Consider the following 72,089-nt stretch of genomic DNA (forward strand, 5'->3'; position numbering starts at 1 on the left):
TGCCACACTCCATCACTACCACCACCACCTCCTGCTGGCACACTCCACCACCATAACCACCACCTGCTGCCACAGTCCACCACCATAACCACCACCTGCTGCCACACTCCATCACTACCACCACCACCTCCTGCTGCCGCACTCCACCACCATAACCACCATCTGCTGCCACACTCAACCATCATAACCACCACCTGCTGCCACACTCCACCACCATAACCACCACCTGCTGCCACACTCCACCACCATAACCACCACCTGCTGCCATACTCCACCACCATTACCACCACCTGCTGCCACACTCCACCACTATAAACACCACCTGCTGCCAGACTCCACCACCATAACCACCACCTGCTGCTAAACTCCACCACCATAACCACCACCTGCTGCCACACTCCACCACCATAACCACCACCTGCTGCCACACACCAACACCACCACCACCGCCTGCTACCACACTCCACCACCATAACCACAACCTGCTGCCACACTCAACCACCATAACCAACACTTGCTGCCACACTCCACCACCACCACCACCTGGTGCCCCACTCCACCACCACCTGCTGCTAAACTCCACCACTATAACCACCACATGCTGCCACACTCCACCACCATAACAACCACATGCTGCCAAACTCCACCACCAAAACTTCCACCTGCTACCACACTCAACCACCATAACCACCACCTGTTGCCGCACTCCACCACCATAACTACCATCTGCTGCCACACTCAACGACCATAACCACCACCTGCTGCCGCACTCCACCACCATAACCACCATCTGCTGCCACACTCAACCATCATAACCACCACCTGCTGCCACACTCCACCACCATAACCACCACGTGCTTTCACACTCCACCACCTGCTGCCACACTCCACCACAATAAAAACCACCTGCTTCCACACTCTATCAACTGCTGCCACACTCCACCACCATAACTACCACCTGCTGCCACACTCCACCACCATAACCACCACCTGCAGCCATACTCCACCACTATAACCACCACCTGCTGCCACACTCCACCACCAAGACCACCACCTGCTGCCTCACTCCACCACCATAACCACCACCTACTGCCACACTCCACCACCATAATCACCACCTGCTGCCACACTCCACCACCATAACCACCACCTGCTGCCACACTCCACCACCATAACCACCACCTGCTGCCACACTCCACCACCATAACCACAACCTGCTGCCACACTCCACCACCATAACCACCACCTGCTGCCACACTCCACCACTATAAACACCACCTGCTGCCGCACTCCACCATAACCATCATCTGCTGCCACACTCAACCATCATAACCACCACCTGCTGCCACACTCCACCACTATAACCACCACCTGCTGCCACACTCCACCACCATAACCACCACCTGCTGCCACACTCCCCTTGTATAAACACCACGTGCTGCCACACTCCACCACCAAAACCACCACCTACTGCCACACTCCACCACCATAACCACCACCTGCTGCCACACTCCACCACTATAACCACCACCTGCTGCAACACTTCACCACCATAACCACCACCTGCTTCCACACTCCACCACCTGCTGCCACACTCCACCACAATAAAAACCACCTGCTTCCACACTCTACCACCTGCTGCTACACTCCACCACCATAACTACCACCTGCTGCCACACTCCACCACCATAACCACCACCTGCAGCCATACTCCACCACTATAACCACCACCTGCTGCCACACTCCACCACCAAAACCACGACCTGCTGCCTCACTCCACCACCATAACCACCACCTGCTGCCACACTCCAGCACCATAACCACCACCTGCTGCCACACTCCACCACCATAACCACCACCTGCTGCCACACTCCACCACCATAACCACCACCTGCTGCCACACTCCACCACCATAACCACCACCTGCTGCCACACTCCACCACCATAACCACCACCTGCTGCCACACTCCACCACTATAAACACCACCTGCTGCCACACTCCACCACCAAAACCACTACCTGCTGCCACACTCCACCACCATAACCACCACCTGATGCTGCACTCCACCATGATAACCACCACCTGCTGCAACATTCCACCACCAAAACCACCACCTGTTTCACACTCCCCCACAATAACCACCACTTGCTGCCACACTCCACCACCATAACCACCACCTGCTTCCACACTCCACCACCATAATTACCACTTGCTGCCACACTCCACCACCGTAACCACCACCTGCTGCCACACTCCACCACCATAACCACCACCTGCTGCCACACTCCACCACCACCACCTGCTGCCACACTCCACCACCATAACCACCACCTGCTGCCACACTCCACCACCATGAACACTACCTACTGCCACTCTCGACCACCATAGCCACAACTTGCAGCCACACTCCACCACCATAACCACCACCTGCTGCTAAACTCCACCACCATAACCACCTCCTGCTGCCACACTCCACCACCATAACCACCACATGCTGCCAAACTCCACCACCAAAACCACTACCTGCTGCCACACTCCATCACTACCACCACCACCTCCTGCTGGCACACTCCACCACCATAACCACCACCTGCTGCCACAGTCCACCACCATAACCACCACCTGCTGCCACACTCCATCACTACCACCACCACCTCCTGCTGCCGCACTCCACCACCATAACCACCATCTGCTGCCACACTCAACCATCATAACCACCACCTGCTGCCACACTCCACCACCATAACCACCACCTGCTGCCACACTCCACCACCATAACCACCACCTGCTGCCATACTCCACCACCATTACCACCACCTGCTGCCACACTCCACCACTATAAACACCACCTGCTGCCACACTCCACCACCAAAACCACCACCTGCCGCCACACTCCACCACCATAACCACCACCTGCTGCCGCACTCCACAATGATAACCACCACCTGCTGCCACATTCCACCACAAAAACCACCACCTGTTTCACACTCCACCACCATAACCACCACTTGCTGCCACACTCCACCACCATAACCACCACCTGCTTCCACACTCCACCACCATAATTACCACTTGCTGCCACACTCCACCACCGTAACCACCACCTGCTGCCACACTCCACCACCATAACCACCACCTGCTGCCACTCTCCACCACCACCACTTGCAGCCACACTCCACTACCATAACCACCACCTGCTGCTAAACTCCACCACCATGACCACCACCTGCTGCCACACTCCACCACCATAACCACCACATGCTGCCAAACTCCACCACCAAAACCACTACCTGCTGACACACTCCACCACTACCACCACCACCTCCTGCTGCCACACTCCACCACCATAACCACCACCTGCTGCTACACTCCACCACCACCACCTGCTGCCACACACCAACACCACCACCACCGCCTGCTACCACACTCCACCACCATAACCACAACCTGCTGCCTCACTCAACCACCATAACCAACACTTGCTGCCACACTCCACCACCACCACCACCTGCTGCCCCACTCCACCACCATAACCACCACCTGCTGCTAAACTCCACCACCAAAACTTCCACCTGCTACCACACTCCACCACCATAACCACCACCTGTTGCCGCACTCCACCACCATAACCACCATCTGCTGCCACACTCAACCACCATAACCACCACCTGCTGCCGCACTCCACCACCATAACCACCATCTGCTGCCACACTGAACCATCATAACCACCACCTGCTGCCACACTCCACCACCATAACCACCACCTGCTGCAACACTCCACCACCATAACCACCACCTGCAGCCACACTCCCCTAGTATAAACACCACCTGCTGCCACACTCCACCACCAAAACCACCACCTGCTGCCACACTCCACCACCATAACTACCACCTGCTGCCACACTCCACCACTATAACCACCACCTGCTGCAACACTTCACCACCATAACCACCACCTGCTTCCACACTCCACCACCTGCTGCCACACTCCACCACAATAAAAACCACTTGCTTCCACACTCTACCACCTGCTGCCACACTCCACCACCATAACTACCACCTGCTGCCACACTCCACCACCATAACCACCACCTGCAGCCATACTCCACCACTATAACCACCACCTGCTGCCACACTCCACCACCATGACCACCACCTGCTGCCTCACTCCACCACCATAACCACCACCTGCAGCCACACTCCACCACCATAACCACCACCTGCTGCCACACTCCACCACCATAACCACCACCTGCTGCCACACTCCACCACCATAACCACCACCTGCTGCCACACTCCACCACCATAACCACAACCTGCTGCCACACTCCACCACCATAACCACCACCTGCTGCCACACTCCACCACTATAAACACCACCTGCTGCCACACTCCACCACCAAAACCACCACCTGCTGCCACACTCCACCACCATAACCACCACCTGATGCTGCACTCCACTATGATAACCACCACCTGCTGCCACATTCCACCACCAAAACCACCACCTGTTTCACACTCCACCACCATAACCACCACTTGCTGCCACACTCCACCATCATAACCACCACCTGCTTCCACACTCCACCACCATAATTACCACTTGCTGCCACACTCCACCACCGTAACCACCACCTGCTGCCACACTCCACCACCATAACCACCACCTGCTGCCACACTCCACCACCACAACCTGCTGCCACACTCCACCACCATAACCACCACCTGCTGCCACACTCCACCACCATTAACACCACCTACTGCCACACTCGACCACCATAGCCACCACTTGCAGCCACACTCCACCACCATAACCACCACCTGCTGGTAAACTCCACCACCAAAACCACCACCTGCTGCCACACTCCACCGCCATAACCACCACATGCTGCCAAACTCCACCACCAAAACCACTACCTGCTGCCACACTCCATCACTACCACCACCACCTCCTGCTGCCACACTCCACCACCATAACCACCACCTGCTGCTACACTCCACCACCACCACCTGCTGCCACACACCAACACCACCACCACCACCTGCTACCACACTCCACCACCATAACCACAAACTGCTGCCACACTCAACCACCATAACCAACACTTGCTGCCACACTCCACCACCACCACCACCTGCTGCCCCACTCCACCACCATAACCACCACCTGCTGCTAAACTCCACCACCATAACCACCACATGCTGCCACACTCCACCACCATAACCACCACATGCTGCCAAACTCCACCACCAAAACTTCCACCTGCTACCACACTCCACCACCATAACCACCACCTGTTGCCGCACTCCACCACCATAACCACCATATGCTGCCACACTCAACCACCATAACCACCACCTGCTGCCGCACTCCACCACCATAACCACCATCTGCTGCCACACTCATCCATCATAACCACCACCTGCTGCCACACTCCACCACCATAACCACCACCTGCTGCAACACTCCACCACCATAAACACCACCTGCTGCCACACTCCCCTAGTATAAACACCATCTGCTGCCACACTCAACCACCATAACCACCACCTGCTGCCGCACTCCACCACCATAACCACCATCTGCTGCCACACTCATCCATCATAACCACCACCTGCTGCCACACTCCACCACCATAACCACCACCTGCTGCAACACTCCACCACCAAAACCACCACCTGCTGCCACACTCCACCACCATAACCACCACCTGCTGCCACACTCCACCACTATAACCACCACCTGCTGCAACACTTCACCACCATAACCACCACCTGCTTCCACACTCCACCACCTGCTGCCACACTCCACCACAATAAAAACCACCTACTTCCACACTCTACCACCTGCTGCCACACTCCACCACAATAACCACCCCCTGCGGCCACACTCCACCACCATAACCACCACCTGCTGCCTCACTCCACCACCATAACTACCACCTGCTGCCACACTCTACCACCATAACCACCACCTGCAGCCATACTCCACCACTATAACCACCACCTGCTGCCACACTCCACCACCAAAACCAACACCTGCTGCCTCACTCCACCACCATAACCACCACCTGCTGCCACACTCCACCACCATAACCACCACCTCTGCCACACTCCACCACCATAACCACCACCTGCTGCCACACTCCACCACTATAAACACCACCTGCTGCCACACTCCACCACCAAAACCACCACCTGCTGCCACACTCCACCACCATAACCACCACCTGATGCTGCACTCCACCATGATAACCACCCCCTGCTGCCACATTCCACCACCAAAACCACCACCTGTTTCACACTCCACCACCATAACCACCACTTGCTGCCACACTCCACCACCCCTAGAACTAGACCCCTAGACCCCTAAAATCTAGTCCAAGTGCAGTGAAAAGCTCTGTACCTCAGGGTACAGTCCTTGCACCACTGCTTTTCCTTATTCTCATATCAGATATAGACAAAAATACAAGTCACAGCTTCGTATCATCCTTTGCAGATGACACAAAAATCAGTATGAAAATTACCTCGGCTGAGGACATTGAAAAACTTAAAGCTGATATTAATAAAGTTTTCGACTGGGCATCAGAAAATAACATGATGTTTAACAGTGATAAATTCCAGGTACTCAGGTACGGTAAAAATGAGGACCTTAAACATAATACAGAGTACAAAACACAATCAAATGTACCCATAGTAGGAAAACAGCATGTAAAGGATTTGGGAATAATAATGTCTGACGACCTAACGTTTAAGGAGCATAACCAAGCAAATATTGCGACAGCCAGAAAAATGATAGGATGGATTGCGAGAACTTTCAAATCCAGGGATCCCATCACAATGGTTGTACTCTTCAAGGCACTTGTGTTGTCCCGTCTTGAGTACTGCTCAGTACTCACTTCCCCCTTCAAAGCAGGAGAGATTGCTGAAATAGAGGGAATACAGAGAACATATACGGCACGCATAGACGCAATAAAGCACCTAAATTATTGGGATCGTCTCAAAGCCCTCCAAATGTACTCACTAGAAAGAAGACGAGAGAGATATCAAATAATATACACCTGGAAGATACTGGAGGGCCAAGTACCAAATCTACACAGTAAAATAACAACGTACTGGAGTGAACGACATGGAAGAAAATGTAGAATAGAACCAATGAAGAGCAGAGGTGCCATAGGCACAATCAGAGAACACTGTATAAACATCAGAGGTCCGCGGTTGTTCAACGTCCTCCCAGCAAGCATAAGAAATATTGCCGGAACAACCGTGGACATTTTCAAGAGGAAACTAGATTTATTCCTCCAAGGAGTGCCGGACCAACCGGGCTGTGGTGGGTATGTGGGCCTGCGGGCCGCTCCAAGCAACAGCCTGGTGGACCAAACTCTCACAAGTCGAGCCTGGCCTCGGGCCGGGCTTGGAGAGTAGACGAACTCCCAGAATCCCATCAACCAGGTATCAACCAGGTAACTCCACCACCATAACCACCACCTGCTTCCATACTCCACCACCATAATTACCACCTGCTGCCACACTCCACCACCGTAACCACCACCTGCTGCCACATTCCACCACCATAACCACCACCTGCTGCCACATTCCACCACCACCACCTGCTGCCACACTCCACCACCATAATTACCACCTGCTGCCACACTCTACCACCATAACCACCACCTGCAGCCATACTCCACCACTATAACCACCACCTGCTGCCACACTCCACCACCAAAACCACCACCTGCTGCCACACTCCACCACCAAAACCACCACCTGCTGCCTCACTCCACCACCATAACCACCACCTGCTGCCACACTCCACCACCATAACCACCACCTGCTGCCACACTCCACCACCATAACCACCACCTGCTGCCACACTCCACCCCCATAACCACCACCTGCTGCCACACACCACCACCATAACCACCACCTGCTGCCACACTCCACCACTATAAACACCACCTGCTACCACACTCCACCACCAAAACCACCACCTGCTGCCACACTCCACCACCATAACCACCACCTGCTGCCGCACTCCACCATGATAACCACCACCTGCTGCCACACTCCACCACTATAAACACCACCTGCTACCACACTCCACCAACCAAAACCACCACCTTCTGCCACATTCCACCACCAAAACCACCACCTGTTTCACAACCCACCACCATAACCCCCACTTGCTGCCACACTCCACCACCATAACCACCACCTGCTTCCACACTCCACCACCATAATTACCACTTGCTGCCACACTTCACCACCGTAACCACCACCTGCTGCCACACTCCACCACCATAACCACCACCTGCTGCCACACTCCACCACCACCACCTGCTGCCACACTCCACCACCACCACCTGCTGCTACACTCCACCACCATAACCACCACCTGCTGCCACACTCCACCACCATAACCACCACCTGCTGCTAAACTCCACCACCATAACCACCACCTGCTGCCACAGTCCACCACCATAACCACCACCTGCTGCCACACACCAACACCACCACCACCGCCTGCTACCACACTCCACCATAACCACAACCTGCTGCCACACTCAACCACCATAACCAACACTTGCTGCCACACTCCACCACCACCACCACCTGCTGCCCCACTCCACCACCATAACCACCACCTGATGCTAAACTCCACCACCATAACCACCACATGCTGCCAAACTCCACCACCATAACCACCACATGCTGCCAAACTCCACCACCAAAACTTCCACCTGCTACCACACTCCACCACCATAACCACCACCTGTTGCCGCACTCCACCACCATAACCACCATCTGCTGCCACACTCAACCTCCATAACCACCACCTGCTGCTGCACTCCACCACCATAACCACCATCTGCTGCCACACTCAACCATCATAACCACCACCTGCTGCCACACTCCACCACCATAACCACCACCTGCTGCCACACTCCACCACCATAACCACCACCTGCTGCCACACTCCACCACCATAACCACCACCTGCTGCCACACTCCCCTAGTATAAACACCACCTGCTGCCACACTCCACCACCATAACCACCACCTGCTGCCACACTCCACCACTATAACCACCACCTGCTGCATCACTTCACCACCAAAACCACTACCTGCTGCCACACTCCATCACTACCACCACCACCTCCTGCTGCCACACTCCACCACCATAACCACCACCTGCTGCTACACTCCACCACCACCACCTGCTGCCACACACCAACACCACCACCACCACCTGCTACCACACTCCACCACCATAACCACAACCTGCTGCCACACTCAACCACCATAACCAACACTTGCTGCCAAACTCCACCACCACCACCACCTGATGCCCCACTCCACCACCATAACCACCACCTGCTGCTAAACTCCACCACCATAACCACCACATGCTGCCACACTCCACTACCATAACCACCACATGCTGCCAAACTCCACCACCAAAACTTCCACCTGCTACCACACTCCACCACCATAACCACCACCTGTTGCCGCACTCCACCACCATAACCACCATCTGCTACCACACTCAACCACCATAAAAACCACCTGCTGCCGCACTCCACCACCATAACCACCATCTGCTGCCACACTCAACCATCATAACCACCACCAGCTGCCACACGCCACCACCATAACCACCACCTGCTGCCACACTCCACCACCATAAACACCACCTGCTGCCACACTCCCCTAGTATAAACACCACCTGCTGCCACACTCCACCACCAAAACCACCACCTGCTGCCACACTCCACCACCATAACCACCACCTGCTGCCACACTCCACCACTATAACCACCACCTGCTGCAACACTTCACCACCATAACCACCACCTGCTTCCACACTCCACCACCTGCTGCCACACTCCACCACAATAAAAACCACCTGCTTCCACACTCTACCACCTGCTGCCACACTCCACCACAATAACCACCCCCTGCGGCCACACTCCACCACCATAACCACCACCTGCTGCCACACTCCACCACCATAACTACCACCTGCTGCCACACTCCACCACCACAACAACCACCTGCAGCCATACTCCACCACTATAACCACCACCTGCTGCCACACTCCACCACCAAAACCACCACCTGCTGCCTCACTCCACCACCATAACCACCACCTGCTGCCTCACTCCACCACCATAACCACCACCTGCTGCCACACTCCACCACCATAACCACCACCTGCTGCCACACTCCACCACCATAACCACCACCTGCTGCCACACTCCACCCCCATAACCACCACCTGCTGCCACACACCACCACCATAACCACCACCTGCTGCCACACTCCACCACTATAAACACCACCTGCTACCACACTCCACCACCAAAACCACCACCTGCTGCCACACTCCACCACCATAACCACCACCTGCTGCCGCACTCCACCATGATAACCACCACCTGCTGCCACACTCCACCACTATAAACACCACCTGCTACCACACTCCACCAACCAAAACCACCACCTTCTGCCACATTCCACCACCAAAACCACCACCTGTTTCACAACCCACCACCATAACCCCCACTTGCTGCCACACTCCACCACCATAACCACCACCTGCTTCCACACTCCACCACCATAATTACCACTTGCTGCCACACTTCACCACCGTAACCACCACCTGCTGCCACACTCCACCACCATAACCACCACCTGCTGCCACACTCCACCACCACCACCTGCTGCCACACTCCCCCACCACCACCTGCTGCTACACTCCACCACCATAACCACCACCTGCTGCCACACTCCACCACCATAACCACCACCTGCTGCTAAACTCCACCACCATAACCACCACCTGCTGCCACAGTCCACCACCATAACCACCACCTGCTGCCACACACCAACACCACCACCACCGCCTGCTACCACACTCCACCATAACCACAACCTGCTGCCACACTCAACCACCATAACCAACACTTGCTGCCACACTCCACCACCACCACCACCTGCTGCCCCACTCCACCACCATAACCACCACCTGATGCTAAACTCCACCACCATAACCACCACATGCTGCCAAACTCCACCACCATAACCACCACATGCTGCCAAACTCCACCACCAAAACTTCCACCTGCTACCACACTCCACCACCATAACCACCACCTGTTGCCGCACTCCACCACCATAACCACCATCTGCTGCCACACTCAACCTCCATAACCACCACCTGCTGCTGCACTCCACCACCATAACCACCATCTGCTGCCACACTCAACCATCATAACCACCACCTGCTGCCACACTCCACAACCATAACCACCACCTGCTGCCACACTCCACCACCATAACCACCACCTGCTGCCACACTCCACCACCATAACCACCACCTGCTGCCACACTCCCCTAGTATAAACACCACCTGCTGCCACACTCCACCACCATAACCACCACCTGCTGCCACACTCCACCACTATAACCACCACCTGCTGCATCACTTCACCACCAAAACCACTACCTGCTGCCACACTCCATCACTACCACCACCACCTCCTGCTGCCACACTCCACCACCATAACCACCACCTGCTGCTACACTCCACCACCACCACCTGCTGCCACACACCAACACCACCACCACCACCTGCTACCACACTCCACCACCATAACCACAACCTGCTGCCACACTCAACCACCATAACCAACACTTGCTGCCAAACTCCACCACCACCACCACCTGATGCCCCACTCCACCACCATAACCACCACCTGCTGCTAAACTCCACCACCATAACCACCACATGCTGCCACACTCCACTACCATAACCACCACATGCTGCCAAACTCCACCACCAAAACTTCCACCTGCTACCACACTCCACCACCATAACCACCACCTGTTGCCGCACTCCACCACCATAACCACCATCTGCTACCACACTCAACCACCATAAAAACCACCTGCTGCCGCACTCCACCACCATAACCACCATCTGCTGCCACACTCAACCATCATAACCACCACCAGCTGCCACACGCCACCACCATAACCACCACCTGCTGCCACACTCCACCACCATAAACACCACCTGCTGCCACACTCCCCTAGTATAAACACCACCTGCTGCCACACTCCACCACCAAAACCACCACCTGCTGCCACACTCCACCACCATAACCACCACCTGCTGCCACACTCCACCACTATAACCACCACCTGCTGCAACACTTCACCACCATAACCACCACCTGCTTCCACACTCCACCACCTGCTGCCACACTCCACCACAATAAAAACCACCTGCTTCCACACTCTACCACCTGCTGCCACACTCCACCACAATAACCACCCCCTGCGGCCACACTCCACCACCATAACCACCACCTGCTGCCACACTCCACCACCATAACTACCACCTGCTGCCACACTCCACCACCACAACAACCACCTGCAGCCATACTCCACCACTATAACCACCACCTGCTGCCACACTCCACCACCAAAACCACCACCTGCTGCCTCACTCCACCACCATAACCACCACCTGCTGCCACAATCCACCACCATAACCACCACCTGCTGCCACACTCCACCACCATAACCACCACCTGCTGCCACACTCCACCACCATAACCACCACCTGCTGCCACACTCCACCACCATAACCACCACCTGCTGCCACATTCCACCACCATAACCACCACCTGCTGCCACACTCCACCACTATAAACACCACCTGCTGCCACACTCCACCACCAAAACCACCACCTGCTGCCACACTCCACGACCATAACCACCACCTGATGCTGCACTCCACCATGATAACCACCACCTGCTGCCACATTCCACCACCAAAACCACCACCTGTTTCACACTCCACCACCATAACCACCACTTGCTGCCACACTCCACCACCATAACCACCACCTGCTTCCACACTCCACCACCATAATTACTACTTGCTGCCACACTCCACCACCATAACCACCACCTGCTGCCACACTCCACCACCACCACCTGCTGCCACACTCCACCACCATAACCACCACCTGCTGCCACACTCCACCACCATGAACACCACCTACTGCCACACTCGACCACCATAGACACCACTTGTAGCCACACTCCACCACCATAACCACCACCTGCTGCTAAACTCCACCACCATAACCACCACATGCTGCCAAACTCCACCACCAAAACCAATACCTGCTGCCACACTCCATCACTACCACCACCACCTCCTGCTGCCACTCTCCACCACCATAACCACCACCTGCTGCTACACTCCACCACCACCACCTGCTGCCACACACCAACACCACCACCACCACCTGCTACTACACTCCACCACCATAACCACAACCTGCTGCCACACTCAAACACCATAACCAACACTTGCTGCCACACTCCACCACCACCACCACCTGCTGCCCCACTCCACCACCATAACCACCACCTGCTGCTAAATTCCACCACCATAACCACCACATGCTGCCACACTCCACCACCATAACCACCACATGCTGCCAAACTCCACCACCAAAACTACCACCTGCTACCACACTCCACCACCTGTTGCCGCACTCCACCACAATAACCACCATCTGCTGCCACACTCAACCAACATAACCATCACCTGCTACCGCACTCCACCACCATAACCACCATCTGCTGCCACACTCAACCATCATAACCACCACCTGCTGCCACACTCCACCACTATAACCACCACCTGCTGCTACACTCCACCACCATAACCACCACCTGCTGCCACACTCCCCTAGTATAAACACCACCTGCTGCCACACTCCACCACCAATACCACCACCTGCTGCTACACTCCACCACCATAACCACCACCTGCTGCCACACTCCACCACCTGCTGCAACACTTCACCACCATAACCACCACCTGCTTCCACACTCCACCACCTGCTGCCACACTCCACCACAATAAAAACACCTGCTTCCACACTCTACCACCTGCTGCCACACTCTACCACAATAACCACCCCCTGCGGCCACACTCCACCACCATAACCACCACCTGCTGCCACACTCCACCACCATAACTACCACCTGCTGCCCCACTCCACCACCATAACCACCACCTGCAGCCATACTCCACCACTATAACCACCACCTGCTGCCACACTTCACCACCTGCTGCCTCACTCCACCACCATAACCACCACCTGCAGCCACACTCCACCACCATAACCACCACCTGCTGCCACACTCCACCACCATAACCACCACCTGCTGCCACACTCCACCACTATACCCACCACCTGCTGCCACACACCACCACCATAACCACCACCTGCTGCCACACTCCACCACTATAAACACCACCTGCTACCACACTCCACCACCAAAACCACCACCTGCTGCCACACTCAACCACCATAACCACCACCTGCTGCCGCACTCCACCATGATAACCACCACCTGCTGCCACACTCCACCACTATAAACACCACCTGCTACCACACTCCACCACCAAAACCACCACCTGCTGCCACATTCCACCACCAAAACCACCACCTGTTTCACAACCCACCACCATAACCACCACTTGCTGCCACACTCCACCACCATAACCACCACCTGCTTCCACACTCCACCACCATAATTACCACATGCTGCCACACTCCACTACCGTAACCACCACCTGCTGCCACACTCCACCACCATAACCACCACCTGCTGCCACACTCCACCACCATAACCACCACCTGCTGCTAAACTCCACCACCATAACCACCACCTGCTGCTACACTCCACAACCATAGCCACCACCTGCTGCCACACTCCACCACCATAACCACCACCTGCTGCTAAACTCCACCACCATAACCACCACCTGCTGCCACACTCCACCACCATAACCACCACCTGCTGCCACACTCCACCACCATAACCACCACATGCTGCCAAACTCCACCACCAAAACTTCCACCTGCTACCACACTCCACCACCATAACCACCACCTGTTGCCGCACTCCACCACCATAACCACCATCTGCTGCCACACTCAACCACCATAACCACCACCTGCTGCCGCACTCCACCACCATAACCACCATCTGCTGCCACACTCAACCATCATAACCACCACCTGCTGCCACACTCCACCACTATAACCACCACCTGCTGCCACACTCCACCACCATAACCACCACCTGCTGCCACACTCCTTTTGTATAAACACCACCTGCTGCCACACTCCATCACCATAACTACCACCTGCTGCCACACTCCACCAACATAACCACCACCTGCAGCCATACTCCACCACTATAACCACCACCTGCTGCATACTCCACCACCAAAACCACGACCTGCTGCCTCACTCCACCACCATAACCACCACCTGCTGCCACACTCCACCACCTGCTGCCACACTCCACCACCATAACCACCACCTGCTGCCACACTCCACCACCATAACCACCACCTGCTGCCAAACTCCACCACCATAACCACCACCTGCTGCCACACTCCACCACCATAACCACCACCTGCTGCCACACTCCACCACTATAAACACCACCTGCTGCCACACTCCTCCACCAAAACCACCACCTGCTGCCACACTCCACCACCATAACCACCACCTGATGCTGCACTCCACCATGATTACCACCACCTGCTGCCACATTCCACCACCAAAACCACCACCTGTTTCACACTCCACCACCATAACCACCACTTGCTGCCACACTCCACCACCATAACCACCACCTGCTTCCACACTCCACCACCATAATTACCACTTGCTGCCACACTCCACCACCGTAACCACCACCTGCTGCCACACTCCACCACCATAACCACCACCTGCTGCCACACTCCACCACCACCACCTGCTGCCACACTCCACCACCATAACCACCACCTGCTGCCACACTCCACCACCATGAACACTACCTACTGCCACACTCGACCACCATAGCTACCACTTGCAGCCACACTCCACCACCATACCCACCACCTGCTGCTAAACTCCACTACCATAACCACCACCTGCTGCCACACTCCACCACCATAACCACCACATGCTGCCAAACTCCACCACCAAAACCACTACCTGCTGCCACACTCCCTCACTACCACCACCACCTCCTGCTGCCACACTCCACCACCATAACCACCACCTGCTGCCACAGTCCACCACCATAACCACCACCTGCTGCCACACTCCATCACTACCACCACCACCTCCTGCTGCCGCACTCCACCACCATAACCACCATCTGCTGCCACACTCAACCATCATAACCACCACCTGCTGCCACACTCCACCACCATAACCACCACCTGCTGCCACACTCCACCACCATAACCACCACCTTCTGCCATACTCCACCACCATTGCCACCACCTGCTGCCACACCCCACCACTATAAACACCACCTGCTGCCACACTCCACCACCAAAACCACCACCTGCCGCCACACTCCACCACCATAACCACCACCTGCTGCCGCACTCCACAATGATATCCACCACCTGCTGCCACATTCCACCACAAAAACCACCACCTGTTTCACACTCCACCACCATAACCACCACTTGCTGCCACACTCCACCACCATAACCACCACCTGCTTCCACACTCCACCACCATAATTACCACTTGCTGCCACACTCCATCACCGTAACCACCACCTGCTGCCACACTCCACCACCATAACCACCACCTGCTGGCACTCTCCACCACCACCACCTGCTGCCACACTCCACCACCATAATCCCCACCTGCTGCCATACTCCACCACCATGAACCACCACCTACTGCCACACTCGACCACCATAGCCACCACTTGCAGCCACACTCCACTACCATAACCACCACCTGCTGCTAAACTCCACCACCATGACCACCACCTGCTGCCACACTCCATCACTACCACCACCACCTCCTGCTGCTACACTCCACCACCACCACCTGCTGCCACACACCAACACCACCACCACCGCCTGCTACCACACTCCACCACCATAACCACAACCTGCTGCCTCACTCAACCACCATAACCAACACTTGCTGCCACACTCCACCACCACCACCACCTGCTGCCCCACTCCACCACCATAACCACCACCTGCTGCTAAACTCCACCACCATAACCACCACATGCTGCCACACTCCACCACCATAACCACCACATGCTGCCAAACTCCACCACCAAAACTTCCACCTGCTACCACACTCCACCACCATAACCACCACCTGTTGCCGCACTCCACCACCATAACCACCATCTGCTGCCACATTCAACCACCATAACCACCACCTGTTGCCGCACTCCACCACTATAACCACCATCTGCTGCCACACTCAACCATCATAACCACCACCTGCTGCCACACTCCACCACCATAACCACCACGTGCTTCCACACTCCACCACCTGCTGCCACACTCCACCACAATAAAAACACCTGCTTCCACACTCTACCACCTGCTGCCACACTCTACCACAATAACCACCCCCTGCGGCCACACTCCACCACCATAACCACCACCTGCTGCCACACTCCACCACCATAACTACCACCTGCTGCCCCACTCCACCACCATAACCACCACCTGCAGCCATACTCCACAACTATAACCACCACCTGCTGCCACACTCCACCACCTGCTGCCTCACTCCACCACCATAACCACCACCTGCAGCCACACTCCACCACCATAACCACCACCTGCTGCCACACTCCACCACCATAACCACCACCTGCTGCCACACTCCACCACTATACCCACCACCTGCTGCCACACACCACCACCATAACCACCACCTGCTGCCACACTCCACTACTATAAACACCACCTGCTACCACACTCCACCACCAAAACCACCACCTGCTGCCACACTCCACCACCATAACCACCACCTGCTGCCGCACTCCACCATGATAACCACCACCTGCTGCCACACTCCACCACTATAAACACCACCTGCTACCACACTCCACCACCAAAACCACCACCTGCTGCCACATTCCACCACCAAAACCACCACCTGTTTCACAACCCACCACCATAACCACCACTTGCTGCCACACTCCACCACCATAACCACCACCTGCTTCCACACTCCACTACCATAATTACCACTTGCTGCCACACTCCACTACCGTAACCACCACCTGCTGCCACACTCCACCACCATAACCACCTCCTGCTGCCACACTCCACCACCATAACCACCACCTGCTGCTAAACTCCACCACCATAACCACCACCTGCTGCTACACTCCACCACCATAACCACCACCTGCTGCCACACTCCACCACCATAACCACCACCTGCTGCTAAACTCCACCACCATAACCACCACCTGCTGCCACACTCCACCACCATAACCACCACCTGCTGCCACACACCAACACCACCACCACCGCCTGCTACCACACTCCACCACCATAACCACAACCTGCTGCCACACTCAACCACCATAACCAACACTTGCTGCCACACTCCACCACCACCACCACCTGCTGCCCCACTCCACCACCATAACCACCACCTGCTGCTAAACTCCACCACTATAACCACCACATGCTGCCACACTCCACCACCATAACCACCACATGCTGCCAAACTCCACCACCAAAACTTCCACCTGCTACCACACTCCACCACCATAACCACCACCTGTTGCCGCACTCCACCACCATAACCAACATCTGCTGCCACACTCAACCACCATAACCACCACCTGCTGCCGCACTCCACCACCATAACCACCACCTGCTGCCACACTCCACCACCATGAACACTACCTAATGCCACTCTCGACCACCATAGCCACCACTTGCAGCCACACTCCACCACCATAACCACCACATGCTGCCAAACTCCACCACCAAAACCACTACCTGCTGCCACACTCCATCACTACCACCACCACCTCCTGCTGGCACACTCCACCACCATAACCACCACCTGCTGCCACAGTCCACCACCATAACCACCACCTGCTGCCACACTCCATCACTACCACCACCACCTCCTGCTGCCGCACTCCACCACCATAACCACCATCTGCTGCCACACTCAACCATCATAACCACCACCTGCTGCCACACTCCACCACCATAACCACCACCTGCTGCCACACTCCACCACCATAACCACCACCTGCTGCCATACTCCACCACCATTACCACCACCTGCTGCCACACTCCACCACTATAAACACCACCTGCTGCCACACTCCACCACCAAAACCACCACCTGCCGCCAAACTCCACCACCATAACCACCACCTGCTGCCGCACTCCACAATGATAACCACCACCTGCTGCCACATTCCACCACAAAAACCACCACCTGTTTCACACTCCACCACCATAACCACCACTTGCTGCCACACTCCACCACCATAACCACCACCTGCTTCCACACTCCACCACCATAATTACCACTTGCTGCCACACTCCACCACCGTAACCACCACCTGCTGCCACACTCCACCACCATAACCACCACCTGCTTCCACTCTCCACCACCACCACTTGCAGCCACACTCCACTACCATAACCACCACCTGCTGCTAAACTCCACCACTATGACCACCACCTGCTGCCACACTCCACCACCATAACCACCACATGCTGCCAAACTCCACCACCAAAACCACTACCTGCTGCCACACTCCACCACTACCACCACCACCTCCTGCTGCCACACTCCACCACCATAACCACCACCTGCTGCTACACTCCACCACCACCACCTGCTGCCACACACCAACACCACCACCACCGCCTGCTACCACACTCCACCACCATAACCACAACCTGCTGCCTCACTCAACCACCATAACCAACACTTGCTGCCACACTCCACCACCACCACCACCTGCTGCCCCACTCCACCACCATAACCACCACCTGCTGCTAAACTCCATCACCAAAACTTCCACCTGCTACCACACTCCACCACCATAACCACCACCTGTTGCCGCACTCCACCACCATAACCACCATCTGCTGCCACACTCAACCACCATAACCACCACCTGCTGCCGCACTCCACCACCATAACCACCATCTGCTGCCACACTGAACCATCATAACCACCACCTGCTGCCACACTCCACCACCATAACCACCACCTGCTGCCACACTCCACCACCATAACCACCACCTGCAGCCACACTCCCCTAGTATAAACACCACCTGCTGCCACACTCCACCACCAAAACCACCACCTGCTGCCACACTCCACCACCATAACCACCACCTGCTGCCACACTCCACCACTATAACCACCACCTGCTGCAACACTTCACCACCATAACCACCACCTGCTTCCACACTCCACCACCTGCTGCCACACTCCACCACAATAAAAACCACTTGCTTCCACACTCTACCACCTGCTGCCACACTCCACCACCATAACTACCACCTGCTGCCACACTCCACCACCATAACCACCACCTGCAGCCATACTCCAACACTATAACCACCACCTGCTGCCACACTCCACCACCAAGACCACCACCTGCTGCCTCACTCCACCACCATAACCACCACCTGCTGCCACACTCCACCACCATAACCACCACCTGCTGCCACACTCCACCACCATAACCACCACCTGCTGCCACACTCCACCACCATAACCACCACCTGCTGCCACACTCCACCACCATAACCACAACCTGCTGCCACACTCCACCACCATAACCACCACCTGCTGCCACACTCCACCACTATAAACACCACCTGCTGCCACACTCCACCACCAAAACCACCACCTGCTGCCACACTCCACCACCATAACCACCACCTGATGCTGCACTCCACCATGATAACCACCACCTGCTGCCACATTCCACCACCAAAACCACCACCTGTTTCACACTCCACCACCATAACCACCACTTGCTGCCACACTCCACCATCATAACCACCACCTGCTTCCACACTCCACCACCATAATTACCACTTGCTGCCACACTCCACCACCGTAACCACCACCTGCTGCCACACTCCACCACCATAACCACCACCTGCTGCCACACTCCACCACCACAACCTGCTGCCACACTCCACCACCATAACCACCACCTGCTGCCACACTCCACCACCATGAACACCACCTACTGCCACACTCGACCACCATAGCCACCACTTGCAGCCACACTCCACCACCATAACCACCACCTGCTGGTAAACTCCACCACCATAACCACCACCTGCTGCCACACTCCACCGCCATAACCACCACATGCTGCCAATCTCCACCACCAAAACCACTACCTGCTGCCACACTCCATCACTACCACCACCACCTCCTGCTGCCACACTCCACCACCATAACCACCACCTGCTGCTACACTCCACCACCACCACCTGCTGCCACACACCAACACCACCACCACCACCTGCTACCACACTCCACCACCATAACCACAAACTGCTGCCACACTCAACCACCATAACCAACACTTGCTGCCACACTCCACCACCACCACCACCTGCTGCCCCACTCCACCACCATAACCACCACCTGCTGCTAAACTCCACCACCATAACCACCACATGCTGCCACACTCCACCACCATAACCACCACATGCTGCCAAACTCCACCACCAAAACTTCCACCTGCTACCACACTCCACCACCATAACCACCACCTGTTGCCGCACTCCACCACCATAACCACCATCTGCTGCCACACTCAACCACCATAACCACCACCTGCTGCCGCACTCCACCACCATAACCACCATCTGCTGCCACACTCATCCATCATAACCACCACCTGCTGCCACACTCCACCACCATAACCACCACCTGCTGCAACACTCCACCACCATAAACACCACCTGCTGCCACACTCCCCTAGTATAAACACCACCTGCTGCCACACTCCACCACCAAAACCACCACCTGCTGCCACACTCCACCACCATAACCACCACCTGCTGCCACACTCCACCACTATAACCACCACCTGCTGCAACACTTCACCACCATAACCACCATCTGCTTCCACACTCCACTACCTGCTGCCACACTCCACCACAATAAAAACCACCTACTTCCACACTCTACCACCTGCTGCCACACTCCACCACAATAACCACCCCCTGCGGCCACACTCCACCACCATAACCACCACCTGCTGCCTCACTCCACCACCATAACTACCACCTGCTGCCACACTCTACCACCATAACCACCACCTGCAGCCATACTCCACCACTATAACCACCACCTGCTGCCACACTCCACCACCAAAACCAACACCTGCTGCCTCACTCCACCACCATAACCACCACCTGCTGCCACACTCCACCACCATAACCACCACCTGCTGCCACACTCCACCACCATAACCACCACCTGCTGCCACACTCCACCACCATAACCACCACCTGCTGCCACACTCCACCACCATAACCACCACCTGCTGCCACACTCCACCACCATAACCACCACCTGCTGCCACACTCCACCACTATAAACACCACCTGCTGCCACACTCCACCACCAAAACCACCACCTGCTGCCACACTCCACCACCATAACCACCACCTGATGCTGCACTCCACCATGATAACCACCCCCTGCTGCCACATTCCACCACCAAAACCACCACCTGTTTCACACTCCACCACCATAACCACCACTTGCTGCCACACTCCACCACCCCTAGAACTAGACCCCTAGACCCCTAAAATCTAGTCCAAGTGCAGTGAAAAGCTCTGTACCTCAGGGTACAGTCCTTGCACCACTGCTTTTCCTTATTCTCATATCAGATATAGACAAAAATACAAGTCACAGCTTCGTATCATCCTTTGCAGATGACACAAAAATCAGTATGAAAATTACCTCGGCTAAGGACATTGAAAAACTTAAAGCTGATATTAATAAAGTTTTCGACTGGGCATCAGAAAATAACATGATGTTTAACAGTGATAAATTCCAGGTACTCAGGTACGGTAAAAATGAGGACCTTAAACATAATACAGAGTACAAAACACAATCAAATGTACCCATAGTAGGAAAACAGCATGTAAAGGATTTGGGAATAATAATGTCTGACGACCTAACGTTTAAGGAGCATAACCAAGCAAATATTGCGACAGCCAGAAAAATGATAGGATGGATTGCGAGAACTTTCAAATCCAGGGATCCCATCACAATGGTTGTACTCTTCAAGGCACTTGTGTTGTCCCGTCTTGAGTTCTGCTCAGTACTCACTTCCCCCTTCAAAGCAGGAGAGATTGCTGAAATAGAGGGAATACAGAGAACATATACGGCACGCATAGACGCAATAAAGCACCTAAATTATTGGGATCGTCTCAAAGCCCTCCAAATGTACTCACTAGAAAGAAGACGAGAGAGATATCAAATAATATACACCTGGAAGATACTGGAGGGCCAAGTACCAAATCTACACAGTAAAATAACAACGTACTGGAGTGAACGACATGGAAGAAAATGTAGAATAGAACCAATGAAGAGCAGAGGTGCCATAGGCACAATCAGAGAACACTGTATAAACATCAGAGGTCCGCGGTTGTTCAACGTCCTCCCAGCAAGCATAAGAAATATTGCCGGAACAACCGTGGACATTTTCAAGAGGAAACTAGATTTATTCCTCCAAGGAGTGCCGGACCAACCGGGCTGTGGTGGGTATGTGGGCCTGCGGGCCGCTCCAAGCAACAGCCTGGTGGACCAAACTCTCACAAGTCGAGCCTGGCCTCGGGCCGGGCTTGGGGAGTAGACGAACTCCCAGAATCCCATCAACCAGGTATCAACCAGGTAACTCCACCACCATAACCACCACCTGCTTCCATACTCCACCACCATAATTACCACCTGCTGCCACACTCCACCACCGTAACCACCACCTGCTGCCACATTCCACCACCATAACCACCACCTGCTGCCACATTCCACCACCACCACCTGCTGCCACACTACACCACCATAACTACCACCTGCTGCCACACTCTACCACCATAACCACCACCTGCAGCCATACTCCACCACTATAACCACCACCTGCTGCCACACTCCACCACCAAAACCACCACCTGCTGCCACACTCCACCACCAAAACCACCACCTGCTGCCTCACTCCACCACCATAACCACCACCTGCTGCCACCCTCCACCACCATAACCACCACCTGCTGCCACACTCCACCACCATAACCACCACCTGCTGCCACACTCCACCCCCATAACCACAACCTGCTGCCACACACCACCACCATAACCACCACCTGCTGCCACACTCCACCACTATAAACACCACCTGCTACCACACTCCACCACCAAAACCACCACCTGCTGCCACACTCCACCACCATAACCACCACCTGCTGCCGCACTCCACCATGATAACCACCACCTGCTGCCACACTCCACCACTATAAACACCACCTGCTACCACACTCCACCAACCAAAACCACCACCTTCTGCCACATTCAAACACCAAAACCACCACCTGTTTCACAACCCACCACCATAACCCCCACTTGCTGCCACACTTCACCACCATAACCACCACCTGCTTCCACACTCCACCACCATAATTACCACTTGCTGCCACACTTCACCACCGTAACCACCACCTGCTGCCACACTCCACCACCATAACCACCACCTGCTGCCACACTCCACCACCACCACCTGCTGCCACACTCCACCACCACCACGTGCTGCTACACTCCACCACCATAACCACCACCTGCTGCTAAACTAAACCACCATAACCAGCACCTGCTGCTACACTCCACCACCATAACCACCACCTGCGGCCACACTCCACCACCATAACCACCACCTGCTGCCACACTCCACCACCATAACCACCACCTGCTGCCACACTCCACCACCATAACCACCACCTGCTGCCTCACTCCCCTAGTATAAACACCACCTGCTGCCACACTCCACCACCATTACCACCACCTGCTGCCACACTCCACCACTATAACCACCACCTGCTGCAACACTTCACCACCATAACCACCACCTGCTTCCACACTCCACCACCTGCTGCCACACTCCACCACAATAAAAACCACCTGCTTCCACACTCTACCACCTGCTGCCACACTCCACCACCATAACTACCACCTGCTGCCACACTTCACCACCATAACCACCACCTGCAGCCATACTCCACCACTATAACCACCACCTGCTGCCACACTCCACCACCAAAACCACCACCTGCTGCCTCACTCCACCACCATAACCACCACCTGCTGCCACACTCCACCACCATAACCACCACCTGCTGCCACACTCCACCACCATAACCACCACCTGCTGCCACACTCCACCACCATAACCACCACATGCTGCCACACTCCACCACCATAACCACCACCTGCTGCCACACTCCACCACCATAACCACCACCTGCTGCCACACTCCACCACTATAAACACCACCTGGTGCCACACTCCACCACCAAAATCACCACCTGCTGCCATACTCCACCACCATTAACCACCACCTGATGCTGCACTCCACCATGATAACCACCACCTGCTGCCACATTCCACCACCAAAACCACCACCTGTTTCACACTCCACCACCATAACCACCACTTGCTGCCACACTCCAACACCATAACCACCACCTGCTTCCACACTCCACCACCATAATTACCACTTGATGCCACACTCCACCACCGTAACCACCACCTGCTGCCACACTCCACCACCATAACCACCACCTGCTGCCACACTCCACCACCACCACCTGCTGCCACACTCCACCACCATAACCACCACCTGCTGCCACACTCCACCACCATGAACACCACCTACTGCCACACTCGACCACCATAGCCACCACTTGCAGCCACACTCCACCACGATAACCACCACCTGCTGCTAAACTCCACCACTATAACCACCACCTGCTGCCACACTCTACCACCGTAACCACCACATGCTGCCAAACTCCACCACCAAAACCACTACCTGCTGCCACACTCCATCACTACCACCACCACCTCCTGCTGCCACATTCCACCACCATAACCACCACCTGCTGCCACAGTCCACCACCATAACCACCACCTGCTGCCACACTCCATCACTACCACCACCACCTCCTGCTGCCGAACTCCACCACCATAACCACCATCTGCTGCCACACTCAACCATCATAACCACCACCTGCTGCCACACTCCACCACAATAACCACCACCTGCTGCCACACTCCACCACCAAAACCACCACCTGCTGCCACACTCCACCACCATAACCACCACCTGCTGCCACACTCCACCACTATAACCACCACCTGCTGCAACACTTCACCACCATAACCACCACCTGCTTCCACACTCCACCACCTGCTGCCACACTCCACCACAATAAAAACCACCTGCTTCCACACTCTACCACCTGCTGCCACACTCCACCACAATAACCACCCCCTGCGGCCACACTCCACCATCATAACCACCACCTGCTGCCACACTCCACCACCATAACTACCACCTGCTGCCACACTCCACCACCATAACCACCACCTGCAGCCATACTCCACCACTATAACCACCACCTGCTGCCACACTCCACCACCAAAACCACCACCTGCTGCCTCACTTCACCACCATAACCACCACCTGCTGCCACACTCCACCACCATAACCACCACCTGCTGCCACACTCCACCACCATAACCACCACCTGCTGCCACACTCCACCACCATAACCACCACCTGCTGCCACGCTCCACCACCATAACCACAACCTGCTGCCACACTCCACCACCATAACCACCACCTGCTGCCACACTCCACCACTATAAACACTACCTGTTGCCACACTCCACCACCAAAACCACCACCTGCTGCCGCACTCCACCACCATAACCACCACCTGATGCTGCACTCCACCATGATAACCACCACCTGCTGCCACATTCCACCACCAAAACCACCACCTGTTTCACACTCCACCACCATAACCACCACTTGCTGCCACACTCCACCACCATAACCACCACCTGCTTCCACCCTCCACCACCATAATTACCACTTGCTGCCACACTCCACCACCGTAACCACCACCTGCTGCCACACTCCACCACCATAACCACCACCTGCTGCCACACTCCACCACCATAACCACCACCTGCTGCCACACTCCACCACCACCACCTGCTGCCACACTCCACCACCATAACCACCACCTGCTGCCACACTCCACCACCATGAACACCACCTACTGCCACACTCGACCACCATAGCCACCACTTGCAGCCACACTCCACCACCATAACCACCACCTGCTGCTAAACTCCACCACCATAACCACCACCTGCTGCCACACTCCACCACCATAACCACCACCTGCTGCTACACTTCACCACCACCACCTGCTGCCACACACCAACACCACCACCACCACCTGCTACCACACTCCTCCACCATAACCACAACCTGCTGCCACACTCATCCACCATAACCAACACTTGCTGCCACACTCCACCACTACCACCACCTGCTGCCCCACCCCACCACCATAACCACCACCTGCTGCTAAACTCCACCACCATAACCACCACATGCTGCCACACTCCACCACCATAACCACCACATGCTGCCAAACTCCACCACCAAAACTTCCACCTGCTACCACACTCCACCACCATAACCACCACCTGTTGCCGCACTCCACCACCATAACCACCATCTGCTGCCACACTCAACCACCATAACCACCACCTGCTGCCGCACTCCACCACCATAACCACCATCTGCTGCCACACTCAACCATCATAACCACCACCTGCTGCCACACTCCACCACCATAACCACCACCTGCTGCCACACTCCACCACCATAAACACCACCTGCTGCCACACTCCCCTAGTATAAACACCACCTGCTGCCACACTCCACCACCAAAACCACCACCTGCTGCCACACTCCACCACCAACACCACCACCTGCTGCCACACTCCACCACTATAACCACCACCTGCTGCAACACTTCACCACCATAACCACCACCTGCTTCCACACTCCACCACCTGCTGCCACACTCCACCACAATAAAAACCACCTGCTTCCACACTCTACCACCTGCTGCCACACTCCACCACAATAACCACCCCCTGCGGCCACACTCCACCACCATAACCACCACCTGCTGCCACACTCCACCACCATAACTACCACCTGCTGCCACACTCCACCACCATAACCACCACCTGCAGCAATACCCCACCACTATAACCACCACCTGCTGCCACACTCCACCACCAAAACCACCACCTGCTGCCTCACTCCACCACCATAACCACCACCTGCTGCCACACTCCACCACCATAACCACCACCTGCTGCCACACTCCACCACCATAACCACCACCTGCTGCCAAACTCCACCACCATAACCACCACCTGCTGCCACACTCCACCACCATAACCACCACCTGCTGCCACACTCCACCACCATAACCACCACCTGCTGCCACACTCCACCACTATAAACACCACCTGCTGCCGCACTCCACCACCAAAACCACCACCTGCTGCCACACTCCACCACCATAACCACCACCTGATGCTGCACTCCACCATGATAACCACCACCTGCTGCCACATTCCACCACCAAAACCACCACCTGTTTCACACTCCACCACCATAACCACCACTTGCTGCCACACTCCACCACCATAACCACCACCAGCTGCCACACTCCACCACCACCACCTGCTGCCACACTCCACCACCATAACCACCACCTGCTGCCACACTCCACCACCATGAACACCACCTACTGCCACACTCGACCACCATAGCCACCACTTGCAGCCACACTCCACCACCATAACCACCACCTGCTGCTAAACTCCACCACCATAACCACCACATGCTGCCAAACTCCACCACTAAAACCACTACCTGCTGCCACACTTTTCACTACCACCACCACCTCCTGCTGCCACACTCCACCACCATAACCACCACCTGCTGTTACACTCCACCACCACCACCTGCTGCCACACACCAACACCACCACCACCACCTGCTACCACACTCCACCACCATAACCACAACCTGCTGCCACACTCAACCACCATAACCAACACTTGCTGCCACACTCCACCACCACCACCACCTGCTGCCCCACTCCACCACCATAACCACCACCTGCTGCTAAACTCCACCACCATAACCACCACATGCTGCCACACTCCACCACCATAACCACCACATGCTGCCAAATCCACCACCAAAACTACCACCTGCTACCACACTCCACCACCTGTTGCCGCACTCCACCACAATAACCACCATCTGCTGCCACACTCAACCACCATAACCATCACCTGCTGCCGCACTCCACCACCATAACCACCATCTGCTGCCACACTCAACCATCATAACCACCACCTGCTGCCACACTCCACCACCAAAACCACCACCTGCTGCCACACTCCACCACCATAACCACCACCTGCTGCCACACTCCTCTAGTATAAACACCACCTGCTGCCACAATCCACCACCAAAACCACCACCTGCTGCCACACTCCACCACCATAACCACCACCTGCTGCCACACTCCACCACCATAACCACCACCTGCTGCAACACTTCACCACCATAACCACCACCTGCTTCCACACTCCACCACCTGCTGCCACACTCCACCACAATAAAAACACCTGCTTCCACACTCTACCACCTGCTGCCACACTCCACCACAATAACGACCCCCTGCGGCCACACTCCACCACCATAACCACCACCTGCTGCCACACTCCACCACCATAACTACCACCTGCTGCCCCACTCCACCACCATAACCACCACCTGCTGCCACACTCCACCACCATAACCACCACCTGCTGCCACACTCCACCACCATAACCACCACCTGCTGCCACACACCACCACCATAACCACCACCTGCTGCCACACTCCACCACTATAAACACCACCTGCTACCACACTCCACCACCAAAACCACCACCTGCTGCCACACTCCACCACCATAACCACCACCTGCTGCCGCTCTCCACCATGATAACCACCACCTGCTGCCACACTCCACCACTATAAACACCACCTGCTACCACACTCCACCACCAAAACCACCACCTGCTGCCACATTCTACCACCAAAACCACCACCTGTTTCACAACCCACCACCATAACCACCACTTGCTGCCACACTCCACCACCATAACCACCACCTGCTTCCACACTCCACCACCATAATTACCACTTGCTGCCACACTCCACCACCGTAACCACCACCTGCTGCCACACTCCACCACCATAACCACCACCTGCTGCCACACTCCACCACCATAACCACCACTTGCTGCCACACTCCACCACCATAACCACCACCTGCTTCCACACTCCACCACCATAATTACCACTTGCTGCCACACTCCACCACCGTAACCACCACCTGCTGCCACACTCCACCACCATAACCACCACCTGCTGCCACACTCCACCACCATAACCACCACCTGCTGCCACACTCCACCACCACCACCTGCTGCCACACTCCACCACCATAACCACCACCTGCTGCCACACTCCACCACCATGAACACCACCTACTGCCACACTCGACCACCATAGCCACCACTTGCAGCCACACTCCACCACCATAACCACCACCTGCTGCTAAACTCCACCACCATAACCACCACCTGCTGCCACACTCCACCACCAAAACCACCACCTGCTGCTACACTTCACCACCACCACCTGCTGCCACACACCAACACCACCACCACCACCTGCTACCACACTCCACCACCATAACCACAACCTGCTGCCACACTCATCCACCATAACCAACACTTGCTGCCACACTCCACCACCACCACCACCTGCTGCCCCACTCCACCACCATAACCACCACCTGCTGCTAAACTCCACCACCATAACCACCACATGCTGCCACACTCCACCACCATAACCACCACATGCTGCCAAACTCCACCACCAAAACTTCCACCTGCTACCACACTCCACCACCATAACCACCACCTGTTGCCGCACTCCACCACCATAACCACCATCTGCTGCCACACTCAACCACCATAACCATCACCTGCTGCCGCACTCCACCACCATAACCACCATCTGCTGCCACACTCAACCATCATAACCACCACCTGCTGCCACACTCCACCACCATAACCACCACCTGCTGCCACACTCCACCACCATAAACACCACCTGCTGCCACACTCCCCTAGTATAAACACCACCTGCTGCCACACTCCACCACCAAAACCACCACCTGCTGCCACACTCCACCACCAACACCACCACCTGCTGCCACACTCCACCACTATAACCACCACCTGCTGCAACACTTCACCACCATAACCACCACCTGCTTCCACACTCCACCACCTGCTGCCACACTCCACCACAATAAAAACCACCTGCTTCCACACTCTACCACCTGCTGCCACACTCCACCACAATAACCACCCCCTGCGGCCACACTCCACCACCATAACCACCACCTGCTGCCACACTCCACCACCATAACTACCACCTGCTGCCACACTCCACCACCATAACCACCACCTGCAGCAATACCCCACCACTATAACCACCACCTGCTGCCACACTCCACCACCAAAACCACCACCTGCTGCCTCACTCCACCACCATAACCACCACCTGCTGCCACACTCCACCACCATAACCACCACCTGCTGCCACACTCCACCACCATAACCACCACCTGCTGCCACACTCCACCACCATAACCACCACCTGCTGCCACACTCCACCACCATAACCACCACCTGCTGCCACACTCCACCACCATAACCACCACCTGCTGCCACACTCCACCACTATAAACACCACCTGCTGCCACACTCCACCACCAAAACCACCACCTGCTGCCACACTCCACCACCATAACCACCACCTGATGCTGCACTCCACCATGATAACCACCACCTGCTGCCACATTCCACCACCAAAACCACCACCTGTTTCACACTCCACCACCATAACCACCACTTGCTGCCACACTCCACCACCATATCCACCACATGCTGCCACACTCCACCACCACCACCTGCTGCCACACTCCACCACCATAACCACCACCTGCTGCCACACTCCACCACCATGAACACCACCTACTGCCACACTCGACCACCATAGCCACCACTTGCAGCCACACTCCACCACCATAACCACCACCTGCTGCTAAACTCCACCACCATAACCACCACATGCTGCCAAACTCCACCACCAAAACCACTACCTGCTGCCACACTCCATCACTACCACCACCACCTCCTGCTGCCACACTCCACCACCATAACCACCACCTGCTGCTACACTCCACCACCACCACCTGCTGCCACACACCAACACCACCACCACCACCTGCTACCACACTCCACCACCATAACCACAACCTGCTGCCACACTCAACCACCATAACCAACACTTGCTGCCACACTCCACCACCACCACCACCTGCTGCCCCACTCCACCACCATAACCACCACCTGCTGCTAAACTCCACCACCATAACCACCACATGCTGCCACACTCCACCACCATAACCACCACATGCTGCCAAATCCACCACCAAAACTACCACCTGCTACCACACTCCACCACCTGTTGCCGCACTCCACCACAATAACCACCATCTGCTGCCACACTCAACCACCATAACCATCACCTGCTGCCGCACTCCACCACCATAACCACCATCTGCTGCCACACTCAACCATCATAACCACCACCTGCTGCCACACTCCACCACCAAAACCACCACCTGCTGCCACACTCCACCACCATAACCACCACCTGCTGCCACACTCCTCTAGTATAAACACCACCTGCTGCCACAATCCACCACCAAAACCACCACCTGCTGCCACACTCCACCACCATAACCACCACCTGCTGCCACACTCCACCACCATAACCACCACCTGCTGCCACACTCCACCACCATAACCACCACCTGCTGCCACACACCACCACCATAACCACCACCTGCTGCCACACTCCACCACTATAAACACCACCTGCTACCACACTCCACCACCAAAACCACCACCTGCTGCCACACTCCACCACCATAACCACCACCTGCTGCCGCTCTCCACCATGATAACCACCACCTGCTGCCACACTCCACCACTATAAACACCACCTGCTACCACACTCCACCACCAAAACCACCACCTGCTGCCACATTCTACCACCAAAACCACCACCTGTTTCACAACCCACCACCATAACCACCACTTGCTGCCACACTCCACCACCATAACCACCACCTGCTTCCACACTCCACCACCATAATTACCACTTGCTGCCACACTCCACCACCGTAACCACCACCTGCTGCCACACTCCACCACCATAACCACCACCTGCTGCCACATTCCACCACCATAACCACCACTTGCTGCCACACTCCACCACCATAACCACCACCTGCTTCCACACTCCACCACCATAATTACCACTTGCTGCCACACTCCACCACCGTAACCACCACCTGCTGCCACACTCCACCACCATAACCACCACCTGCTGCCACACTCCACCACCATAACCACCACCAGCTGCCACACTCCACCACCACCACCTGCTGCCACACTCCACCACCATAACCACCACCTGCTGCCACACTCCACCACCATGAACACCACCTACTGCCACACTCGACCACCATAGCCACCACTTGCAGCCACACTCCACCACCATAACCACCACCTGCTGCTAAACTCCACCACCATAACCACCACCTGCTGCCACACTCCACCACCATAACCACCACCTGCTGCTACACTTCACCACCACCACCTGCTGCCACACACCAACACCACCACCACCACCTGCTACCACACTCCACCACCATAACCACAACCTGCTGCCACACTCATCCACCATAACCAACACTTGCTGCCACACTCCACCACCACCACCACCTGCTGCCCCACTCCACCACCATAACCACCACCTGCTGCTAAACCCAGCAAACACAAATCATCTACACAACGTTCGCCTATCTCTTGCCATAGGTGTGGGAATGATTTGCATTGAGAATGGTGCAGGAAAGCCTTTGAGAAACTTTTACTCAAAAAATCCAAACACAAAGGTTTAATTATAAATTGTTTTTCTACAATTATTTTCTTCCAAATGTAAAACAAATAGTTTTTACATGTTTAAATATAAAATTTATGGTGTTTTTTTGTAAAATTCATTAATAAATTGTGAATGATATATATTGGCTGAGTGAAACCTTTATAATCCATTTAGTTATAATTTGAACAGAAAAAAGTATTTTTCCAAATTTTCTAAAAATTGCTCTTTTTAACACAATTTGACTCCTTATACATTCCACTAAACACTATATCATGTTTAAATATATAATTTATGTATTATTCTCTAAAATAATTTATATAAATTATATAAGTTGTTGGAAAGTGGTGTTAAGGATTCTGAAAACATTTTGTTGTGTTAATATGTTCTTATTAACTATGTCTCAAGTTCACAGTTTATCAAACAAGAATATTAACATTCGTCAACTCTTAAAATCTTATATGTTATCTTGCTGGTGCAAAAAAGGGTGAATCTTTAGGAACAGCTATAGTATCTATATATCACAAATGGTGTTTTCCCTAACTCAAACAATGTAGGGTTTATTATTCTACACATATTTCTAATGACTCTTAGATGTTTACATTCTCTGAAGTATAATTGTGAAGGCTGTGTCCATCACTCTCAACACAGATTCTTAAACTCGTCTCTGCAGGTTCAACTATATAATTAGTTTCCATTTTGAATTTCCATGGACATTTGTATCCAAAATGAAACCAATGTGGTTTCCTTCAGCGCCTTCAGCCAGCACATTTGCTCATTCATTTCCACAGATTCCAACAAGGTAGGGGATTTACAGAAATTTGTATATTCATATTGTTATATATTACAAATATGAATGCAGTTCAATATGATAAGACAAATACATGAGTTTATGATAAATTCGTTTTCTGTGATATACCATTGATATGCTCTTTTTTTCTTTAAACGGCAGACTAAACTAAAGTGCTCACATCAACAGATTTGATGTATAAATGGTCAACGCTCAACAGAGTTAGTATAAATGTATTAGTATAAATCTTACTTGTCTCATTGTTAATTCACATTCAATGTCAACTTGTGGTTTTGATGTGGCACGTTTGGCCAAGACACCCCACCCCATTATGCACCCCATACCCATCTTGTGGGCGGTTGTGGAAAGGGTTACAGAGGCACATAATGGGCTCAGGGACTGAACCCCACAATTCATTTAGCTAAGCAAGTTACAATCTTGATGAGCTAGTTACAAAATTCAATATAAGTCATCACATCAACAATGGGTTCGAGATCGACCTCAAGTACAGGTTCTAAATTAAGCAACTGACATATGTGGAGAGCTAGTATCAAAATTTATATGTTTGTCCTGCACACCGTCCCCCATCCAGTGGGCAGCGGTGGATAGGTTACAATCACTTAGTTGTTATCTACAGTTAGCAAACTGGGGATATTTGGCTAAAATTTCTGGTAGCAGATCATTTTGAATGAAATATTGACACATCGCTGGAACATTGGTTATAGAATTGTCTCTAAATTCATGTATCTTTTCGCACTCCATCACATAGTGACGGAGGGTGTGCGAATAATTTTGTTGACACAGTTTACATTTGGTCAGGTCTACATCAGCAGATAATGAGAATTCCCAGAGATACTTGTAACCGAGTCTAAGCCGAGCAGTAGTAACATCTAGAAGTCTGCTGATTTTATTGGATGATCCATAGATGTGTGGCTCCTCTTGTATGATATGTATGATAGATGGAATTACTAGTTCCAGTTTCTAGGCAGGCGATGAGTACTCACAATAACCTTAATTAAGCGTCAAAACAAAAATGTGTATACTCTTTTTACTCTCCTGACCTTAGTTCTCGAGCTATGTATTTCATTTTGGTACCAACGTGTTCGCAATAACATTCTCTAGAAGAAAATCAGCAAAAACGGTCACCAAAAGTTATATGAATACCAGCACCCAATAAATACCTACGTAGATGACTCGCCGTGAGTGCCCAAGAGCAACAAAATGTTTTTACTCTTGGGATTGTTATCACTTCCACACTTGTCCTACAGCGTTAATTTTGGTATCAATGTACTCGCAATGAAATTCCCAACACGGTGATATGAATATAAACGTAGAATAATGGTCGCTGCCCACCCGCAAGAGTGTGGGAAGTGGCGGAACTGTTACCCAGTATTGGTGACAAGACGACACATGGGCGATACAGTGCTTTGAAAGTTTATAATTATATCACTGTCCTGACATTATTATTGTATGTACGTCATTCATTTTTGTGCCAATGTTTTCGCAATAGAATGTTCTATGAGCCCGTAGGTAAAAAAGAGCAACAAAGCGTAAGATAGAATAGCACCATATATAAAACAACGCTGGTACATATCAGTGAGCGTCAAACACACACGAAATGTGTGTGTTTGATGGTGGTCAAACGATGTTTGATGTGTTTGATCAGGTGATGTCCTGATCCGCATAATTAAAGTATGAATTATGTTGAGAAAAAATAAGAAAAAAGGGAAAAAACAGGGGTGGGAGAAACATGACAGAAAAAGAGTAAAAATACAATTTGGTCAACAAAACAGCATTGTTTAAAATAAAAGATATGGATTGACATTTTGGGGGTTAGGTTGGTAGGTTACATTGAGTTAATTAGGTAGTACTTAGTGTTTATCTGTTATAGATAGGAGCTGCCTGGTATGGGCCAATAGGCCTTCTGCAGTTACCTTTGTTTTTATGTTTTTGCCCTGTAACCTAAATGGTTAGAGAGGCACATATATGGGCTTAGGGACTGAACCCCACACTACATTTAGCTAAGCTGGTTACAATCTTGATGATATAGTTACAAAATTCTGTATAAGTCGTCACATTATCAATGGGTTCGAGATCAACCACAATTTCCTGAATAGATATAACAAAGGGGATATTAATAGGGTATTAAAATTGTCAACACAAGATAGAACACGAAACAATGGGTATAAATTGGATAAGTTTAGATTTAGGAAAGACTTGGGTAAATACAGGGTCAGTAACAGGGTTGTTGATTTGTGGAATTTTTCTTAACTTATAAATTTATCTTTATTTATCTTAAACTGGTTGGGAGAGGTACAGTTTTTAACATAATTGGGAAGGTCATTCCACATTCGAGGTCTCTTGATTTGTAAAGCATTTCTAGTTTGACTAAGTCGTACTCTTGGAATATCAAATAGGTATTTGTTTCTGGTGTGGTGCTCATGGGATCTGTTACAACCTTCTAGGAAGCTTTTAAGGTCAGGATTGACATTACAGTGCAGCGTTTTATATATATAAAATACACATGAGAGTATGTGCAGGGACTTAATATCTAACATATTCAGAGATTTGAGTAAGGGGTCCATATATACTGCCCGGTTGCCTGAAATGCTATAGGCCTACTATAGTGGCTTTAGGTATTGTATGCACTAGCTCTATCTATAAATCCAACATTATGTTTGTAAATCAACTATGTATGTACTTTCCTGAATAAAATTGACTTTACTGTACATTTATATTCTCTGTGGATTTGTTACCCCTATCGTTTGGGAGAAAAAAAATGACTAATACGTTCGGCGAATGACTTTGACTTCAACTTCACTTTGACTTCGTTCATGTCATCGTATTTTCCGTAATATATAAAGGTTATGACAATGCAATTATATTATTGTGTGCAAATAAGTTTGAAATTTCATGTACCCTAAAAATATTAAAATAAAGAATAAGAATAATTAAATAATTGTTGTAGTAAATTGTCACACGTTCATCATACGCAAACGAACACACAGTTTGGAGCGTCAGTACAAGACCGCCGCCATTTTAAAACACGGCTTCGAATGTAAGTAATGTTTTTCTCGTACTAACACTGTGTTATACAATAGATTTGGTCTTGAATTCACAAATTTAGTTGTTACATCTGACAGAGTATGTTAGACGGTGTAATGCTGGTCCATGTTAACGTATTTGTGGGCTTGGTTGGTTTAAATGTGGAGGCGAGGCCTGGCAGTGCTGGTGTATGTGGAGGCGAGGCGAGGCCTGGCAGTGCTGGTGTATGTGGAGGCGAGGCCTGGCTGTGCTGGTGAGTATGTGGAGGCGAGGCCTGGCAGTGCTGGTGTATGTGGAGGCGAGGCCTGGCAGTGCTGGTGTATGTGGAGGCGAGGCCTGGCTGTGCTAGTGTGTATGTGGAGGCGAGGCCTGGCAGTGCTGGTGTATGTGGAGGCGAGGCCTGGCTGTGCTAGTGTGTATGTGGAGGCGAGGCCTGGCTGTGCTAGTGTGTATGTGGAGGCGAGGCATGTACAACACTCCCCAATAGGAAGAAAACCCACTGGGTTCTAGGCTAGGTTAGGCTTATCTGTAATAATTGAATTAAGCCTAGCAAAGCCTAGAACCTAGTTCAGTAATTTAAAAAATGTTGTAACTTGAAAAATGCCATTCAATACATTACACAATTTAAATATTTTCAGGCAATCAACACAACCCTCATGTTGGCTAACCCTCTCTCATGTTGGTCAATAATTTAATTATTTTTTTATGGAGTAATCTTTGCTGTTGAAATGTAGTCTTTTTGAGACTACATTTCAAATGTAGTGTGTGTGGAGGCGTGTATGTTAGGTATTACCTAATATACACGGTGTAATATATCTATCTGTGTGAAATAGATTAAATCCATTTATTTGATATTCAGCTAATAGTTCTGTATTTTCTACATTCATCCATGTTTTGGTAAGTGCAATAATATGTATTGTTTCATTGCAGATTAGAGATTCAAGATAGTTCTAGATTTCCGAAGTACTGAAACGCGCGCCATACAGGCTTGGTGGATCTAGGTGCAAGGTAAAATTATTTACATTTACTTGTTTTGTATTTATGTTTTGTATTTATATGCATATATGCATTTATATGCATTATTCTATAGAATAATAGATCTCGTAATAATTTTGCAAAAATAGTGGCATTTACTATTTTTAAAAGATTATTAAAAAATTTACTGATATGGTGCATTCGGAAGGGCGAAGAGGGAGAACGGCCTGTTGACATAGCTCGGGTGCAGGGGGGGGGGGTTGTGTAAAAGCCTGGTTTGTGCCTCAGAGAGGCTATGGGATCCAGTAAGTTCAGTAGAACTTCGGTTTCAACCCTTTTACCCTGTTGTAGCTCAGTCGATTAAGGCAGTATCTGGGATGCTCCCGGACGCAGGTTCGAATCCTCGTCACGGCCCTTGTGGATTTGTTCATTTGATGCATCACGTTATTGTGATCTGTGTGTGTAATTCTTCACTTGCTACAGCAACAGGAATGTGTGTGTATGTATTTGTGTTGTTGAATATGACCGAAAGTGTAAGATTAATGATTCTAACACAAATCATCTGAATATTTGTTTTTCTTCACTGTCGAGAGTAGTTAAAAAAATTTACTCGAGTTTATTTTCACACTTTATTTATGGTCCTTAAGTCCCTCTCCTTAATGCTGCTGCTGTTTCTCGCATCTTTGCATCGCTTGTATGTTTGGGGGTTTGGCCTCTTGCTATATATTGATTCCATTTGTGTGTGTTTGGGTCTCAGGCCCTCTCGCAATTTCTGTTGAACAAACCCCTTTTCCTAGTTCTGCATCTCTCCTTTGGTACAAATTTTGTTGTGCTTTTATCATATATTTCACAAAACTTGACATACATTTCATTTACTTCATGTCCTATCAGCAAGTGTTTGTCAAATTCTTTAAGGAAAGTTTATCATCCTGATTGCAGATCTCTAGCGATATTATGTCAACTTCTTGTGGATTCGCAATCATTATTTAATTTACCTTTAGGTGTTCTTTCACCAGCACAGCAACACTGTACCTCTCCCAACCAGTTTAAGATAAAAACTAAGTACTAACTAATTAACTCAATGTAACCTACCTTACCCCCAAAATGACAACCCATGTCTTCTATTTTAAACAATGCTGTTTTGTTGACCAAATTGTATTTTTGTTTTTTTCTGCAATGTTTCCCCCCCCCCACCACTCTACCACCACATTGAGTTTAGTAGCTCTGTGCACGTCAGGTGCTGTTTAATATACAGACCTACTCCTCCATTTGACCTAGTTTCTCTATCACATCTATATCACTTTGTGCTTTAGCCCTGGTGGAGCTTGGTCCACCAGGCTGTTGTTTGGAGTGGCCCGCAGATCCACATACAGTCTGCATATGATATACAGTCTGTTGATCAATTAAACTACAGTAGTTAGTTTTTATCATCCGAATGCACCAATATGTGTTCATTCTTCCCAGATGAAGGAACTAGGTAATATTCATCATCTGAATGCACCATCTGATGCTTTAACACACTCATGATACACGAGAGGTTTAAAAAACTTTTAAAACTTTTTGACCTATATATTTAAAAGCAATTCTAAAGTTAAAAAGTGTAGCATAGGCCCCTCGCAGAATGTTCTTAATATGATCCTCAGGTTATAGTTTTCTATCTAAAACCACCCCTAGATCTCTTTCTTGATCAGAATTCTTTATAGATCTCAGTGGCTCGATCATAGAAACTGCTCTAAATCCTTGTTGGCCTGGATTGTGGAGGTCATTGGTCTCTATAAAACTAGTAATCTGACTCCTGATCACTCTCAAATAATTTTATTATGTGGGATGTTAGTGCAACTGGTCTATAATTCTTTGCCAATGCTTGTGTTGTGTTGTGTTGTTTTGGTAGTGATGTGCAATGTGTTGTTTTGGTAGTGATTCGTCCAGTTCTGGTAGTAGTGCGGTTGTTGTGTAGTGTAGTACTTGTGTGCTTGTTAATGACTTGTATTCCAGTCTTGTGGGTATCTCCTTTCCCCTACGGGCCAACTGCTTTGTTCTTACCTAGCATTTTGCTTTGTTTGGGTATGAATGTTTGTGTGCCGTATATTTTGCAAAATTTGCCATATATCTCATTATTTACTCCTCTGCCTAGCAACAAGTCTGTCTAATTATACTCATTAACTGTTTTTCAAAGTTCCCCATAGTGTCCTTTATTGAAATCGAGTTCATGAACCGTTTCAATGTTCTTATTTTCTTCTAGATTATATCTTAAAGTATATTTAAATGTTATTGTTATTATTGTTATTAAATGTTATTGTGACATTGCATTGCAATTGAGCTATGTTGTTTACCATACCGTTCATTTCGTGAGTATAAGTATAGATGCCACACTTGTGACAGGTAAAACCATGCCTTTTTTGAAAAACAGCACCGTCTGTTGCACGTAAGAGCAACCCACACTATATTATGTTGCGATATTATTTCAATATTTCCGATTGTATTGATAATTTGAATTTTCATAGATTTCAATTTATTTTCATTTCGATTTAATAATTTTGTGTGACATTGCATTGAAATTGAGCTGTGTTGTTTACCATACTGTTCATTTCATGAGTATAGTTTATTTTTTTATTTTTTTCATTTCATTTTTTTAGCTGTTCTTATTTTTCAGTGATGGGAATATCAGATCATTTGATGTTCCCAATTTTCTGATGGAAGCATCAGACCATTATAGAATGCATCGGATGAGGTAGTTTGGAATGGTGGGGAGGACGAGAGGGGGGTATGGTGGGGAAGACGAGGGGACAGAGGAGAGGGTAATGGTGGGGAGGACGAGGGGACTGGGGAGTTGGGGATGGTGGGGACAGGGGAATGCTGGGGAGGACAAAGGGACAGGTGAATGGGAGATGGTGGGGGAGGAAGAAGGACAGGGGAGGGGAAAATGGTAAGGAGGACGATGGGACAGGGAAGTGGGAATAGTGGGGATGATGTGGGGACAGGGAAGTGGGAAGGACGAGAGGACTGTGGAATGGGGAATAGCAAAGTGAATTATAATTATATATATTAATTAATTCTTATAAATTTCCAGAAGCCTGTATCAACACCCACACTAATGCAACTGAAAGAGATGTTGAGACAAGTATTGCTGATATGTTGAAGAACGCCCCAAACAAACTCGGTGGAAACAGATACAAGGTAAAGTTTGCCAATTTGCTGTAGTCTAATTCAATTTCTTTTTAGTAATCTTCGAGAACATTTATGCTATGAATAAGATAAAATAATGTAACTGATTTTGATTTATTTACTATTTATTATTTATTTACCGTTATTAGTATAATAGATCTCGTAATAATTTTGCAAAAATAATGGCATTTACTATTTTAAAAAGCTCGGGTGCAGGGGGGGGGGGTTATGTAAAAGCCTGGTTTGTGCCTCGGAGAGGCTATGGGATCCAGTAAGATCGTCCTTCCTTTCCTCCCTAGAATCTGGATGTAGCAGGTGCTCAATTGTCAAAAGTGAAAAATTGGTTTTGTCTTCCGAATGCACCATTTCTGTAAATTTGCTAATAATCTTTTAAAAATAGTAAATGCCATTATTTTTGCAAAATTATTACGAGATCTATTATACTAATAACGGTTTGATAAAATACAGTAGACTGCCTACTGGTTTTACCTGTAATAAGGTTTGATACAGATGATTATGATTATGGTTTTGGCCTCCACCAACCTCTCACCTAACTTGTTCCAACCATGTCTACCACGGTTTTGTCTTCCGAATGCACCATTTCTGTAAATTTGCTAATAATCTTTTAAAAATAGTAAATGCCATTATTTTTGCAAAATTATTACGAGATCTATTATACTAATAACGGTTTGATAAAATACAGTAGACTGCCTACTGGTTTTACCTGTAATAAGGTTTGATACAGATGATTATGATTATGGTTTTGGCCTCCACCACCCTCTCACCTAACTTGTTCCAACCATGTCTACCACGGTTTTGTCTTCCGAATGCACCATTTCTGTAAATTTGCTAATAATCTTTTAAAAATAGTAAATGCCATTATTTTTGCAAAATTATTACGAGATCTATTATACTAATAACGGTTTGATAAAATACAGTAGACTGCCTACTGGTTTTACCTGTAATAAGGTTTGATACAGATGATTATGATTATGGTTTTGGCCTCCACCACCCTCTCACCTAACTTGTTCCAACCATGTCTACCACGGTTTTGTCTTCCGAATGCACCATTTCTGTAAATTTGCTAATAATCTTTTAAAAATAGTAAATGCCATTATTTTTGCAAAATTATTACGAGATCTATTATACTAATAACGGTTTGATAAAATACAGTAGACTGCCTACTGGTTTTACCTGTAATAAGGTTTGATACAGATGATTATGATTATGGTTTTGGCCTCCACCACCCTCTCACCTAACTTGTTCCAACCATGTCTACCACGGTTTTGTCTTCCGAATGCACCATTTCTGTAAATTTGCTAATAATCTTTTAAAAATAGTAAATGCCATTATTTTTGCAAAATTATTACGAGATCTATTATACTAATAACGGTTTGATAAAATACAGTAGACTGCCTACTGGTTTTACCTGTAATAAGGTTTGATACAGATGATTATGATTATGGTTTTGGCCTCCACCACCCTCTCACCTAACTTGTTCCAACCATGTCTACCACGGTTTTGTCTTCCGAATGCACCATTTCTGTAAATTTGCTAATAATCTTTTAAAAATAGTAAATGCCATTATTTTTGCAAAATTATTACGAGATCTATTATACTAATAACGGTTTGATAAAATACAGTAGACTGCCTACTGGTTTTACCTGTAATAAGGTTTGATACAGATGATTATGATTATGGTTTTGGCCTCCACCACCCTCTCACCTAACTTGTTCCAACCATGTCTACCACGGTTTTGTCTTCCGAATGCACCATTTCTGTAAATTTGCTAATAATCTTTTAAAAATAGTAAATGCCAATATTTTTGCAAAATTCCTGAATATTGTCAAAATGACGGAAACCCATATGTCAAAAACACATGGAGATATACCAATCCTGGAAGACATTCTTCCATCCCCACTTGAAACTGTTGAGCAGGTGGAAAGTCTGTCACATGAGCTAAAAGTTAACAGTGAATATAAAAAGAGTATGGTAAGTGTTGCTTAATTCTTTTAGCCTGAGTATGGTAAGTGTTGCTGAATTTTTTTAGCCTTGTACATATGTCTTTTGATTAGTTTTTTTGCAGATGAAGGAAGGTGGGGTGGCACATAATTGATTGTTCAGTGTTATGTTTAAGGTACAAATAAAACAAAAGCAAAAGTTACTCAAATTCGTTGATTTTTGTAATAGTTAAGAAGGAAAATATTTTAATGCTATTTATTTAATACAGTTGGAAATTAGAAAATCTAATGTTGAGATTGAAAGATATATATTATTCTCTATTACCTTACAGCTTATGCATTATTTTAACAGGTCCAGACGCTGTCTCAAATGGGCGGTGCAAGCTGTGGAGACACAGTGAGACGAATGATGAGGAGGATAGGGACCTATGGGGTCTGGTCTCAGTATTCACTCGTTGGGCGCAAGAGGAAACGTGTCTTCAAAACCTTGGATATTTGTAATGTAATAATAAGTACGTAAATTTGACATTTTTTTGGATTATATATATGTCTGCATGTATTATGTATTATACTTGCATGCTTGTTAATGACTTGTATTCTAGTCTTGTGGGTATCTCCTTTCTCCTACGGGCCAAATGCTTTGTTCTTACCTAGCATTTTGCTTTGTTTGGGTATGAATGTTTGTGTACCTTCATTGTATATTTTGCAAAATTTGCCATATATCTCATTACTCCTCTGCCTAGCAACAAGTCTGTCTAATTATACTCAATAACTATTTTTCAAAGTTCCCCATAGTGTCCTTTATTGAAATAGAGTTCATGAACCGTTTCAATATCCTTATTTTCTTCTAGATTATATCTTAAAGTATATTTAAATGTTATTGTGACATTGCATTGCAATTGAGCTGCGTTGTTAACCATTCTGTTCATTTCATGAGTATATTTTATTTTCTATTTTTTCATATCATTTTTTTTATCTGTTTTTATTTTTCAGTGATGGGAATATCAGATCATTTGATGTTCCCATCAGAAAATTGGGAAAGTCAGATCTTTTGATGTTCCCAATTTTCAGATGGAAGCATCAGACCATCATGGAATGCATGGGATGAGGTAGTTTAGAATGGTGGGGAGGACGACAGGGGGGATGGTGGGGAAGACGAGGGAACAGAGGAGAGGGTAATGGTGGGGAGGACGAGGGGACAGGGGAATGGAGAATGCTGGGGAGGACAAAGGGGACGAGGGGACGGAGGAAGACTGGAGAACAGGGGAACACCTAAATAAAAGTCAACAATGTTATTACTCTGTGGCTTCTTGTCTCCTGACAAAAAGAATTATAATTATATATATTAATTAATTCTTATAACTTTCCAGAAGCCTGTATCAACACCCACACTAATGCAACTGAAAGAGATGTTGAGACAAGTATTGCTGATATGTTGAAGAACGCCCCAAACAAACACGGTGGAAACAGATACAAGGTAAAGTTTGCCAATTTGCTGTAGTCTAATTCAATCTCTTTTTAGTAATCTTTGTGAACATTTATGCTATGAATAAGATAAAATAATGTAATTGATTTTGACTAAATATGTAGATATATTTAATTTTCTGAGCACTAATAATGAAAGAAAACCAAAATAAGAGGTGGCTACTATCTCTAATAATGGGCTGGAATAATACAGGATATAATAATATATATATATATATATATATAAATATATATACATATATTTATATATATATATATTTATTTATATAAATATATATATGATATATATATTCTATTCTATTAGTCTATTCTATTCTATAGTTTTATATAGATTCTTGTTTTAGTTTTTTTCTATAATATGGAAAGGGTTTTTAATTAATAAATTAAATATTATATAATAAAATAATGTATTATTGAAAACAATTAGTAACAAACAATATTTCATTACAGGGTGGTGAAGCAAGAATACATGTGCATCACATAGCAGAGTCGGATATGACGAATAATGAAAACAGCGGAGAGCCTGGTGCATGGCATACCGCTGAATCTTCTCTAATGTCTATATAGAAGAATCTTTGTTTCTGTGTGTATATATGTATATATATCATTAATAATATATATATATATATATATATATATATATATATATATATATATATATATATAACCTATATATATATATATATATATATATTTATATATATATTTATATATATATTTATATATATATTTATATATATATATATATTTATATATATATTTATATATATATATATATATTTATATATATATTTATATATATATATATATTTATATATATATTTATATATATATATATTTATATATATATTTATATATATGTATATATATTTATATATATATTTATATATATATATATATATATTGTGACGATAATCTCCTTCAAGAGATTGAGCCTGCTCTTCCCTCCAAAATTACGTCTTCACAACTATATAAAAGACTATGGAAGAAATGTCCAACAACGACAACACCAGCACCAGCAAGGCTTGCCAGGGTGAGCAGAAACGTATGCAACCAGCCACCTGTTCGAACTCCAACCACCAAACTACCCGTTGATCGCTACGGCTCCGCTGATTGGTCGCCGGTCTGGCTGCACCTGCCTCGCCCCCCCCCAATACTACCTGATGTCTGGGGTCGCCCCAACATCAGTCCTGAGAATGTTCCGTGCTTTCGTAGCCAGCACTCCTCCCAGCTAGACGTTAGCGTGTACTGAGAGAGGTGGTGGCTTTAAGCCAATATTCCAGCACCTCCCACTTAACTTTTGTGTTGCACTTCTTATTATTTTGCCTTAACGTAACTTTCATTGTGTCATTTAAGTATTCTTATTATTTTGATTCATTGATTTTATTATAAGAATTTGTTTGTGCATTATTTTCATGTTTTGATTTATTTAACGTAATTAAAATTTCATTGTTAAAGTTTACTTGTGTTTTGTGTGTCTTCTCCTTACCTTACCACAGACGAAGTTCCAGTTTTTCTATTTTTTTTTATAACTATGTGACGAGGCCATACCCCTAGCCTAAACAGCCGAACACCAACGCGTTACCGTCACAAGTTATATGGGGGCCTGTCCGGGAGCCTCACTCAGGTACTGGTGCCAAGTGGTAATTTATGGTAAGCGTATTTAACTTTGTTAACGTAGCTTTACTATTTTTCATTCAATTTCATTTTTTATAAGGTGCGGTGTATTGTGCATTACGAGAGTAACATATAGTGAAGGTGAGACAACTTTGGATTACGTGGTGACTGTAGGCCTCAGTCATACTCTTAATTGGTCATCTCTCCCTCCATGTTATTACTCGTATTTACCATCTATGTCCCTTGAATATTTCTCATTCTGACAGATCATCATATTGGTACCCTGGTACTGTGGTCTGCCCCGGGTCAAGAGTACCCAATCTTCTGCAATCTGACTGTAGGAGGACAAAGAGGGCCATAGTTCCTCTAGCTCGAACTTTAGTTGCTGAATTGGGACCTCAGCAGCAGTTCTCGTCACCAGTTGACACCTCGCACCCCTACACGTCAGTCAGAGATGATGATACATACAACGGTAGGGAATTAGCTTATTTTTTCAGAGCACAAAAGTTCGCTAATTCTGTAAGTATCATATTAAATTCAGTGGGAAAAACTTGCTTTATGTCCTTTAGAGACTTGGCAAGGTATGCCTACATCCTTGGACTACCAATTTTACTTTTGAAGCATTTAACTGTTTCATTTGTTTTCGAAACTTTGTTTCATTTGTTAGTAGGATTTTCTTGCCCTTATTCTCTTACATGAGTACCGGGTACAAGATTTCCTGCGCCCTTGATTTAATTTAATCATTTAATATCTTTCACTTAACGTTAATTGTTAAAGATCACACAGGATAGGTGCCAGTTGCCACGTTGTCCTGTTTCTGACATTTCATTATTGAACATTCGTGTACCTTTATTTGCTAATTTCACCGTGTTTCGTCTCCAAACTTTCCGTGCAAATCCAGCAGGTGAAATAGGGACTTTAAGTCGTGCCAAGAGGACTGAACTACAAACTCTTGCACATGAGTATCAACTAGAAGTTCCCTATCAAGCCAACAAAAATGACCTACACAACCTGTTGATGGATTACTATTTAGAGCAAGGTAAGATAGACTCTGAAACTCATGAAACTTACTATATTGCAGATAAAACTGACTTGGCAACGCTGAAACTTAAACTAGAGCTGGCCAAGATTGAACGTGAGCAGCAAAGAGAAGCAGCTGCCATACGAAGGGAAGAGCACGAACGCGAAGCTGCTTTGAGGAGAGACGAACAAGAACGTGAAGCTGCCTTGAGGAGAGACGAACAAGAACGCGAAGCTGCCTTGAGGAGAGAAGAACACGAACGCGAGGTCGCATTACTCCGTGAACGTGAAAGAGTACAGCTTGAAACCAAACAACGCGAGTTGGAAATACAACGCGAACATGACAAGCAACAAGCGACTCTGGCTCTAGAGTGTCGTCAACGCGAAATCTCCTTGGAAACTTCACACTTCACCCAACGCCAGCAAGCTACTGCCAATCTTCCCGTCAGTTTTAATATATCACATGCAAGTAAGTTAATGCCATCCTTTGTAGAAGCAGAAGTTGATGTTTTTTTCACCACCTTTGAAACCCTTGCTAATCAACTCAGTTGGCCTGTCAACCAATGGGCCACACTTCTCAGAGTCCATCTTACAGGTAGAGCTGCAGTCACACTCAGTACTTTGGCGTCTGAGAATGACTACTACACTCTGAAACAAGCAGTGTTAGACGCCTACCTACTTTCCACCGAAAGTTATAGAAGGAAATTCCGTGACCACCTGAAGGCAAGTACCACTACCTTCCTCGAGTTTGCTAACACGAAACGGAGGTATTTCATGAAATGGCTGGAAGCAGCACATGTCTCTACTTTTACAGAACTCGTCAACCTGATGCTTGTTGAAGAATTCTTGAGACGTGTGCCGCCTCCTGTCCGCCTCTACTTAGCAGATAAAGAAGAAACCGACTACCTGAAGTGTGCTAAGTCGGCTGACACTTACAGCCTCATCCACCGGCTGACACCTGAACCATCCTCCAGTAAGAAGTCGTGGTACAGTTACGAGAAGGTGAGCCCCGATCAAGCTGGTTCACAACTGTACTGCAAGTATTGTAGACTCTATGGACATACCATAGACAAGTGTGGTAAGTCTCAATACAAGGGAACCACTGACCCACAACGACCCAAACCAACTCCTCCTAAGTCCGGTAAGCCTGTGATGAATGTTGGTGTTGATGTTAATGATCTTTCTCTTTTCAGTAACCACCTGTATACTGGAACTGTCTCTGCCAACGGTTCAAATCCGGAGGGACGTTTCAAATTGAAGATCTTGAGGGACACAGCGGCTCTACAATCGATCATCTTGAAGTCGGCTGTGCCCAACATAGTCTACACCGGGGAAACAGTCTTCATCACTGACCTCACTGCTACCACTCCATACCCTCTCGCCAGAGTCCACCTGGATTGTCCCTACGTGAACGGGGAAGTCCAAGTCGCCGTCAGGGAAAAGCCTTTTCCCATGCCTGGAGTGCAACTTCTCCTAGGCAACGACTTGGCAGAAGACCTGCAACCGACCAACCTGATCGTCATGGACAAACCCCAGGTGTGTAACTCTGTGCCAAGTAACCCTATTCTTGAGTATGTTCCAGCAGAGGTTCAAGAGAGTGATGAAGTTTCTCCTCCGGTTCTCGTGACCACCCGTGCACAAGCCGCACGTCCACAGCCAGCTGACTCTACTGCTACCGCTGTCCCTCAAGACCCTCAGAAACTACCCCCGCATCTGACCAAGTTGGAGTTCCGTAAGTTGCAGAGGGAAGATCTTACTTTAACACCATTGTTTTTCCAGGCTGAGACTCAACCCGACAGTATTCCTGGGTTCTTCCTAGAGAACGACTTGCTCTACCGCAGATATAGACCCAGTAAACTGAAGGAGGAGGACGATTGGGCCAACACCGAACAACTTGTGATTCCCACCAGCCTGCGGCCCACTATTCTACACCTGGCCCATGGAGCATTCTCCCACTACGGCTTCAACAAGACTTACCATGGGATTCGTCAAGACTACTACTGGCCAGGTATGGTAAACAACGTCAAACAGTACGTAAAACAGTGTCATACATGTCAGATGGCAGGCAAACCGAACGTCTCCATTCCCAGAGCACCACTGATTCCCATACAGGTGCCTGCGGAACCTTTCCACAGACTCATAATAGACTGTGTTGGTCCTTTACCTCGGACCAGTTCAGGTAACGCCTACATCCTAACCATCCTGTGTCCTACCACCAGATTTCCCATAGCAGTTCCAGTGAAGAACATCACGGCTGCTACGGTTATCAAACATCTATTGAAGATCTTCACTCAATACGGATTTCCCAGGGAGATTCAAAGTGACTGTGGCACCAACTTCACCAGTGATCTCTTCAAAAGGACACGGGAGGAGTTCAACATCAAACAGGTATTGTCCAGCCCCTATCATCCTGCTTCACAGGGTTCTCTTGAACGTAGTCATCAGACCATCAAAGCACTCTTGAAAAAGTTTTGTAGTGAAACCTCAAAGGATTGGGATAAGCAGATTGACCTAATAATGTGTATTTTCAGAAGTCTCCCCAATGAGTCCCTAGGAGTATCTCCTTATGAGATGCTCTACGGCCGTAAGTGCCGTACTCCCCTTAAGGCTTTCAAAGACTCTCTCAGAGATGCCACCTTCAGTGAGCATCAGAATGTGCCCCAGTTTCTTCAAAACCTTCAGCACATTCTAGAGAGAGTCCACCGCTTTGCCCATGATAATCTATTGAAAGCCCAGGTGAGAATGAAGACTCATTACGACCAGACCAGCAAAGTAAGAAAATTCAAGCCGGGAGACTTCGTCCTTGCTTATTTCCCTATCCCAGGTTCACCTTTACAAAACAGATTTTCAGGACCCTACTGCGTCAAAGAGTGCAGGAATAATAATAATTATGTGATAGAGACTCCAGATAGGCGGCGGAAGACCCAGCTGTGCCACGTCAACCTCCTGAAGCAATATAATGGTACTCCTCCCACTGTCTTGACTAACTATTCCACATTCACAGAACCCTACATCCACAGTGAGACCTTCCCAGCTTCTCCTCCCGAAAGCACTGACAAGGAGTCGGCGCTTTCTAATTCCAAAATCCTTAATGATCTTCCCAAATGCTTTCAGGATAATACTCGTGCTCCTATGCCCTCTTCTAATTCCACTCTCACCTCGTCAGATAAGCCCTTCATCCTCCATGTCGACGCCAATGGTACCGACGTGGGTGGTGTCGTGATGCAGCAACGAGGCGAGAAGAATTCACCTGTCAGCAACTACTGCTACAAGGAACGACGGAACAATTGGCAAGGAGCTACTCTTCCTCATCCTGAAGCTTCAGCACTTCACTCCACACCTGAAAAGTGCTCGGTCCACCATCAATACGGACCACACCACCCTACACCTCCTGCAGCACGCCCACTTCTCATCTCAACGTCTTCTACTATGGGCTTGCTAACTGCAGAAATTCAACCTGGAGACACGCTATACCAAGAGTCTGACAACATCTTAGCCCATGATCTCTCCAGAGTTTATGAAGTAGAAGCAACTCCATCCATTACTCCACCACATAACGACGTACTTCTTCCAGAACCGCAGGCTTCGGGGGAGAGTTGTGACGATAATCTCCTTCAAGAGATTGAGCCTGCTCTTCCCTCCAAAATTACGTCTTCACAACTATATAAAAGACTATGGAAGAAATGTCCAACAACGACAACACCAGCACCAGCAAGGCTTGCCAGGGTGAGCAGAAACGTATGCAACCAGCCACCTGTTCGAACTCCAACCACCAAACTACCCGTTGATCGCTACGGCTCCGCTGATTGGTCGCCGGTCTGGCTGCACCTGCCTCGCCCCCCCCCAATACTACCTGATGTCTGGGGTCGCCCCAACATCAGTCCTGAGAATGTTCCGTGCTTTCGTAGCCAGCACTCCTCCCAGCTAGACGTTAGCGTGTACTGAGAGAGGTGGTGGCTTTAAGCCAATATTCCAGCACCTCCCACTTAACTTTTGTGTTGCACTTCTTATTATTTTGCCTTAACGTAACTTTCATTGTGTCATTTAAGTATTCTTATTATTTTGATTCATTGATTTTATTATAAGAATTTGTTTGTGCATTATTTTCATGTTTTGATTTATTTAACGTAATTAAAATTTCATTGTTAAAGTTTACTTGTGTTTTGTGTGTCTTCTCCTTACCTTACCACAGACGAAGTTCCAGTTTTTCTATTTTTTTTTATAACTATGTGACGAGGCCATACCCCTAGCCTAAACAGCCGAACACCAACGCGTTACCGTCACAATATATATATATATATATATATTTATATATATATATATTTATATATATATATATTTATATATATATATATATTTATATATATATATTTATATATATATATATTAGGTTAGGTTTGGTAGGGTTGGTTAGTTATCATATATCTACGTATAACTAGCTAGTTTTACCTTTATATATATAATATTTATATATATATATATTATATAAAAAGTTTGTGAGGAAGACCTCTGGTGCCAATGTGGGGACCCATAGCATAGGAGAAGAAAATAAAAAGTATTCAGAGGAGACCTTGTGGTCACTCACTAAACACTAATATTATCTTCTACCACCCCCATTCTTTTGTATGTACACATATATTTGCTTTATTTGAACTTTGTTACAAAGAGGGAGTTACATATAGGTTACAAAGATGGTTATCATATATATATTATTTATATATATATATTATTTATATATATATTATTTATATATATATATATTATTTATATATAAATATATTATTTATATATAAATATATTATTTATATATAAATATATTATTTATATATAAATATATTATTTATATATAAATATATATATATATACTATTACACTACATTCTTATGTATTACACTAATATATATATATATATATATATATATATATATATATATATATATTATATAAATTATTTATATATATATTATATATATAATTATATAGGTCATATGTTTTTGTATTTTTGCTGATTTGTTAGTAAATAATAAAAGAAATATAAATTATTTGATTTTTTTACCCTTAAATTGGTTTTAATATTTAAATTGAAAACACTAATATAATATAAAAAATTTATTATTTAAAATATTTAAAATATTTAAATATATTTAAAAATAAATATTTTTTATTTTCAAGAAATTTAACTTTAAACACAAAGATGTGAAAATGGTTCAGATAAGGCTCAAACCTTTCACAAGAGATTCATATTGGTGTATGAATGGATTATGAATGACTCATGTTAGGAGTGTAAGTTGCCACAACATCTCAAATTAGTGTTAGATACATATGTCTTGGTTATAAGTTTTGGAAACCTATTTAAGTCCACACACAATATCGTATCTGATACGATAAAACAAACGTTTCCAATACTTTCAAATACTTTCCAGATATGTTGTGGCAACCTAAAATTGTTTGCTGGTAACTCCACCACCATAACCACCACATGCTGCCACTCTCCACCACCATAACCACCACATGCTGCCAAACTCCACCACCAAAACTTCCACCTGCTACCACACTCCACCACCATAACCACCACCTGTTGCCGCACTCCACCACCATAACCACCATCTGCTGCCACACTCAACCACCATAACCACCACCTGCTGCCGCACTCCACCACCATAACCACCATCTGCTGCCACACTCAACCATCATAACCACCACCTGCTGCCACACTCCACCACCATAACCACCACCTGCTGCCACACTCCACCACCATAAACACCACCTGCTGCCACACTCCCCAAGTATAAACACCACCTGCTGCCACACTCCACCACCAAAACCACCACCTGCTGCCACACTCCACCACCAACACCACCACCTGCTGCCACACTCCACCACTATAACCACCACCTGCTGCAACACTTCACCACCACAACCACCACCTGCTTCCACACTCCACCACCTGCTGCCACACTCCACCACAATAAAAACCACCTGCTTCCACACTCTACCACCTGCTGCCACACTCCACCACAATAACCACCCCCTGCGGCCACACTCCACCACCATAACCACCACCTGCTGCCACACTCCACCACCATAACTACCACCTGCTGCCACACTCCACCACCATAACCACCACCTGCAGCAATACCCCACCACTATAACCACCACCTGCTGCCACACTCCACCACCAAAACCACCACCTGCTGCCTCACTCCACCACCATAACCACCACCTGCTGCCACACTCCACCACCATAACCACCACCTGCTGCCACACTCCACCACCATAACCACCACCTGCTGCCACACTCCACCACCATAATCACCACCTGCTGCCACACTCCACCACCATAACCACCACCTGCTGCCACACTCCACCACCATAACCACCACCTGCTGCCACACTCCACCACTATAAACACCACCTGCTGCCACACTCCACCACCAAAACCACCACCTGCTGCCACACTCCACCACCATAACCACCACCTGATGCTGCACTCCAGCATGATAACCACCACCTGCTGCCACATTCCACCACCAAAACCACCACCTGTTTCACACTCCACCACCATAACCACCACTTGCTGCCACACTCCACCACCATAACCACCACCTGCTGCCACACTCCACCACCACCACCTGCTGCCACACTCCACAACCATAACCACCACCTGCTGCCACACTCCACCACCATGAACACCACCTACTGACACACTCGACCACCATAGCCACCACTTGCAGCCACACTCCACCACCATAACCACCACCTGCTGCTAAACTCCACCACCATAACCACCACATGCTGCCAAACTCCACCACCAAAACCACTACCTGCTGCCACACTCCATCACTACCACCACCACCTCCTGCTGCCACACTCCACCACCATAACCACCACCTGCTGCTACACTCCACCACCACCACCTGCTGCCACACACCAACACCACCACCACCACCTGCTACCACACTCCACCACCATAACCACAACCTGCTGCCACACTCAACCACCATAACCAACACTTGCTGCCACACTCCACCACCACCACCACCTGCTGCCCCACTCCACCACCATAACCACCACCTGCTGCTAAACTCCACCACCATAACCACCACATGCTGCCACACTCCACCACCATAACCACCACATGCTGCCAAATCCACCACCAAAACTACCACCTGCTACCACACTCCACCACCTGTTGCCGCACTCCACCACAATAACCACCATCTGCTGCCACACTCAACCACCATAACCATCACCTGCTGCCGCACTCCACCACCATAACCACCATCTGCTGCCACACTCAACCATCATAACCACCACCTGCTGCCACACTCCACCACCAAAACCACCACCTGCTGCCACACTCCACCACCATAACCACCACCTGCTGCCACACTCCTCTAGTATAAACACCACCTGCTGCCACAATCCACCACCAAAACCACCACCTGCTGCCACACTCCACCACCATAACCACCACCTGCTACCACACTCCACCACCATAACCACCACCTGCTGCAACACTTCACCACCATAACCACCACCTGCTTCCACACTCCACCACCTGCTGCCACACTTCACCACAATAAAAACACCTGCTTCCACACTCTACCACCTGCTGCCACACTCCACCACAATAACGACCCCCTGCGGCCACACTCCACCACCATAACCACCACCTGCTGCCACACTCCACCACCATAACTACCAACTGCTGCCCCACTCCACCACCATAACCACCACCTGCTGCCACACTCCACCACCATAACCACCACCTGCTGCCACACTCCACCACCATAACCACCACCTGCTGCCACACACCACCACCATAACCACCACCTGCTGCCACACTCCACCACTATAAACACCACCTGCTACCACACTCCACCACCAAAACCACCACCTGCTGCCACACTCCACCACCATAACCACCACCTGCTGCCGCTCTCCACCATGATAACCACCACCTGCTGCCACACTCCACCACTATAAACACCACCTGCTACCACACTCCACCACCAAAACCACCACCTGCTGCCACATTCTACCACCAAAACCACCACCTGTTTCACAACCCACCACCATAACCACCACTTGCTGCCACACTCCACCACCATAACCACCACCTGCTTCCACACTCCACCACCATAATTACCACTTGCTGCCACACTCCACCACCGTAACCACCACCTGCTGCCACACTCCACCACCATAACCACCACCTGCTGCCACACTCCACCACCATAACCACCACTTGCTGCCACACTCCACCACCATAACCACCACCTGCTTCCACACTCCACCACCATAATTACCACTTGCTGCCACACTCCACCACCGTAACCACCACCTGCTGCCACACTCCACCACCATAACCACCACCTGCTGCCACACTCCACCACCATAACCACCACCTGCTGCCACACTCCACCACCACCACCTGCTGCCACACTCCACCACCATGAACACCACCTACTGCCACACTCGACCACCATAGCCACCACTTGCAGCCACACTCCACCACCATAACCACCACCTGCTGCTAAACTCCACCACCATAACCACCACCTGCTGCCACACTCCACCACCATAACCACCACCTGCTGCTACACTTCACCACCACCACCTGCTGCCACACACCAACACCACCACCACCACCTGCTACCACACTCCACCACCATAACCACAACCTGCTGCCACACTCATCCACCATAACCAACACTTGCTGCCACACTCCACCACCACCACCACCTGCTGCCCCACTCCACCACCATAACCACCACCTGCTGCTAAACTCCACCACCATAACCACCACATGCTGCCACACTCCACCACCATAACCACCACATGCTGCCAAACTCCACCACCAAAACTTCCACCTGCTACCACACTCCACCACCATAACCACCACCTGTTGCCGCACTCCACCACCATAACCACCATCTGCTGCCACACTCAACCACCATAACCACCACCTGCTGCCGCACTCCACCACCATAACCACCATCTGCTGCCACACTCAACCATCATAACCACCACCTGCTGCCACACTCCACCACCATAACCACCACCTGCTGCCACACTCCACCACCATAAACACCACCTGCTGCCACACTCCCCTAGTATAAACACCACCTGCTGCCACACTCCACCACCAAAACCACCACCTGCTGCCACACTCCACCACCAACACCACCACCTGCTGCCACACTCCACCACTATAACCACCACCTGCTGCAACACTTCACCACCATAACCACCACCTGCTTCCACACTCCACCACCTGCTGCCACACTCCACCACAATAAAAACCACCTGCTTCCACACTCTACCACCTGCTGCCACACTCCACCACAATAACCACCCCCTGCGGCCACACTCCACCACCATAACCACCACCTGCTGCCACACTCCACCACCATAACTACCACCTGCTGCCACACTCCACCACCATAACCACCACCTGCAGCAATACCCCACCACTATAACCACCACCTGCTGCCACACTCCACCACCAAAACCACCACCTGCTGCCTCACTCCACCACCATAACCACCACCTGCTGCCACACTCCACCACCATAACCACCACCTGCTGCCACACTCCACCACCATAACCACCACCTGCTGCCACACTCCACCACCATAACCACCACCTGCTGCCACACTCCACCACCATAACCACCACCTGCTGCCACACTCCACCACCATAACCACCACCTGCTGCCACACTCGACCACTATAAACACCACCTGCTGCCACACTCCACCACCAAAACCACCACCTGCTGCCACACTCCACCACCATAACCACCACCTGATGCTGCACTCCACCATGATAACCACCACCTGCTGCCACATTCCACCACCAAAACCACCACGTGTTTCACACTCCACTACCATAACCACCACTTGCTGCCACACTCCACCACCATAACCACCACCTGCTGCCACACTCCACCACCACCACCTGCTGCCACACTCCACCACCATAACCACCACCTGCTGCCACACTCCACCACCATGAACACCACCTACTGCCACACTCGACCACCATAGCCACCACTTGCAGCCACACTCCACCACCATAACCACCACCTGCTGCTAAACTCCACCACCATAACCACCACATGCTGCCAAACTCCACCACCAAAACCACTACCTGCTGCCACACTCTATCACTACCACCACCATCTCCTGCTGCCACACTCCACCACCATAACCACCACCTGCTGCTACACTCCACAACCACCACCTGCTGCCACACACCAACACCACCACCACCACCTGCTACCACACTCCACCACCATAACCACAACCTGCTGCCACACTCCACCACCATAACTACCAACTGCTGCCCCACTCCACCACCATAACCACCACCTGCTGCCACACTCCACCACCATAACCACCACCTGCTGCCACACTCCACCACCATAACCACCACCTGCTGCCACACACCACCACCATAACCACCACCTGCTGCCACACTCCACCACTATAAACACCACCTGCTACCACACTCCACCACCAAAACCACCACCTGCTGCCACACTCCACCACCATAACCACCACCTGCTGCCGCTCTCCACCATGATAACCACCACCTGCTGCCACACTCCACCACTATAAACACCACCTGCTACCACACTCCACCACCAAAACCACCACCTGCTGCCACATTCTACCACCAAAACCACCACCTGTTTCACAACCCACCACCATAACCACCACTTGCTGCCACACTCCACCACCATAACCACCACCTGCTTCCACACTCCACCACCATAATTACCACTTGCTGCCACACTCCACCACCGTAACCACCACCTGCTGCCACACTCCACCACCATAACCACCACCTGCTGCCACACTCCACCACCATAACCACCACTTGCTGCCACACTCCACCACCATAACCACCACCTGCTTCCACACTCCACCACCATAATTACCACTTGCTGTCACACTCCACCACCGTAACCACCACCTGCTGCCACACTCCACCACCATAACCACCACCTGCTGCCACACTCCACCACCATAACCACCACCTGCTGCCACACTCCACCACCACCACCTGCTGCCACACTCCACCACCATAACCACCACCTGCTGCCACACTCCACCACCATGAACACCACCTACTGCCACACTCGACCACCATAGCCACCACTTGCAGCCACACTCCACCACCATAACCACCACCTGCTGCTAAACTCCACCACCATAACCACCACCTGCTGCCACACTCCACCACCATAACCACCACCTGCTGCTACACTTCACCACCACCACCTGCTGCCACACACCAACACCACCACCACCACCTGCTACCACACTCCACCACCATAACCACAACCTGCTGCCACACTCATCCACCATAACCAACACTTGCTGCCACACTCCACCACCACCACCACCTGCTGCCCCACTCCACCACCATAACCACCACCTGCTGCTAAACTCCACCACCATAACCACCACATGCTGCCACACTCCACCACCATAACCACCACATGCTGCCAAACTCCACCACCAAAACTTCCACCTGCTACCACACTCCACCACCATAACCACCACCTGTTGCCGCACTCCACCACCATAACCACCATCTGCTGCCACACTCAACCACCATAACCACCACCTGCTGCCGCACTCCACCACCATAACCACCATCTGCTGCCACACTCAACCATCATAACCACCACCTGCTGCCACACTCCACCACCATAACCACCACCTGCTGCCACACTCCACCACCATAAACACCACCTGCTGCCACACTCCCCTAGTATAAACACCACCTGCTGCCACACTCCACCACCAAAACCACCACCTGCTGCCACACTCCACCACCAACACCACCACCTGCTGCCACACTCCACCACTATAACCACCACCTGCTGCAACACTTCACCACCATAACCACCACCTGCTTCCACACTCCACCACCTGCTGCCACACTCCACCACAATAAAAACCACCTGCTTCCACACTCTACCACCTGCTGCCACACTCCACCACAATAACCACCCCCTGCGGCCACACTCCACCACCATAACCACCACCTGCTGCCACACTCCACCACCATAACTACCACCTGCTGCCACACTCCACCACCATAACCACCACCTGCAGCAATACCCCACCACTATAACCACCACCTGCTGCCACACTCCACCACCAAAACCACCACCTGCTGCCTCACTCCACCACCATAACCACCACCTGCTGCCACACTCCACCACCATAACCACCACCTGCTGCCACACTCCACCACCATAACCACCACCTGCTGCCACACTCCACCACCATAACCACCACCTGCTGCCACACTCCACCACCATAACCACCACCTGCTGCCACACTCCACCACCATAACCACCACCTGCTGCCACACTCGACCACTATAAACACCACCTGCTGCCACACTCCACCACCAAAACCACCACCTGCTGCCACACTCCACCACCATAACCACCACCTGATGCTGCACTCCACCATGATAACCACCACCTGCTGCCACATTCCACCACCAAAACCACCACGTGTTTCACACTCCACTACCATAACCACCACTTGCTGCCACACTCCACCACCATAACCACCACCTGCTGCCACACTCCACCACCACCACCTGCTGCCACACTCCACCACCATAACCACCACCTGCTGCCACACTCCACCACCATGAACACCACCTACTGCCACACTCGACCACCATAGCCACCACTTGCAGCCACACTCCACCACCATAACCACCACCTGCTGCTAAACTCCACCACCATAACCACCACATGCTGCCAAACTCCACCACCAAAACCACTACCTGCTGCCACACTCTATCACTACCACCACCATCTCCTGCTGCCACACTACACCACCATAACCACCACCTGCTGCTACACTCCACAACCACCACCTGCTGCCACACACCAACACCACCACCACCACCTGCTACCACACTCCACCACCATAACCACAACCTGCTGCCACACTCAACCACCATAACCAACACTTGCTGCCACACTCCACCACCACCACCACCTGCTGCCCCACTCCACCACCATAACCACCACCTGCTGCTAAACTCCACCACCATAACCACCACATGCTGCCACACTCCACCACCATAACCACCACATGCTGCCAAATCCACCACCAAAACTACCACCTGCTACCACACTCCACCACCTGTTGCCGCACTCCACCACAATAACCACCATCTGCTGCCACACTCAACCACCATAACCATCACCTGCTGCCGCACTCCACCACCATAACCACCATCTGCTGCCACACTCAACCATCATAACCACCACCTGCTGCCACACTCCACCACCAAAACCACCACCTGCTGTCACACTCCACCACCATAACCACCACCTGCTGCCACACTCCACCACCATAACTACCACCTGCTGCCCCACTCCACCACCATAACCACCACCTGCTGCCACACTCCACCACCATAACCACCACCTGCTGCCACACTCCACCACCATAACCACCACCTGCTGCCACACACCACCACCATAACCACCACCTGCTGCCACACTCCACCACTACAAACACCACCTGCTACCACACTCCACCACCAAAACCACCACCTGCTGCCACACTCCACCACCATAACCACCACCTGTTGCCGCTCTCCACCATGATAACCACCACCTGCTGCAGCACTCCACCACTATAAACACCACCTGCTACCACACTCCACCACCAAAACCACCACCTGCTGCCACATTCTACCACCAAAACCACCACCTGTTTCACAACCCACCACCATAACCACCACTTGCTGCCACACTCCACCACCATAACCACCACCTGCTTCCACACTCCACCACCACAATTACCACTTGCTGCCACACTCCACCACCGTAACCACCACCTGCTGCCACACTCCACCACCATAACCACCACCTGCTGCCACACTCCACCACCACCACCTGCTGCCACACTCCACCACCATAACCACCACCTGCTGCTAAACTCCACCACCATAACCCTCCACCTGCTGCTACACTCCACCACCATAACCACCACCTGCTGCCACACTCCACCACCATAACCACCACCTGCTGCTAAACTCCACCACCATAACCACCACCTGCTGCCACACTCCACCACCATAACCACCACCTGCTGCTAAACTCCACCACCATAACCACCACCTGCTGCCACACTCCACCACCATAACCACCACATGCTGCCACACTCCACCACCGTAACCACCACCTGCTGCTAAACTCCATCACCAAAACCACTACCTGCTGCCACACTCCATCACTACCACCACCACCTCCTGCTGCCACACTCCACCACCATAACCACCACCTGCTGCTAAACTCCACCACCATAACCACCACCTGCTGCCACACTCCACCACCATAACCACCACCTGCTGCTAAACTCCACCACCATAACCACCACCTGCTGCCACACTCCACCACCATAACCACCACATGCTGCCACACTCCACCACCGTAACCACCACCTGCTGCTAAACTCCATCACCAAAACCACTACCTGCTGCCACACTCCATCACTACCACCACCACCACCTGCTGCCACACTCCACCACCATAACCACCACCTGCTGCTAAACTCCACCACCATAACCACCACCTGCTGCCACACTCCACCACCATAACCACCACCTGCTGCTAAACTCCACCACCATAACCACCACCTGCTGCCACACTCCACCACCATAACCACCACCTGCTGCCACACTCCACCACCATAACCACCACCTGCTGCTACACTCCACCACCACCACCTGCTGCCACACACCAACACCACCACCACCACCTGCTACCACACTCCACCACCATAACCACAACCTGCTGCCACACTCCACCACCATAACCCCCACATGCTACCACACTCCACCACCATAACCACCACATGCTGCCAAACTCCACCATCAAAACTACCACCTGCTACCACACTTCACCACCATAACCACCACCTGTTGCCGCACTCCACCACTTTAACCACCATCTGCTGCCACACTCAACCACCATAACCACCACCTGCTGCCGCACTCCACCACCATAACCACCATCTGCTGCCACACTCAACCATCATAACCACCACCTGCTGCCACACTCCACCACTATAACCACCACCTGCTGCCACACTCCACCACCATAACCACCACCTGCTGCCACACTCCCCTAGTATAAACACCACCTGCTGCCACACTCCACCACCATAACCACCACCTGCTGCCACACTCCACCACCATAAACACCACCTGCTGACACACTCCCCTAGTATAAACACCACCTGCTGCCACACTCCACCACCAAAACCACCACCTGCTGCCACACTCCACCACCATAACCACCACCTGCTTCCACACTCCACCACTATAACCACCACCTGCTGCAACACTTCACCACCATAACCACCACCTGCTTCCACACTCCACCACCTGCTGCCACACTCCACCACAATAAAAACCACCTGCTTCCACACTCTACCACCTGCTGCCACACTCCACCACAATAACCACCCCCTGCGGCCACACTCCACCACCATAACCACCACCTGCTGCCACACTCCACCACCAAAACTACCACCTGCTGCCACACTCCACCACCATAACCACCACCTGCAGCCATACTCCACCACTATAACCACCACCTGCTGCCACACTCCACCACCAAAACCACCACCTGCTGCCTCACTCCACCACCATAACCACCACCTGCTGCCACACTCCACCACCATAACCACCACCTGCTGCCACACTCCACCACCATAACCACCACCTGCTGCCACACTCCACCACCATAACCACCACCTGCTGCCACACTCCACCACCATAACCACCACCTGCTGCCACACTCCACCACCATAACCACCACCTGCTGCCACACTCCACCACTATAAACACCACCTGCTGCCACACTCCACCACCAAAACCACCACCTGCTGCCACACTCCACCACTATAACCACCACCTGATGCTGCACTCCACCATGATAACCACCACCTGCTGCCACATTCCACCACCAAAACCACCACCTGTTTCACACTCCACCACCATAACCACCACTTGCTGCCACACTCCACCACCATAACCACCACCTGCTGCCACACTCCACCACCACCACCTGCTGCCACACTCCACCACCATAACCACCACCTGCTGCCACACTCCACCACCATGAACACCACCTACTGCCACACTCGACCACCATAGCCACCACTTGCAGCCACACTCCACCACCATAACCACCACCTGCTGCTAAACTCCACCACCATAACCACCACATGCTGCCAAACTCCACCACCAAAACCACTACCTGCTGCCACACTCCATCACTACCACCACCACCTCCTGCTGCCACACTCCACCACCATAACCACCACCTGCTGCTACACTCCACCACCACCACCTGCTGCCACACACCAACACCACCACCACCACCTGCTACCACACTCCACCACCATAACCACAACCTGCTGCCACACTCAACCACCATAACCAACACTTGCTGCCACACTCCACCACCACCACCACCTGCTGCCCCACTCCACCACCATAACCACCACCTGCTGCTAAACTCTCCCACCATAACCACCACATGCTGCCACACTCCACCACCATAACCACCACATGCTGCCAAACTCCACCACCAAAACTACCACCTGCTACCACACTCCACCACCTGTTGCCGCACTCCACCACAATAACCACCATCTGCTGCCGCACTCAACCACCATAACCATCACCTGCTGCCGCACTCCACCACCATAACCACCATCTGCTGCCACACTCAACCATCATAACCACCACCTGCTGCCACACTCCACCACCATAACCACCACCTGCTGCCACACTCCACCACCATAACCACCACCTGCTGCCACACTCCCCTAGTATAAACACCACCTGCTGCCACACTCCACCACAAAAACCACCACCTGCTGCCACACTCCACCACCATAACCACCACCTGCTGCCACACTCCACCACCATAACCACCACCTGCTGCAACACTTCACCACCATAACCACCACCTGCTTCCACACTCCACCACCTGCTGCCACACTCCACCACAATAAAAACACCTGCTTTCACACTCTACCACCTGCTGCCACACTCCACCACCATAACCACCACCTGCTGCCACACTCCACCACCATAACCACCACCTGCTGCCACACTCCACCACCATAACCACCACCTGCTGCCACACTCCACCACCATAACCACCACCTGCTGCCACACACCACCACCTGCTGCCACACTCCACCACTATAAACACCTCCTACTACCACACTCCACCACCAAAACCACCACCTGCTGCCACACTCCACCACCATAACCACCCCCTGCTGCCGCACTCCACCATGATAACCACCACCTGCTGCCACACTCCACCACTATAAACACCACCTGCTACCACACTCCACCACCAAAACCACCACCTGCTGCCACATTCCACCACCAAAACCACCACCTGTTTCACAACCCACCACCATAACCACCACTTGCTGCCACACTCCACCACCATAACCACCACCTGCTTCCACACTCCACCACCATAATTACCACTTGCTGCCACACTCCACCACCGTAACCACCACCTGCTGCCACACTCCACCACCATAACCACCACCTGCTGCCACACTCCACCACCACCACCTGCTGCCACACTCCACCACCATAACCACCACCTGCTGCTAAACTCCACCACCATAACCCTCCACCTGCTGCAACACTCCACCACCATAACCACCACCTGCTGCTAAACTCCACCATAATAACCACCACCTGCTGCCAAACTCCTCCACCATAACCACCACCTGCTGCTAAACTCCACCACCATAACCACCACCTGCTGCCACACTCCACCACCATAACCACCACATGCTGCCACACTCCACCACCGAAACCACCACCTGCTGCTAAACTCCATCACCAAAACCACTACCTGCTGCCACACTCCATCACTACCACCACCACCTCCTGCTGCCACACTCCACCACCATAACCACCACCTGCTGCTACACTCCACCACCACCACCTGCTGCCCCACACCAACACAACCACCACCACCTGCTACCACACTCCACCACCATAACCACAACCTGCTGCCACACTCAACCACCATAAACAACACTTGCTGCCACACTCCACCACCACCACCTGCTGCCCCACTCCACCACCGTAACCACCACCTGCGTCTAAACTCCACCACCATAACCACCACATGCTACCACACTCCACCACCATAACCACTACATGCTGCCAAACTCCACCATCAAAACTACCACCTGCTACCACACTTCACCACCATCACCACCACCTGTTGCCGCACTCCACCACTTTAACCACCATCTGCTGCCACACTCAACCACCATAACCACCACCTGCTGCCGCACTCCACCACCATAACCACCATCTGCTGCCACACTCAACCATCATAACCACCACCTGCTGCCACACTCCTCCACTATAACCACCACCTGCTGCCACACTCCACCACCATAACCACCACCTGCTGCCACACTCCACCACCACCACCTGCTGCCACACTCCACCACCATAACCACCACCTGCTGCTAAACTCCACCACCATAACCCTCCACCTGCTGCAACACTCCACCACCATAACCACCACCTGCTGCCACACTCCACCACCATAACCACCACCTGCTGCTAAACTCCACCATAATAACCACCACCTGCTGCCACACTCCTCCACCATAACCACCACCTGCTGCTAAACTCCACCACCATAACCACCACCTGCTGCCACACTCCACCACCATAACCACCACATGCTGCCACACTCCACCACCACCACCTGCTGCCCCACACCAACACAACCACCACCACCTGCTACCACACTCCACCACCATAACCACAACCTGCTGCCACACTCAACCACCATAAACAACACTTGCTGCCACACTCCACCACCACCACCTGCTGCCCCACTCCACCACCGTAACCACCACCTGCGTCTAAACTCCACCACCATAACCACCACATGCTACCACACTCCACCACCATAACCACTACATGCTGCCAAATTCCACCATCAAAACTACCACCTGCTACCACACTTCACCACCATCACCACCACCTGTTGCCGCACTCCAACACTTTAACCACCATCTGCTGCTACACTCAACCACCATAACCACCACCTGCTGCCGCACTCCACCACCATAACCACTATCTGCTGCCACACTCAACCATCATAACCACCACCTGCTGCCACACTCCTCCACTATAACCACCACCTGCTGCCACACTCCACCACCATAACCACCACCTGCTGCCACACTCCCCTAGTATAAACACCACATGCTGCCACACTCCTTCACCAACACCACCACCCGCTGCCACACTCCACCACCAAAACCACCACCTGCTGCCACACTCCACCACCATAACCACCACCTGCTGCCACACTCCACCACCATAACCACCACCTGCTGCAACACTTGACCACCATAACCACCACCTGCTTCCACACTCCACCACCTGCTGCCACACTCCACCACAATAAAAACCACCTGCTTCCACACTCCACCACCTGCTGCCACACTCCACCACCATAGCCACCACTTGCAGCCACACTCCACCACCATAACCACCACCTACTGCCACACTCCACCACCATAACCACCCCTTGCAGCCACACTCCACCACCATAACCACCACCTGCTGCCACACTCCACCACCATAACCACCACCTGCTGCCACACTCCACCATTATAACCACCACTTGCTGCCCCACTCCACCACCATAACCACCACCTGCTTCCACACTCCACCACCATAACCACCACCTGCTGCCACATTCCATCACCTGCTGCCACACTCCACCACTATAGCCACCACTTGTAGCCACACTCCACCACCATAACCACCACCTGCTTCCACACTCCACCACCATAACCACCACCTGCTGCCACATTCCACCACCTACTGCCACACTCCACCACCATAACCACCACTTGCAAACACACTCCACCACCATTACCACCACTTGCAAACACACTCCACCACCATAACCACCACCTGCTGCCACACTCCACCACCAAAACCACTACCTGTTTCACACTCCACCACCATAACCACCACTTTCTGCCACACTCCACCACCATAACCACCACCTGCTTCCACACTCCACCACCATAATTACCACTTGCTGCCACACTCCACCACCATAACCACCACCTGCTTCCATACTCCACCACCATAACCACCACCTGCTGCAACACTTGACCACCATAACCACCACCTGCTTCCACACTCCACCACCTGCTGCCACACTCCACCACAATAAAAACCACCTGCTTCCACACTCCACCACCTGCTGCCACACTCCACCACCATAGCCACCACTTGCAGCCACACTCCACCACCATAACCACCACCTACTGCCACACTCCACCACCATAACCACCACTTGCAGCCACACTCCACCACCATAACCACCACCTGCTGCCACACTCCACCACCATAACCACCACCTGCTGCCACACTCCACCACCATAACCACCACTTGCTGCCCCACTCCACCACCATAACAACCACCTGCTTATACACTCCACCACCATAACCACCACCTGCTGCCACATTCCATCACCTGCTGCCACACTCCACCACCATAGCCACCACATGTAGCCACACTCCACCACCATAACCACCACCTGCTTCCACACTCCACCACCATAACCACCACCTGCTGCCACATTCCACCACCTACTGCCACACTCCACCACCATAACCACCACTTGCAAACACACTCCACCACCATTACCACCACTTGCAAACACACTCCACCACCATAACCACCACATGCTGCCACACTCCACCACCAAAACCACTACCTGTTTCACACTCCACCACAATAACCACCACTTTCTGCCACACTCCACCACCATAACCACCACCTGCTTCCACACTCCACCACCATAATTACCACTTGCTGCCACACTCCACCGCCATAACCACCACCTGCTGCCACACTCCACCACCACCACCTGCTGCCACACTCCACCACTATAACCACCACCTGCTGCTAAACTCCACCACCATAACCACCACCTGCTGCCACACTCCACCACCATAACTACCACCTGCTGCCACACTCCACCACCATAACCACCACCTGCTGCTGAACTCCACCACCATAACCACCACCTGCTGCCACACTCCACCACCATAACCACCACCTGCTGCTAAACTCCACCACCATAACCACCACCTGCTGCCACACTCCACCACCGTAACCACCACCTGCTGCTAAACTCCATCACCAAAACCACTACCTGCTGCCACACTCCATCACTACCACCACCACCTCCTGCTGCCACACTCCACCACCATAACCACCACCTGCTGCTACACTCCACCACCACCACCTGCTGCCACACACCAACACCACCACCACCACCTGCTACCACGCTCCACCACCATAACCACAACCTGCTGCCACACTCAACCACCATAAACAACACTTGCTGCCACACTCCACCACCACCACCTGCTGCCCCACTCCACCACCATAACCACCACATGCTGCCAAACTCCACCACCAAAACTACCACCTGCTACCACACTTCACCACCATAACCACCACCTGTTGCCGCACTCCACCACCATAACCACCATCTGCTGCCAGACTCAACCACCATAACCACCACCTGCTGCCGCACTCCACCACCATAACCACCATCTGCTGCCACACTCAACCATCATAACCACCACCTGCTGCCATACTCCACCACTATAACCACTACCTGCTGCCACACTCCACCACCATAACCACCACCTGCTGCCACACTCCCCTAGTATAAACACCACCTTCTGCCACACTCCCCTAGTATAAACACCACCTGCTGCCACACTCCTTCACCAAAACCACCACCTGCTGCCACACTCCACCACCAAAACCACCACCTGCTGCCACACTCCACCACCATAACCACCACCTGCTGCCACACTCCACCACCATAACCACCACCTGCTGCAACACTTCACCACCATACCCACCATCTGCTTCCACACTCCACCACCTGCTGCCACACTCCACCACAATAAAACCCACCTGCTTCCACACTCCACCACATGCTGCCACACTCCACCACAATAACCACCCACTGCGGCCACATTCCACCACCGTAACCACCACCTGCTGCCACACTCCACCACCATAACTACCACCTGCTGCCACACTCCACCACCATAACCACCACCTGCAGCCATACTCCACCACTATAACACCCAGTAGGTGGTGTAGCTCTGCTACTAAGAGAAGGTTGGAGTTTCGAAGAGATTGTAATTCAGAACTGTGAAGGTTTCAGTGACTACATATCAGGCACCATATCAACTGGTGGACAGAAAATTATAGTAGTAGTCATATATAACCCCCCACCAAATGACAGAAGACCCAGACAGGAATATGATAGAAACAACTTGGCCACCATCAATATAATAGAGAGAGCAGCTTATGTGGCTAGCAGGAACGGATCCAGACTTCTAATCATGGGAGACTTCAACCATGGGAAGATAGATTGGGGGAACAGAGACCCACATGGAGGCCCAGACACATGGAGAGCAAAGCTGCTGGATGTGGCAACAAGAAACATTCTAAGTCGACACATGAAGGGACCAACAAGAATGAGAGGAGGGGATGAACCAGCCTTGCTTGATCTGATATTTACCCTAAATGAGTCGGATATAAGGGAAGTTAAGTTGGAAGCCCCCTTGGGAATGAGTGATCATAGTGTATTGAGCTTTGAGTACCTGGTTGAGCTGGGAATTATCACCCCAAAAAAAGAACTGGGAACCAAAGGGCTGGCGTACCGAAAGGGAAACTATGAGGAAATGAATAAATTCCTATGGTATATACATTGGGACACAGAACTCGGAACCAAGTCCGTACAAGACATGATGGACTATGTCACCCAAAAATGTCAGGAGGCTGTAAGCAGGTTTGTCCCAGCCCGACAGGAAAAAACAGAGAAGCAAAGGAAGAATCCGTGGTTTAATAAGGAATGTATGAAAGCAAAGGAGCAGAACAAAAGGGCATGGAGGAACTTCCGTAATAACAGAACACCAGAAAGTAGAGAGAGATACCAGAGAACAAGAACGAGTATGTCAGTGTGAGAAGAGCAGCTGAGAAAAGGTATGAAAATGATATAGCTAATAAAGCCAAGACCGAACCCAAGCTACTACACAGTCACATCAGGAGGAAGACAACAGTGAAGGAACAGGTGATGAAACTTAGGGTGGGCGAGGACAGGTACACAGAGAATGACAAAGAGGTGTGTGAAGAACTCGACAAAAGGTTCCACGAGGTCTTTACAATAGAACAGGGAGATGTCGCGGCGCTAGAAGAGGTGGCAGCAAACCAGGTGACCTTGGATAGGTTCGGAATTACAAGAGATGAGGTCAAGAAGCACCTATTGGAGCTGGATGTGAGAAAAGCTGTTGGGCCGGATGGAATCTCGCCATGGGTCTTGAAAGAGTGTGCAGGAGCACTTTGCCTACCACTCTTCATAGTGTATAGAAGGTCACTGGAAACGGGGGACCTACCAGAAATATGGAAGACTGCTAATGTAGTACCAATATACAAAAAGGGTGACAGACAAGAGGCACTGAACTACAGGCCAGTGTCCTTAACTTGTATACCATGCAAGGTGATGGAGAAGATTGTGAGAAAAAACCTAGTAACACATCTGGAGAGAAGAGACTTCGTGACAACCCATCAACATGGGTTCAGGGAGGGTAAATCCTTGCCTTACAGGATTGATAGAATTCTACGATCAGGTGACAAAGATTAAACAAGAAAGAGAAGGGTGGGCGGACTGCATTTTTTTGGACTGTTGGAAAGCCTTTGA

At 50.7% G+C, this 72,089-nt stretch overlaps 1 protein-coding gene across 1 annotated transcript; it reads left to right on the top strand.

Moving 5' to 3' along the window:
* Window positions 1-38,880: 38,880 nt before the first annotated feature.
* Window positions 38,881-46,176, top strand: LOC138367716 (uncharacterized). Its single transcript, XM_069329676.1, has 5 exons — window positions 38,881-38,984; window positions 42,022-42,128; window positions 44,430-44,589; window positions 45,448-45,554; window positions 46,013-46,176. The coding sequence occupies exons 2-5, from the start codon at window positions 42,084-42,086 to the stop codon at window positions 46,127-46,129; spliced, it is 429 nt and encodes a 142-aa protein (XP_069185777.1). The 5' UTR covers window positions 38,881-38,984; window positions 42,022-42,083; the 3' UTR covers window positions 46,130-46,176.
* Window positions 46,177-72,089: the final 25,913 nt, after the last annotated feature.

The sequence above is a fragment of the Procambarus clarkii genome, chromosome 23, assembly GCF_040958095.1.
Source record: "Procambarus clarkii isolate CNS0578487 chromosome 23, FALCON_Pclarkii_2.0, whole genome shotgun sequence".
NCBI classification, from domain to species: domain Eukaryota; kingdom Metazoa; phylum Arthropoda; class Malacostraca; order Decapoda; family Cambaridae; genus Procambarus; species Procambarus clarkii.

Bases quoted from the DNA above. Each gene is read 5' to 3' on its own strand.
- LOC138367716 (XM_069329676.1), top strand. From the start codon at position 42,084: ATGTTGAAGAACGCCCCAAACAAACTCGGTGGAAACAGATACAAG. The intron at 44,590-45,447 runs GTACGTAAATTT...ATAACTTTCCAG, and splicing joins TATTTGTAATGTAATAATAA to AAGCCTGTATCAACACCCAC. The intron at 45,555-46,012 runs GTAAAGTTTGCC...ATTTCATTACAG, and splicing joins ACGGTGGAAACAGATACAAG to GGTGGTGAAGCAAGAATACA.